Source organism: Salvelinus namaycush, chromosome 6, assembly GCF_016432855.1.
Source record: "Salvelinus namaycush isolate Seneca chromosome 6, SaNama_1.0, whole genome shotgun sequence".
Classification (NCBI taxonomy): domain Eukaryota; kingdom Metazoa; phylum Chordata; class Actinopteri; order Salmoniformes; family Salmonidae; genus Salvelinus; species Salvelinus namaycush.
In genome coordinates, this window is record NC_052312.1 from 6,677,793 (window position 1) to 6,748,441 (window position 70,649).

A 70,649-nucleotide genomic window follows, 5' to 3' on the forward strand; every position below is an offset into this window, starting at 1 on the left:
ATTTGGGGAGTCTTTTGAACAGAAATGCAATGGTTTATTGGGTCAGTCTAAAACTTTGCACATACACTGCTGCCATCTAGTAGCCAAAATCTAAATTGCGTCTGGGCTGGAATAATACATTATGGCCTTCTCTTCTCTCATACATTATGGCCTTTCTCTCAAAGTTGAAGGTACAAAAGAAATACAAAAAACACGTTTTCTTCTTTGTATTATCTTTTACCAGCTCTAATGTGTTAAATTCTCCAACATTCATTTCACATTTCCACAAACTTCAAAGTGTTTCCTTTCAAATGGTATAAAGAATATGCATATCCGTGCTTCAGGTCCTGAGAAACAGGCAGTTAGATTTGGGTATGTCATTTTAGGCGAAAATGGAAAAAAAGGGCAGATCCTCAGGTGTGGCTTGTTTGGGATAGGGGGCAGCATTTTCACTTTTGGATGAATAGCGTACCCAGAGTGAACTGCCTCCTACTCTGTCCCAGATGCTAATATATGCATATTATTATTATTATTGGATAGAAAACACTCTGGAGTTTCTAAAACTGTTTGAATGGTGTCTGTGAGTATAACAGAACTCATATGGCAGGCGAAAACCTGAGAAAAATCCAACCAGGAAGTGGGAAATCTGAGGTTTGTAGTTTTTCAAAGCTTGGCCTACCGAATACACAGTATCTATGGGGTCAAGTTGCACTTCCTAAGGCTTCCACTAGATGTCAACCGTCTTTAGAAACTTGTTTCAGGCTTCTGCTTTAAAGGAAGGGGGAATGGGAGCTGAATGAGTCATGGGTCTGGCAGAGTGTCTCAGGCTCGTGACGCGCGGTCCCGACAGAGTTAGCTCCAGTTACAGTGCTTTTCTACAGACAATGGAATTCTCCGGTTGGAACATTGTTGAAGTTTTATGTTAAAAACATCCTAAAGATTGATTCCATACATCGTTTGACATGTTTCTACAACCTGTAACGGAACTTTTAGAGTTTTTGTCTGGACGTAGTGCTCGCGCCTCATGAAGATAGATTACTGGGCGGAACACGCTAACAACAAGTGGCTATTTGGACATAAATGATGGACTTTATGGAACTTTATGGAACAAATCAGTCATTTATTGTCGAACTGGGATTCCTGGGAGTGCATTCTGATGAAGATCATCAAAGGTAAGTGAATATTTATAATGTTATTTCTAACTTCTGTTGACTCCAATATGGCGGATATTTCTTTGGCTGGATTGGGCTCTGAGCGCCGTACTCAGATTATGCTTTTTCCGTTAAGTATTTTTGAAATCTGACACAGCGGTTGCATTAAGGAGAAGTCTATCTTTAATTCTGTGAATAACACTTGTATCTTTTATCAATGTTTATTATGAGTATTTCTGTGAAATGATGTGGCTATCTGCAAAATCACCGGATGTTTTGGAATCAAAACATTACTGCACGTAACGCGCCAATGTAAACTGAGATTTTTGGATATAAATATGCACATTATCGAACAAAACATACATGTATTGTGTAACATGATGTCCTATGAGTGTCATCTGATGAAGATCATCAAAGGTTAGTGATTAATTGTATCTATATTTCTGCTTTTTGTGACTCCTATCTTTGGCTGGAAAAATGGCTGTGTGTTTTTGTGACTTGGCTCTGACCTAACATAATCATATGTTGTGCTTTCGCTGTAAAGCCTTTTTGAAATCGGACAAGATGGGTAGATTAACAAGATGTTTATCTTTCATTTGCTGTATTGGACTTGTTCATGTGTGAAAGTTACATATTTCAAATAAATATTTTTGAATTTCCCGCGCTGCCTTTTCAGCGGAATGTTGTCGAGGGGTTCCGCTAGCGGAACGTGTGTCCTAGAAAGGTTAAAAGTTAATTTATGGAATTTCTTTCCTTCTTAATACGTTTGGCCCAATCAGTTGTGTTGTGACAAGGTAGGGGAGGTATACAGCAAATAGCCATATTTGGTAAAAGTCAAAGTCCATATTATGGCAAGAACAGCTCAAATAAGCAAAGAGAAATGACAATCCATCATTAATTTAAGACATGAAGGTCAGTCAATCAGGAACATTTCAGGAACTTTGAAAGTTTCTTCAAGTGCAGTCGCAAAAAGCATCATGCGCTGTGATGAAACTGGCTCTCATGAGGACCGCCACAGGAAAGGAAGACCCAGTTACCTCTGCTGCAGAGGATAAGTTCATTAGAGTTTCCAGCCTCAGAAATTGCAGCCCAAATAAATGCTTCACAGAGTTCAAGTAACAGACACATCTCAACATCAACTGTTCAGAAGAGACTATGTGAATCAGGCCTTCATGGTCAAATTGCTACAAAGAAACCACTACCAAAGGACACCAATAAGAAGAAGAGACTTGCTTGGGCCAAGAAGCACGAGCAATGGACATTAGACTGGTGGAAATCTGTCCTTTGGTCTGATGAGTCCAAATTTGAGATTTTTGGTTCCAACCTCCGTGTCTTTGTGAGACGCAGAGTAAGATGATCTCTGCATGTGTGGCTGCCACCGTGAAGCATGGAGGAGGAGGTGTGATGGTGTGGGGGTGCTTTGCTGCTGACAATGTCAGTGATTTATTTAGAATTCAAGGGACACTTAACCAGCATGGCTACCACAGCATTCTGCAGTGATAAAGCATCCCATTTGGTTTGCTCTTAGTGGGACTATAATTTCTTTTTCAACAGGATAATGACCAAACACACATCCAGGCTGTGTAAGGGTTTTTGACCAAGAAGGAGAGTGATGGAGTGCTGCATCAGATGACCTGGCCTCCACAATCACCCGACCTCAACCCAATTGAGATAGTTTGAGATGATTTTGATTTGGACCGCAGAGTGAAGGTAGAGCAGCAAACAAGTGCTCAGCATATGTGGGAACTCCTTTAAGACTGTTGGAAAAGCATTCCAGGTGAAGCTGGTTGAGGGAATGCCAAGAGTGTGCAAAGCTGTCATCAAGCCAAAGGGTCGCTACTTTGAAGAATCTCAAATATACTTTGATTTGTTTACTAGATGATGCCATATGTGTTATTTCATAGTTTTGATGTCTTCACTATTATTCTACAATGTAGAAAGAAAAAAAAAGATTTTTATTTTTTTATATGTTTTAAGTGTGTCAACTTTTGACTGGTACTGTATATAATATCCATCATCTTGTATGCAAACTTGGAGTCACACGATGATATGGTGTTTTCTACTCCGCTAGCCAGCACCTCGCCTAAATAGGTGTGCGTTTCTTTTTCTTCTAGATGGTGTGTGGTCCTCCCACTACCACTCAGGAAACCATGCTGTTTATAAGGCTACAGTTAAAATAACAGGGTGGTGAAAGTTCATGGTGATCTTGATGCTCGTTTCCAATTCATATCTAGGGTCTTATTCTAGTGTTTGACAAATACAAATATTCTTGCTCTTATGCTATCCATCAGTGGAGGCTCCTGAGGGGAGGAGGGCTTATATACACTGAAGAAAAATGTCAAAGATTTTACTGAGTTACAGTTCATATACGGAAATCACTCAATTGAAATAAATTCATTGGGCCCTAATCTATGAATTTCATCTGACTGGGAATGCAGATATGCATCTGTTGGTCACAGATACCTTAAAAACAAAGGTAGGGGCGAGGCTCAGAAAACCAGTCAGTATCTGGTGTGACCACCATTTGCCTCAAGCAGCGTGACACATCTTCTTCGCATAGAGTTGATCAGGCTGTTGATTGTGGTCTGTAGAATGTTGTCTCACTCCTCTTCGATGGCTGTGATAGTTGCTGGATACTGGCGGGAACTGGAACATGCTGTCAAACATGTCGATTCAGAATATCCCAAACATGCTCAATCGGTGACATGTCTGGTGTGTATGCATGCCATGGAAGAACTGGGACATTTTCAGCTTCCAGGAATTGTGTACAGATCCTTGCAACATGGGGCCGTGCATTATAATGCTGGAACATGAGGTAATGGCGGCGGATGAATAGCAGGACAATGGGCCTCAGGATCTCGTCACGGTATCTCTGTGTGCTCAAATTGCCATCGATAAAATGCAATTGTGTTCGTTGTCCGTAGTTTATGCCTTCCCATACCATAACTCAACCGCCACCATGGAGCACTCGTTTCACAATGTTGACATCAGGAAACTGCTCGCCCACAGAATGCCATCTGCCCAGTACGGTTGAAACTGGGATTCATCCTTGAAGAGCACACTCGAAGGTGAGCATTTGCACACTGAAGTCGGTTACGAAGCCGACCTGCAGTCAGGTCAAGACCCTGGTGAGGACGATGAGCTTCCCTGAGACAGTTTCTGACCGTTTGTGCAGAAATTCTTTGGTTGAGCAAACCCACAGTTTCATCAGCTGTCCGGGGGACTGGTCTCAGATGATCCCGCAGGTCAAGAAACCGGATGTGGATGTCCTGGGCTGGCGTGGTTACATATGGTCTTGTAAGGCCGGTTAGACATACTGCCAAATTCTCTAAAACGACGTTGGGTGGACATTCCTGCAGTCAGTATGCCAAATGCATGCTCCCGCAAAACTTGAGACATCTATGGCATTGTGTTTTGAGACAAAACTGCACATTTTAGAGTGGCCTTTTATTGTCCCCAGCACAAGGGGCACCTATGTAATGATCGTGCTGTTGAATCAGCTTCTTAATATGCCACACCTTTCAGGTGGATGGATTATCTTGGCAAAGGAGAAATGCTCACTAACAGGGATGAAAAAAATGTGTGCACTACGTCATCACGCAGTGATTTTATCCACAACAAGTCCGTTTGGTTTGTATTGTAATTTGAACTGCTATATTAAAAATTAAATAATTCAAAAAATATATATATAAAAATTTTAATATCCGTTTGGTGGAAACACACCACTTGTGGGAAAATTCGCATATTTTCTTAATGCAGTTATTTTTACATTTGGATGAAAATTTGTTGACAGTTGGATGGAAAACTTGCGCATGTGATCAAAGGTCAGGAAATGGAAGTTTCGACTGCAGCCAAAGATTATAGATATACTGACAAGATACATGTCTCTCCACCCTAACAATGGGAGTCGTTGTCCACAAAGTGGCACGGTGTCTGTCTAGCTCCCGCCTATATTTTCTTTGGATTGGTGGATACATCTCTTTATTGTAATATTTTTAAATATTTGATGAGGTTTGTTGACGTCACCGCTTGTATTCAATGGAGAGAGACGCTATGCTACCCGCCTCATATCATGAATATGCATAGACATCTCAAGACTCCGATAAGTACATTTTTTAATTGCCGATGTCATGTGTCCGACGTATATCAGAACGCTTAAGCATTACGAAACATATATTAGATCAAATAAACCTCACTTAGAAAATAACCATACTTTTGTTTGTTGACCAAATTCGACACTTTCATTGATGTCCATACAAAAACACCTTGCTTTGTTGGCGAGGGAAAAAAGAAAAAAACGTCACCTGCTGGAGGGAGATAGAGTTTCCGCCGAGTTATACCACTCTCGTCCACTCCGCCTACTTCAATTTCCTGCAGCTGCTCTTCACCAGCTGCAACTTGCACCCATCGCCTGCATTGAGGGAGGCACTATTTGCCAACCAATCATTTGTGTTTTTGTTTGACCCACGCGAACTGGACTGAAGATGTGACTGAAACAGGAAGTAACTTTGCCGCGATTCATATAGTGGATATGTACAATTGAATGTGATATTTGAGGCTCCGTCCCCCAATTGACAGTACAGCATACACACATATAACTCGTTTATGGGTGTGCGATATGTGGGTTGGAGACATTACAAAGAATAACGTTTATAAACAATGGCAACACTACTATGTTGCACTGAGCCCTGCACTTAGAGAACCACATTAGTGTCCCACTTTCGGCTGTAGCAGATGTACGTACTCGACTTCACTCCTCGGCTTTCGTCTGCAGTCGGTTGCATCAGCCTCAAAGGCTCTGCGTGGTCAATCCTATATCTAAAGTGGCCATACAGCATTTATTGCGATATACGGCCTTTGCAGTTAGGGCATGTATACTTCCTGCGCTTCGCTGAGCAGAGATGTTGTGAAGGAAGTGAGTGTGATTATACTGTACCTCCCGCCCCCACCTACCATCAAAATTAAATAAAATGTTATTTGTCAAATGCGCCGAATACAACGGGTGTAGACGTTACCGTGAAATGCTTACTTACAAACCCTTAACCAACAATGCAGTTCAAGAAATAGAGTTAAGAAAATATTTTCTAAATAATCTAAAGTATAAAATAACAATGGGAGTATCGGTACTGAGTCAATGTGTGGAGGTACAGGTTAGTCGGGGTAATTTGTACATGTAGGTAGGGGTAAAGTGACTATGCATAGATAATAAACAGCGAGTAGCAGCAGTGTAAAAACAAGTGGCCATTTGATTAATTGTTCAGCAGTCTTATGGCTTGGTTGTATTTTGTATTTATTATGATCCCCATTAGCTGCTGGCAAAGCAGCAAAATTAAGGCAGTTTATACAATTTAAAAAATATTACAATACATTCACAGATTTCACAACACACTGTGTGCCCTCAGGCCCCTACTCCACCACTACCACATATCTACAGTACTAAATCCATGTGTATGTATAGTGCGTATGTTATCGTGTGTGTGTGTGTATGCACGTGTCTGTGCCAATGTTTGTGTTGCTTCACGCTGTTCCATAAGGTGTTTTTTTAATCTGTTTTTTAAATCTAAATGTACTGTTTGCGTCAGTTACTTGATGTGGAATAGAGTTCCATGTAGTCATGGCTCTATGTAGTACTGTGCCCCTCCCATAGTCTGTTCTGGACTTGGGGACTGTGAAGAGACCTCTTGTGTCATGTCTTGTGGGGTATGCATGGGTGTGTGAGCTGTGTGACAGTAGTTTAGACAGCTCGGTGCATTCAACATGTCAATACCTCTCAGAAATAAAAGTAGTGATGAAGTCAATCTCTCCTCCACTTTCAGCCAGGAGAGATTGACATGTGTAACAGTATAACTTTACGTCGTCCCCTCGCCCCGACCTCGGGCGCGAACCAGGGACCCTCTGCACACATCAACAACTGACACCCACGAAGCGTCTTTACCCATCGCTCCACAAAAGCCGCGGCCCTTGCAGAGCAAGGTGCAACACTACTTCTAGGTTTCAGAGCAAGTGATGTAACTGATTGAAACGCTAGTAGCGTGTACCCGCTAACTAGCTAGCCATTTCACATCCGTTACACATGCATATTATTAATATTAGCTCTCTGTGTACATCCAAGGGCCAGCCGTGCTGCCCTGTTCTGAGCCAATTGCAATTTTCCTAAGTCCTTTTTTGTGGCACCTGACCACACGACTGAACAGTAGTGCGACAAAACTAGGGCCTGTAGGACCTGCCTTGTTGATAGTGTTGTTAAGACAGAGCATCGCTTTATTAAACAAGTTATACAGCTGCATATTAATATCTGCTATCGCTTGTCGTGCGGTAGCAGAGAGAACAGTCTATGACTTGGATGGCTGGAGTCTTTGACAATTTTTTGGGCCTTCTTCTGACACGCCTAGTATATAGGTCCTGGATGACAGTAAGCTTGGCCCCAGTGATGTACTGGGCCGTACGCACTACCCTCTGTAGCACCTTACAGTCAGATGCCGAGCAGTTGCCATACCAGGCGGTGATGCAACCGGTCTGGATGCTCTAGATGGTGCAGCTGTAGAACTTTTTGAGGATCTGGGGACCCATATTTTCAGTCTCCTGAGGGGGAAAAAGTGTTGTCGTACCCTCTTCATGACTGTATTGGTGTGTTTGGACCATGATAGTTTGTTGGTTGGACAGAGATGGGTTTGGTGATGATTCAACACTGTTAAAAAGTTACAAAAGAGAGATAACCTTCCATTTACAAAAGGCACAAATTCTGTCCTTGGTCACGTGACCAGTTTTCGACCTTTATCATCACCTCAACCAAACTACAGAAAGACGTCATACTCTATAACATCATTGATTGGACGCGACTACTAGGTGGATCTCTTTCTGATTGGGGATTGGCTCAACCTCACCCTCCTGCCACTGGGGTACTCTGCTCCTTCAGCGTGTGTTATCAGTGAAAATGGCGAGCTGGTGTGTACGAGCTGTAAAACAGAGTTACTCTGTTGTAGCATCTCCTTCAATAATAAGGTAATACATTACGAGGGTACATGTTAATACGGTTATTCAGAGCATTGTCTGTAACGTTGTGCCATCACCCTTGGCCGGGTGCTAACGAATTGGGTAACGTTAACTTGTTATCTAACGACCTGTCATATAACCTTAGTTATTGTACTGCTTTCGTAATGAGAGTTCAATAGCACATTTCTGATAGCAGAATCCCATTTCATTCAATTCATATGCGCCTTGTTCAAAACTGTTAGCCTATCAACTAATCCAATGCTAACGTTAACTAGCTAGCTTACAGTACCGCAGGTTTTAATGTTATGCTATTTTGTGTGTAGTTTGGTGGCACACTATAACAAAGGCAGTTGGCTTCGCTACTAAAATGTCACAATGTAGTTTACCTGTATATTGGCCAAGGAGAGATTGCAGTCAGAGAGACTCGCCAAGTGGGAGATGACAACCGGAAAGATGCCAGGGGAGGAAACGTTTTAATGGCACGTGCCACCAATTATCGCCTTGCCTGATAACTTTTTGTAGTTAGAATGTATGTAACGTTACCGTACATAATTACCTAGCCTCTTCGCTCCGGGAGACCTGTACACATTGGCGTCACCGAAGGCAAATCCGAAAGGCTTTATCTGTCGGTACGGGCCAAATGTGTGAACTGTGGTAAAAAAATAAACGTTGAAATCCACATTTTTCCGACGCACACTCCCTAGTCAGCAATATTCTGTAGTTGCCGCAAGAGATTACCACGTGATCCCAGATGGCAGCGCTATTTTATGGAGATTAGGCTATATGGTGTGAATTCTGTCAACTCCGGGAAAGTTTAATGTCAACGTTTCTTTTCATACATTGTATGGCCCGCACCGAAAGGTAAACCATTCTTGATTACATATTTGCCTTAGATGACTTGGGATAAGTTGATCTGAAATAGGTAAACCCAGAGGGCTGGTAAATATGTTTTTTGGTTACGGGATGTAACGTTAGCCTTAAGCAACGGGATACCAGAGGCTAACCATTACCATGGTATTACCATGTTAATAAAAAAAACATGTACCATATACAAATGTAATTAATCATGTTTGGATACCAGTACAGTGCACTAAAGTGACCAATGCATTAACAGCTAAACACATGTTGTGTATCTAACCCATTTCTCTGTCTCCCTCTCTGCTCTGTTAGGGCATCCCCACGGCTCCTATGCACAGCAGCCCAGCAGAAAAGTGTCCAGGGGTCAGAGGAGGACCAGAATGCTGAGCAGAGCGCAGCAGAGAAGGTCCTTGCTGAGGAGAAGGGCCAGCTGGAGGAGCAGCTCAAAGAGGTCACGGTGAGTCTGGCTCCAGGGTGCAGTTTCCATATCAATCAATCAAATATATTTATATAGCCCTTTTTACATCAGATGATGTCACAAAGTGCTGTACAGAAACCCAGCCTAAACCCCCAAACAGCAAGCAAAATAGGTGTAGAAGCACTGTGGCTAGGAAAAACTCCCTAGAAAGGCCAGAACCTTGGAAGAAACCTAGAGAGGAACCAGGCTATGAGGGGTGGCCAGTCCTCTTCTGGCTGTGCCGGGTGGAGATTATAACAGAACATGGCCAAGATGTTCAAATGTCCATAGGTACAGATCTAGGATCACCCTCCCCTCCCCCAATCCTAACCTTAACCATTACTAGGGGGAAAGAACAAACTGACCCAAGATCAGCGTCTAGGGCAGGGGTGGGAAAACTTTTTGTCTCGAGGGCCACGTCGGGATTTTGCAATTCAACGGAGGGCCACATTTTTTGGGGGACCAATTGTTTGTTAAATTCAATTTTCGGGGGCTTCACAAGTGGTGCAGTGGTGTAAGGCACTGCATCACTACAGACCCGGGTTCAATCCCAGGCTGTGTCACAGCTGGCAGTGACTGGGAGACCCATGAGGCGGTGCAAAATTGGCCTAGCATTGTCCGGGTTAGGAGAGGGTTTGGCAGGCCGAGATTTCCTTGTCCCATCGTGCTCTAGCGACTCCTGTGGCGGGCCAAGCTAGAATATCCAAGCTAGAATACTACCTAGAATGAAACCAGTGTGTTAGGCATGGTTTCCTAGTGGTATACTAGTGTGGAATAGTATCCTGGTTCACCTCACCCTGTCTGAATCTCACTAGTCAGAAGAGCTTTGAGAACAGGATTGTCTCTTGGCCTCAGCTTTTCTGTCTGTGTCTACAGGACAAGTACAAGCGGGCCCTGGCAGACACGGAGAACCTGAGGACGAGGAGTCAAAAGATGGTGGAAGACTCAAAGTTGTATGGTAATCTAACATTTGCATATTTATTTGATTCTCACCAATGAGACAGACATACTTATAGGTGGTATTTAAAACCATCCTTTTGGTTCATTGATGTCAAGCAACATGCAATATAAAGTTAATCTCTAGGTACAGTGAGCTCCGAAAGTATTGGGACAGTGGCATTTATTGTTGCTTTGGCTCTGTACTCCAGCACTTTGAATTTGAAGTGATACAATGACAGATGTTAAAGTGCAGACTGTCAGCTTTAATTTGAGGGTATTTTTATCCATATCGGGGGAACCGTTTAGAAATGACAGCACTTGTACATAGTCCGACCATTTTAGGGGACAAATTTACTTGTGTATCAACGTAGTAGAAAATGTAGTATTTGATCCCATATTTCCAGCACACAATGATTACATCAAACGTGTGACTCTACAAACTTGTTGGATGCGTTTGCAGTTCGTTTTGGTTGTTTCAGATTATTTTGTGGCCAATAGAAATTAATGGTAAATAATGTATTGTGTGATTTTGGAGTCACTTTTATTGTAAATAAGAATAGAATATGTTTCTAAACACCTCTACATTAACGATGCTACCATGGTTATGGATAATCCTGAACTATGTACAAATATTGCTCTCATTTCTAAACGGTTTCTAAACGGTTCACTCAAATTGAAAGCTGGCAGTATGCGCTTTAACCTCAGTCATTGTGTAATTTCAAATCCAAAGTGCTGGAGGACAGAACCAAAACAACAACAAATTTGTCACCGTTCCAATACTTTTGGAACTGCATATTCGATGATGTTGTTCATTCTATGTTTTCTAACAGTATACTAACTAATCTCTCCTTTCTTTCCGCACATTTCAGGAATCCAAGGGTTCTGCAAAGACCTGCTGGAGGTGGCGGACATCTTGGAGAAGGCGACGGAAAGCGTGCCCAGTGAGGAGGTGTCCTCTCAGAAGAACCCCCACCTGAAGAACCTGTACGACGGCCTGGTGATGACAGATAAACAGATCCAGAAGGTATTCACCAAGCACGGCCTGGTCAAGCTCAACCCAGACGGAGGGCAGAAGTTCGACCCCTATGAGCACGAGGCTCTATTTCACGCCCCTGTGGAGGGTAAAGAGCCCGGCACGGTCGCCATAGTAACCAAGGTGGGCTACAAACTCCACGGGCGCACCCTCCGGCCGGCATTGGTGGGCGTGGCCAAAGCCCCTTGATTTAAAAAAGATTCAGTATGACCGTGATGTAATTGTTGTTGCCTGGGTGACAGATCACCTTGGCTACTGCAGGCTGGTCAAAGCGCCCCACCCAACTCCCCAACCACCTAACGTTGCCTCAGAGGCGGGAATCCAACTTGAACTAATATTATTACCATGGACTACATCACAGCCTATTTTGACTTTGCATACCGATTCTCCACCCTTTTTCTGAAGTGTGCACTTGCTCACTCTCTGTCATTGATTAAAAAGCATTGGATTGGCTGGAGGGAGTTTACTGCATTGTTAAATCCATGATAGGAAGTGTGCAAGTGCATACTTTGGGGGAAGGATGTAGAATTGGGACACAGCCCATGTATCTGCCAGGCGCAATTATGTTTTAGCAGAAGCAACACTTGTGATGGCACGTATAGCACAGAACCAGTTTGACAAGTCATTTCAGTCATCAGGATCAGATTCCAGTCCATTCTTTGTCCAGTCATTGTAATTGTTATGGATAGGAGAATGTAATGTACCTCATGATTTATATACCAAACTGCTGTCATTGTTTTCATTGGACAAACAGTACTTTCAATGAATTTAATTGGAATATATATATTTTCCCCTGTAAGTAATGCTGTCTTTGGCACAACTTAGCCCTGTATATTGCCGTGTTTGTATAGCTTCCAGTGACAGCTTAACATGTAGTCCAGGCCTCTCCAACCCTGTTCCTGGAGAGCTGCTGTCCTGTAGGTTTTTACTCCAACCTCAGTTGTAAGTAACCTGACTCACCTCACCAACCAGCTAATTGTTATAATCAGGTGCGCTAATTAGGGTTGGAGTGAAAACCTACAGGTCGGTAGCTCTCCAGGAATGTAGTCTATGCTTCATTTTCAGAAATAGTCTGGACAGTTTTAAGTGAATGGAGGTGAAATATGCAATATTACACAATACATTAATGCTGTATGTATGTAAAATACTTCAGAGGCAACCACAGACGTATTGTTCAGGTGCTGCACTACAGTAGGAGCCGGCTGGAGTATGGTTGTCAAAATGAAAATACGCTCAGGTGAAATCTACAGATTCACAGGAGATACGCAATCATGCTGTTGAGGCTCTAATGTAATCATTCCAGACTTCATGACAGCAGAACACTATCTCGCTGCTATGGCAGATGTCGCCCTAGTGGTTTGGGACATAGACAGTATAATGACATTAATTAGTCTTAACTACTTAGACTGGATAGTCTGTGTGCCTGTAGCAGCTTCCGAGTCCCAAACAAGCGGATGTTCTCGGTTTTCAGGGGAAGTGGAAAGCGAGCCTGTTACACGTTAACAGAGACGGTACAGTATGTTTAGAAAAACACTGTGTTAACCAGGAGACACTCTGTAACTCCTCCTCCACATTTACTGGATTGGTTGAACAGTGCAGAAGAGAACCGCCCAACAGTTTGTTTTTCTTCTCGTCTAGATCCTCTACATACGGGTCTTGTTTCATGTGTTTCTTTTACGACTGCTATGTTAGATTTAGTGTGCCTGTGGACAGTCGTCCTGTTCAGTGCCACAGCAGCGTCTAATAAACAGATTCACTTGGACTCGCATGTCCACTGATTGTATTGTTTTTAATTGGCCCATTTCCCTGTATGTAGGATCATGAAGTGTAGGACACTGTCGGCAAATATTACCACATACTGAACTCACCAAATGCTGTGAAAATAAACCAAGAAAGCCATACAGTATAAAGTATTTTCATTTTTAATACAGAACATACCCTTGAAGTTGTTTTCGCCTTAAACCAGATAAGGAGATATGTAGTATTTGATTGTAAACTATGCCAGTTGTTGGGACAAAAATAAAATCTTCAAGTAGATGATGGGAGAACCAAGGGGCCTTGTCAGTGTCCGGATACTCAGAGGCTTATGGGGAAGAAAAATATAGCATTTTTATTTCCTCTGGTATGGTAAATGTACTACGATATTAATCAAGGCCTATTCGAATGTAGTCACGACATTATTTCACAGTGTCTAATGTAAAACTGTTTCTATACAACCAACCCACATCTCTACTGAAGTTCACCTCTGTTTTAAACAGGCTAACTGGACATCAGAGGGAGAAGGTGCCAAGGGACATTTTAAAGCACCCGTGCTTAGAACAAACACATTTCACATAATGGAAAAACAATGTCTAATACCAACTGCGCTTTTCTGTGGCAGTCCTTTTCCTCTTCCACCAGAATATCTCTGCCCTTTGATAGTGTGCTTGCAAGGCCATATGTGAACACTAACCCAGTGGTTCTAAACATCAACAAAAGGTATTTTCCCCATTCAGTTTCACAACCCCCACTGAGGACCACTGCACTAGCCTTATTGAATGATGTGACTGTAAACAAACAATGACCCAGGAAGATAGATGGAGCAAATGTAGCAGGTATATCATTTCTTTTTTTGAAAACGATGACTTAACTCCCTTTGAATAGATGGAACACTAGCAAACAAAACAGCACGCAACGAGTCACAATACAATAATCATGCAGCACATTAAGAGGCTAAAACCAGTCTGGCAGGACGACACACAGTTAACGCCACAACCCCCCCCCAAACAAGGGGCAGGCAAACTTAACCGTTGGTGAAAAAAATAGATCTGCAACATTTTTGATTTGTGCTTTAGGATCGCATGTCATTGGTTAATGCCAATATTTAAAGCTTTTTATTTTCTTTAGAAGTCGAGTAGAGTGAATAGCCTACTAGAATCAGAAAACGTGCAACAGAATAGTATGGAGAAGTTAGGCTTATCTACTCCCCTCACAGTGCCACATTCTGAGCCTGACACACCACAAAGCTACAGCGTCATAATGGGGATTACCGCAGTGCTTTATGAAAGCGTTAGCTGCCAAATACTGACCCCTCTATGCTTAGCAGGCCATCTCTTCATGGTAAGAATGATGATGATAACCCCTGCTTTCCAACACAGTGCGACTGTATTGCTGTTTGAATAGGCACTAACCTGTGCTCTCCAAGACAACATCCTAACATAAAAGGAAGCTAGCCTGGTCCCAGATCTGTTTGTATCGTCTTGCCAATGACCATAGGAGTTAGCAAGATGGCACCAACTGTTCTGGGACCATACTTAAAGGAAGCTGGAGACAAACTACAAAACTATTTATAGTTTGAGAACAGCTTTGAAAAACAGTGTTGTCTGGTTTGCCCAGTAGTATTAGGTGATCCTTCACTGCAATAAAGAGAATGTATCATCTACCCATACATTATCATTCATATGGATTCAAATACAAAAATATATATTTGTTCCACGTTCTCCTGTAAATGGTATCCAAACTTTTTTTTAAGAAAGGGGAAATCTTTTGCAATGTACATATTCACAAACAGTCCGGTGGTCGACGACTTGGGTCAGAACTTGACAAAAGGTGGTAAAATTCAGCTTGGTCCAATCTGGAGTTTACGACACATCTCACATTGTTTATAACAAGACACAGAGACGCAACAATCCAACAGAGAACAAGAGTCATTGTCCCTCTACAATCCTTAGTCCCCACAAACTCCATACACATTGTTAGGACGTGTCCCAGTCCCTACAAACCCAATGGATTGTTAGGACGTGTCCCAGTCCCTACAAACCCAATGGATTGTTAGGACGCGTCCCAGTCTCTACAAACCCAATGGATTGTTAGGACGTGTCCCAGTCCCTACAAACCCAATGGATTGTTAGGACGCGTCCCAGTCTCTACAAACCCAATGGATTGTTAGGACGCGTCCCAGTCTCTACAAACCCAATGGATTGTTAGGACGTGTCCCAGTCCCTACAAACCCAATGGATTGTTAGGACGCGTCCCAGTCTCTACAAACCCAATGGATTGTTAGGACGCGTCCCAGTCCCTACAAACCCAATGGATTGTTAGGACGTGTCCCAGTCCCTACAAACCCAATGGATTGTTAGGACGTGTCCCAGTCCCTACAAACCCAATGGATTGTTAGGACGTGTCCCAGTCCCTACAAACCCAATGGATTGTTAGGACGTGTCCCAGTCCCTACAAACCCAATGGATTGTTAGGACGTGTCCCAGTCCCTACAAACCCAATGGATTGTTAGGACGTGTCCCAGTCCCTACAAACCCAATGGATTGTTAGGACGCGTCCCAGTCTCTACAAACCCAATGGATTGTTAGGACGCGTCCCGGGATATCCAGCCGCTCTCTGTGAGGAAGCTGAGGATGCGTTTCTTGAGCACCTTGTCCAGGTAGCTGGGCAGCCGGCTCTTGGAGGGAATGCCCTGGCTCTTCTGCAGATGGTCCTTGATGATGATTGTCTTGACAGTCAGGTAGCGCGTGGGGCTGAGGTTAAGTGAGTTGCACAGCACCTTCTCCCGGTCTGACAGCAGCTCGAAGCCCGCCAGGTTCTCTATGGCCGGGAACTCGCCATCCTTGCCCTCCTCTTTGATGACACCGCCGCCCACTCCGCCACCTCCTGTCCCTCCGCCAAGCCCTCCTCCTGTGCAGAGCCCTCCGCCCCGGCCCGTTTTCGAGGTAGCTACGCTCTTGTTCTCCTTGCGTTTCTCCCGTTTGTGCCGCGCCGCCTCGTACTCAGCCGACTCGTCCAGTCGCGCGATGCCGTTGCGGCGGTAGCGCTGCAGCTCCCGTACTTTGGCGCGCAGAACGCGCTCTTTGTGCATGTTGTGGAACAAGTCCTCAAACTCCCGCTGAGCCATGAACTGGCACATCCCCCGTAACTTGACCCGCTGCTCCTTCTCCTCCTTGGGGATCTTACGCTTCGGCACTGTCGGGACGGCTGGAGCTCCCGGTATCACCGCGGGAGTGGTTGGCGTCGGAAGGCTCCCCACCGCTCCGACGACGACACCACCACCTACAACTCCCAGCGTGCTTTGCTTCTCCTTCTTGTCGCGGCCTAGGAAGACGGGCACCAGGTTGTAGTCGCGGGCCACATTTTTGCGGCGCTGGCGCTCGCGGAGCTTGCGCACGTACATGTCCACATGCGCGCGCTTCATCTCGATCTCCACGTCTTCATCGTCGTAGTTGACCGACAGACCGCTGATGAGCTTCTCCGCCTCCTGGTCGTACTCCATTTCATAGTCGTCGCGGAGCGGCATGTAGCCCAGCTGTTGCTGTTCGCCCAGGGTCACGTCCAGGGGAGGCAGGGGGGTGGTGAGGCTGGGGGACAGGGGGCCGCCGCTGGGGCAGGTGTGATCCGTCACCCGGTTGGGGATGCTGTCGGGGACGCAGGCCTTTCCCAGGTTGCCATGGATGTACATGCCGACGTAGTGGTCCATGACATCCTGGGGGGTCCGAGATGCCCCTACATGAGTGGCCATGTCCTCCTGAAAGACCAGCACACACACGGACCAGTGTTACTGAGAGGGGTATACATGCCTGCAAGCATTTAGGCTACACAGACACACACATAATGCATGTATTGCTATACGTTCACTATTAGCATAGACGTGTGTTGAATTCCATTGATAGGAGATCTCAACAGATCCATTGAAACTGACTAGCCTACATTACACCAAACGTTTCCTGTATGTTCATAATGCATTGCACATTTGCAACATCGTCGATTGTAATGTGCGTTAGCATGGAAAAGTTGCATTCATCACAACTTAGCTAGCTAGCTGTATACAGGACTAAAGTACATTTCAAGTATTGCAGAGTTGATCGATATGGCCAACTCTCGACAGAACCTGGCTGTCAGTCTGAAGTTGTCAAATGTATACGGGTCTATATTGTGTTATTTTTCAAGAGAGCAACTTTACTCATTCACATTTAGTCTACATATTTTTATGCACGTGTTTGTATTATATAGCAATCTGAAAAGTAGCTAGGCTATAAAGTGTAATACCCAGTTTCCAAAGCCATATTGCTCGATCGCGTCGAGGAGCGACTGCTCTTCCCTGCTAGTCCATCCTCCCTCCGCTTCGGGACCCCAGAGGGTGAAGCGCCCGCCGTCGACTTGCTGATAACCGTGCCATCGCCGGTGATTACCGATTTCTGCACCCGCGGAGAAGCACTCCGGACAAAGTTCGATATCTGGGCAGTCAGTACAGCGAAGCCGCAGATTCGTAACGTCTGCAAGGCAGTTTACGCAGTACTTCTTTCCTAGGTCGGCCATGTTGCTGGCTTCTGCTTGTTGTTGGAAGCAGCAGTGCCGCGGAGGGAGGGCTTGCGTACAGGAGTGTCTCTGGTCAGACTACTGCGTCTCATTAATATTAACGAACTTGGCGCAAACGCCTGTGATTGGCTTACATTCCCAGTTTCCAGGACAACTCAAAACACAAATGGTTTCATTAACGAACAGTTGCTTATGTGTGAAGTTCTCGTTTAGGATTTCTTGACCTCGTTTTATCCTAGAAAACACATATCTGTCTTGATATATTTGAATGTTGCCTTACAACCGGAGACTTAATTGACACACGTGATTTTCTAGCTTGTTTTTAGCCAGAAATACTTAAACTAAATTCCCATTCTCATGGATGGGAATGCAGAGCAGAAAGAGAATGACCCTGGGTCCAATCCCAGCACTGAAAACACAGAGCTGAAGAACGATGAGCAACTCCAGCATACACCAGCTGAAGAGCCCTCAGAAGAGGGTAAATCCACTAATGCTGATTACAGTAAGAATAAAGCTGACACGGCTGCAGATGAGGCTGAGGAGGTGGTAGCAGTGGAGCAGAGTGGGCAAGAGTCTGAAAAAGCTTCACCAGATACTGCAGGGGAACAGGCAACAGAGGATATCTCAGCTGGGACAGAGGGAGGGAACCCAGCCGCTTCTGAACCAGTAGAGGGCGCTGGAGATGAGTCACCCACAGGAGCCAACCTACCAACAAGTGAGACATTCGAAGAGGGAGAGGGCCCGGAGATGAAGCCTCTAATAGGGGAGCCTCTCTCCCGCGAGGGGAGCCTCACACTCGAAGATGTCTACAACAACAACGATGATGAAGACGGACCGCCAAAACTAGACCCAGGGACTCCCGAAAGGGAGAGTTCCGTGCAGGTTGAGGAAAAGGGTCCCTCTCTAACCAAAGAGACGGGCCCCAGCATCGACTACAAAGAATACATGAACTTCCTTTATGAGTTGCAGGCGGAGAAGGACAAACTGAGCCAGGTCAATGGTCAGCTCCAGATCAAGCTGGTGGAGTACTTCCGCAAGAAGACAGGTGATGACGCACGTCCTGAGAAGGAGAAAGCCGTGTCGGACCAGGAGCAGCGCTACCAGAAGTACATGGCCATCATGGAGGACCTGAAGTGGCAGCACCGGCTGGACTCGGAGGCAGCCCAGCAGCAGGCAGAGGAGCTGAGGCAGCAGAGCCAGGAGAAGCTGGGCCTACTGGAGACCGAGTGGAGCGCTTTCATGGCACTGAAGCGCGACGTGGCCGTGACGGCCCTGAGCCGGCGCCTTGGGAAACAGGCGGCGGCGGTCGAGGTAGAGCAGATCCAGGCGGCCGAGCAGCGGCGCCAGAAAGAGCTGGTCACCGTGCGCCTGGAGAATATCAAGCTAAAGAACAAGACGCGCAGGTTTGAGGCCACACTGCGTGCCAAGGAGATGCTCGCTGAGGGCCTGCACCTCATCGACTTCGAGCAGCTGAAGATAGAGAACCAGACGTATAATGAGAAGATTGAGGAGCGCAACGAGGAGCTCCTTAAACTGCGCAAGAAGATCACCAGCACAGTCCAGGTACTAACCCATGTGAAGGAGAAGCTCCAGTTCGTGCAGATGGAGAACCAGGCCAAGCGGGCCCAGTTGGCTGAGGTGGAGGTGGTGGTGGCCAGGAAGAGGGATGTGCTGACCAGGACCAAGCAGGCCAGGGATGGCCTCCGCATGGACAACCTGAAGCTGCGCCAGCGCTGCGGCCTGCTGGGCAACGAGACCCTGCTGAGGGACTTTGAGGAGAAGGTGGACGCCTCAGACGACCTGGAGGAGAGGCTGGAGGGGCTGAAGAGGAGGCACGCAGAGCTCATACTGAAGTGTGCCGGGGTCAAGAAGAAACTGGAGCACACCAAACCCTAACCCAAACCTTAATCCTAACCCAAACCCTAATCCAAACCCTATCCCAAACCTTAATCCTAACCCAAACCCTAATCCTAACCCAAACCCTAAACGTAACTCAAACCCTAATCCTAACCCATACTGAAGTGTGGAAATCGAGGAGCGGAGGCGAGGAGAGGAAACGTGGAAACAATATGCTTGTAGGAAATGAGACTCCTTCTCCACTCACGCGTCATCAGGCAAATGACATTTACAGCGGTGGAATGACAAAATTAAACGTATAAAGTAATAACGCCAGTTGTGCAAGTAATGTTTAAAAAATAAGTAGCGTGTTGTTTTTAAATGTGTGCATGTAAAAAACAGCTGATTCAAAGGGGGAGTGGCAGATTTCAAAACTCTTCTGCAGAGCATACACAGAGGATGCATTTCAGTATCCTTCGCGAGAGGAGTTTAGAGGCAGGTAGGAGAGTCTGCGAAGTCTGGTGACGTGATAAGTGAGGGTAGTAACCAAGGGGACGGAACTCGGAGGCAGGGTTGGAGGCGGTGACTACTTGGGGCAACTTCACGTCTGATTGGCTGGGGGTTACTCCTCGGTTCACCTACTAACAAATTGACACTCTCCTCGACCACTCATTGGTTTCCGGGTCACGGAGGAAAGAAGGACTGAGGAGTCGAGGAGAGGACATACTTTTCCAATTGAGAATCTCCCAAGGTCTGTATGATCAGTCAGAAATCACCAACTGGTCATAGAAGGAAACCATATGTATTATAATCAGTAGTCTGTTACTTTAGTGGCTGACATGTTTTAGTTGTTTTGCATTTACAACACCTGATAATATAATAACAGTTGACACGAAGGAAATTGTCATACTCAAGGTTGGTGAGCGGTTTATTTGCAACGAGTTTAAGTTGTTGTTAAAATGTGAAATTCAAATTACATTAGCAAATTTCCCTTTTCTCTCAGTGGTTTAGCAGATAGCAGAAATCAGATGCCAAAAAAACATTTCCATTTCCTGTAAAATCAAGTACAGGCCAGGGTGGAAAGAATTAGTCACTTATCAAACATCTTTATCAAATAAGAAGTGTCAAACTGCTGACACATTTAGCTCTTTGATAATCAGCATCATCTACTTACTAACAACTGTTGGTTCAAAGCAATACTGTGCTGAGCACACATCTTTCTTGAAATATCACTTTATTTTCAGCCTAGCGTCATTCAGGAAGATGTGTTGAAATTAGGTGAACTCCTTCAAGGAGAGTCTGACTAAGTTGAATTTCTCCAGGACTCTGCGGACCCAGGGTGCAGTGACATCCAAGCAAATCTCTTGACCTGACGTCTTCAGAGTTGCACTGTGCATAGGACAACAGGGGAGAGTCATAAACAGCTATGTTACCTCAAACATTCACAACAGGAAGTCGATATTTTACCCTAAGAAGAACATGCACGTTTGGGCATAGATTAGGTTTAGGAACGAGGGTAGGGTTTGGGATAGTTTCAGATGTTAAAGGCAGGGAAAGGCATAAAAGTTAACATTGTTTAGCGTACATTTATACACTGCCTTCACAATAATGCTCTCTCTCTCTCTCTCTCTCTCTCTCTCTCTCTCTCTCTCTCTCTCTCTCTCTCTCTCTCTCTCTCTCTCTCTCTCGCTCTCTCTGTCTGTCTCTGTGGGTGTGGTTGTGAAGCAAAACTGTAAACAGTACTGTGTAACAAAGATTGTGGTGAGTAAATTATGTCCAATAATACAGTAATGTGATGTCCAATAATACAGTATAAAGTACAGCAGTGAAACTTACATAACCTCCAAATCGTTGCAGCGTGGAGAGGGTGGGTAATACTCTATTTTAGAGATGAGCCTTACTATCCTTCTGCCGTCCTTCTTGATGCACTTGCATCTCTGCAGACTAGGCCTGCATGAGACAGAAACAGAGAAATACACTTGATCAAAGTCACTACTGATATGCACTGAGTGGACAATACATTAAGAACACCTGCTCTTTCCATGACAGACTGACCAGGTGAATCCCTTGTTGATGTCACTTGTTAAATCCACTTCAATCAGTGTAGATGAAGGGGAGGAGACATGTTTAAAAAAATGTTTTGCCTTGAGACAACAGAGACATGGATTGTGTATGTGTGCCATTCAGCGGTTGAATGGGCAAGACAAAATATTCAAGTGCCTTTGAATGGGGTATGGTAGGAGGTGCCAATAACTGAAATGCTGCTGGATTTTTCACACTCAACAGTTTCTCATGTGTATCAAGAATGGTCCACCAATCAAAGTACTTCAGCCAACTTGAAGAAACTGTGGGAAGCACTGGAGTCAACATGGGCCAGCATCCCCATGGAACGCTTTCGACACCTTGTAGAATCCACGCCCCGACGAATTGAGACTGTTCTGAGGGCTAAAGGGGGGGTGACATTAAAGATATGTTTTTACAGTAAATGGCTGGAGGTAAAATAGCTATACTACTACCCACAACCCACCACAGTAAGACATAGAAACATAGTGATTGACCACAGTAAACTGAGAATAACAACTGTAGTTACCCCCGTTCTCCAATGCGTCTTGTGGACCCATTGGGTTCTGGTGAGCCTGGGGGTGGTGGGGGTCCTAGGGGTGCTGGAGATGCTGGGCGTGCTTGTCCCTGTTCACTAGTTACAGGGAAATCATCAAAAGATAATTTCATGCTTAATTCCCATGGTGGTGTCATGCTCATTTGTTCCTCTGTCTGTGTGGTTGGGGACGAGGATACTGCAGAGGTGTTTGGGCTGGGGGTTGTGGTCCCTTCCCAGTCTGGGTCAGTTGAAGGCCTGGGGAATGAGGAAAATATCAAAATATTACGGTTTGTTACATGCTCAGTTAAAATAACCACAAGGACACAGAGAAATAGGACGTCAGATCTTTACCACAATATGCAAGCGATGTAAAAAAAAAAAAAAATGCAAAAGGGTAAGAAAGAAAAGTCCCCACTGATATGAGTAAGGACGCACAGCTAAGTGATTTGATCAGATGAAGAAAACAATGCACAAACAAGTGTCAATGGAGAAACTAAAAATGTAACTAAGACCTCATATTGTATTATATCTTACCCACAAACTCACCCAAACAGTGGTGCAAGGTATCTTGTGAGAGAGGTATTCACACAAACCTTCCTACCATCTGCCAGTGTCTCACTAGGAGAGAATAGCAGCAATGGTTAATGGCTGATAGATACTGACCATTCAACTGGCCTTTGACCATTAACACATTGTCATAACCCGTTCACCCGCACAAACACACTCACGTACGGACACACACACACACGCACTCACACATACACACACACACACACACTCACATGATCTCTGTGGAGTTACACACGTCCGGTGCAGGGAACCTGAACTCTATGCTCATGACAAGAGACTGGTCAGTTGTGTGTTCCTGCCACGTCTTGCAGCGACATCCTTCCCTCTCTATCGGCCCCAGTTCCCCGCGGCCTGGTGGGATGTCTTAACAGTGACAAAGTAAATCGGTCATTGATAAACTGATTAACCGTTCTTTCTATTGCAACTACAGCATCACAACTACAGTCTTAAAAGGGAAAGTGTTATCTAGAATCTAAAAGGGTTCTTCGGCTGTGCCTATAGGAGAACCACTTTGAATATCCTTTTTTTGGTTTCAGGTAGAACCCTTTTGGGTTCTATATAGAACCCTTTCCACAGAGGGTTCTACATGGAACCCAAAAGGGTTCTCCTATGGGGCCAGCCGAAGAACCCTTTTGGATCCCTTCTTTCTAAGAGTGTACACATTCAGCTTGTTGAACTGACTAACATAGGCCTATAGACTGAAATATGTAGCTTACCCATGAAGTTCGCCACAAGTGATGAAGAATTGACAGCCGGTTGAAGAGTGGAGTTTATATCTGATAAAAGATATTAAAGCAGGATGTGATGGACTTCTCTAACCTGTATTCGCTTGTGATTTATGGATGAAGATGACTTGTGATGTCTTAAAGGTAGAGAGGGACCCTTGTCTTCCAGTGACATCCTTCCCTCTCTACCGGCCCCAGTTCACCACTGTCTGGTGGGAAGACTTGAATAAGTAAATCGGTTATTGATAAATCTCTATTTGTGATGCAACTTCATATGACGTGTAATTGTTGACTCACAACTGTATCACAATTCAGCATGTTGAACTGATTAACATCGGCCTATAGTCTAAAATAGCTTACCCAAATCAAATCAAAGTTTATTACCCATGACCTCAGCTGCAAGTGATGAGGAATTGACAGACGTTTCTGACTCTGAGGGAAGAGTTGAGTTTGCAAGATACATGACTCAAATCTGTTATTAAAGTAGGATGTGATGGATTGAATGAGTATAACCTCTAATCTATACTTTTGGTATGAGGTCTTGTGCTCTAAGGATGAAGATATCTTGTTATAAATTTCAAAGCTAGAGTGACCCACCTTCCTTGTCATCTGACGGTGAAAATATTGCCAGTTGTGTTCTCTCAGCTGCCTCCTTGTTGGTAACTGTTTGTCTGGGCTCTGGTTCAGCGCTTGTACAGTGCGAATCATCAGAGATTTTCAGACAAAACTCTTCTAACCTCACGGCTTCCACATCTGTATCTGGGCTCTCCACTGTGGTAATGACAGTATGACAGGAACATAATGTACCAACAACAGCAGATATACACAACATATTCATATGCTGATGATTGAGAGAATATATTTAAAGCATGTGACTTCAACAGTCAACAAATCTAATTGAAATCAACAAAGTCAGTACAACAGAAAATGTGAAGAATTATTGCAAAATTCAACAACACACTATAATATCATTTAACATCATTAGCAATGTAATGAATGAAGTTGGTATTAACAACACAATCAAAAAACAAAGCAGTATATCAACATTTTTATCCACTGAATTGTAACATTTACTCAGCTCCGAAACAGCTGACATATTTGTATAAACATAGATGGTAAACTTACTAAACATAGATGTTAAACTTACTAAACATAGATGGTAAAATTACTAAACATAGATGTTAACCTACTTAACATAGATGGTAACATACTAAACATAGATGTTAAACTTACTAAACATAGATGGTAAACTTACTAAACATAGATGTTAATCTTACTAAACATAGATGGTAACATACTAAACATAGAGGGTAAACCTACTAAACATAGATGGTAAACTTACTAAACATAGATGGTAAACTTACTAAACATAGATGGTAATCTTACTAAACATAGAGGGTAAACCTACTAAACATAGATGGTAATCTTACTAAACATAGAGGGTAAACCTACTAAACATAGATGGTAAACTTACTAAACATAGATGTTAAACTTACTAAACATAGAGGGTAAACCTACTTAACATAGATGGTAACACACTAAACATAGATGTTAAACTTACTAAACATATATGGTAATCTTACTAAACATAGATGGTAATCTTACTAAACATAGAGGGTAACATACTAAACATAGATGTTAAACTTACTCTGAGCTGCTGGAGGATGGAACAGTAGAATCACAAGGAGAACTCCAGTGACCACGAGACAACCCATCATCCACAGTCTCTCTGACTACACAGTCTCTCTGACTACACAGTCTCTCTGACTACACAGTCTCTCTGACTACACAGTCTCTCTGACTACACAGTCTCTCTGACTACACAGTCTCTCTGACTACACAGTCTCTCTGACTACACAGTCTCTCTGACTACAGCTTTATGGATAACTGTTGCTTGTCTGGATCCTTATAGTGAGTGATCTTCTCCTGAGAGACAGATGGTAAATAGTTGTGTCTGAAGATGTGTGTGGTGTTTAATGGGCGGATCAGCTCACACAACCACTAAAGTGAAGTGAGTCAGAGGTCTGTAGTAGTGTTCATCTAAACCTGCCACCCCCTAATGTTTCAATGATGATCCTACAACTATGTGTCGTACTAGGTACTTGTTCCAGCCCAGCATGAGTAGTGTGTATTAAACCTGTTGGACACACTGGGGCGCTCCAACACCGGGGTTGGCCACACTTGCACTACAGACATACTGTCTGAATGTCAGAGGAGAGAAGTATGGGTAATCAAACATCACAGAAGTATAAAATAAACAACATGTGTTCTCTTTTTCTAATGCAGATGACCCAAACAGATATAAAGATTCTCTGGGCTCCCGAGTGGTGCAGCGGTCTAAGCCACTGTATCTCAGTGCTAGAGGTGTCACTACAGACCCTGGTTTGATTCAAGGCTTTCTCATAACTGGTTGTGATTGGGAGTCCCATAGGGCAGTGCACAATTGGCCCAGTGTCGTCCGGGGTAGGCCGTCATTGTAAATAAGAATTTGTTCTTAACTGACTTGCCTTGTGAAATAAAGGGCTACTACAGAAATGTAGACTATAGACAACAGATGGTGCTATTTGAAAGATTTTGCTAAAAGTGCAACCTGTAGTTTCATTTCTGCTTTGAGTGTCTACGACTACGGAGGAGGTGGGGTCTTAACCAGGGTAAGACACTGCTTAGTTCATATGGAGCTTGGATCACTTTGATTGTTTGTGCACAAAGTTATGAGCACAAAGTTACACATTGCACCTTTAATAATGAACATTTACATACAGTCTATTTTAATTTTCTGTAATCTTTTAACCGATAAAACTTTGATGGCCCACAGGCTGCTGGAAGCAAATGTTAACTCTTTTGATGTTTACAATTCACCATTTGATGTCTAATATTATAGTGAACAAAAAATGAAAAAGCAACATGCAACAATTTTAAAGGTTTTGCTGAGTTGCAGTTCATATAAGGGCAGGGAGGCAGCCATGAGTGGGCCTGAGAGGGCATAGGCCAAGCCAATCTGAATTTTTTCCCCCACAAAAGGGTTTTATTACAGACAGAAATACTCCTCTGCACCCCCCCTCCCTTCAGATATCCCACCGGTTGAAAAAGCTGGATGTGGAGCTCCTGGGCTGGCGTGGTTACACGTTGTCTGCGGTTGTGAGGCCGGTTGGATGTACTGCCAAATTCTCTAAAACGACGTTGGCTTATGGTAGAGAAATGGACGTTGAATAATCTGGCAACAGCTCTGGTGGACATTACTGCAATCTTCATGACAATTGCACGCTCCCTCAGAACTTGAGACATCTGTGGCATTGTGTTGTGTGACAAAACTGCAAATTCTCGAGTGGCCTTTGGTTGTCCCCAGCACAAGGTGCACCTGTGTAATGATTATGCTGTTAAATCAGCTTCTTGATATGCCACACCTGTCAGGTGGATGGATTATCTTGACAAATGCTCACTAACAGGGATGTAAACATATTTTAATACAACATTTGAGAAAAATAAGCTTTTTGTGCATATGGAAATATTCAAGGATCTTTGATTTCAGCTCATGAAACATGGGACCAAGACATTACATGTTGTGTTTATAAACTCAGCAAAAAAAGAAACGTCCTCACTGTCAACTGCGTTGATTTTCAGCAAAAAAACATGTGTAAATATTTGTATGAACATAATAAGATTCAACAACTGAGACATAAACTGAACAAGTTCACAGACATGTGACTAACATAAATTGAATATTGTGTCCCTAAACAAAGGGGGGGGGGGTCAAAATCAAAAGTAACAGTCAGTATCTGGTGTGGCCACCAGCTGCATTAACTACTGCAGTGCATCTCTTCCTCATGGACTGCACCAGATTTGCCAGTTCCAGCTGTGAGATGTTACCCCACTCTTCCACCAAGGTACCTGCAAGTTCCTGGACATTTCTGTGGGGAATGGCCCTAACCCTCACCCACTGATCCAACAGGTCCCAGACGTGCTCAATGGGATTGAGATCCCGGCTCTTCGCTGGCCATGGCAGAACACTGACATTCTTGTCTTGCAGGAAATCACGCACAGAACGAGCAGTATGGCTGGTGGCATTGTCATGCTGGAGGGTCATGTCAGGATGAGCCTGCAGGAAGGGTACCACATGAGGGAGTAGGATGTCTTCCCTGTAACGCACAGTGTTGAGATTGCCTGCAATGACAACAAGCTCAGTCTGATGATGCTGTAACACACCGCCCCAGACCATGACGGACCCTCCACCTCCAAATTGATCCCGCTCCAGAGTACAGGCCTCGGTGTAACGCTCATTCCTTCGACGATAAACACGAATCCGACCATCACCCCTGGTGAGACAAAACTGCGACTCGTCAGTGAATAGCACTTTTTGCCAGTCCTGTCTGGTCCAACGACGGTGGATTTGTGCCCATAGGCGACGTTGTTGCCGGTGATGTCTGGTGAGGACCTGCCTTACAACAGGCCTACAAGCCCTCAGTCCAGCCTCTCTCAGCCTATTGAGGACAGTCTGAGCACTGATGGAGGGATTGTGCGTTTCTGGTGTAACTCAGGAAGTTGTTGTTGTCGTCCTGTACCTGTCCCGCAGGTGTGATGTTCGGATGTACCGATCCTGTGCAGGTGTTGTTACACGTGGTCTGCCACTGCGAGGGCGATCAGCTGTCCATCCTGTCTCCCTGTAGCACTGTCTTAGGTGTCTCACAGTACAGACATTGCAATTTATTGCCCTGGCCATATCTGCAGTCCTCATGCCTCCTTGCAGCATGCCTAAGACACGTTCACGCAGATGAGCAGGGACCCTGGGCATCTTTATTTTGGTGTTTTTCAGAGTCAGTACAAAGGCTTCTTTAGTGCTCTGAAGTTTTCATATCTGTGACCTTAATTGCCTACCGTCTGTAAGCTGTTAGTGTCTTAACAACCGTTCTACAGGTGCATGTTCATTAATTGTTTATGGTTCATTGCACAAGCATGGGAAACAGTGTTTTAACCCTTTACAATGAAGATCTGTGAAGTTATTTGGATTTTTACTTATTATCTTTGAAAAGACAGGGTCCTGAAAAAGGGAAGTTTATTTCTGTTTAGTACAAATCCATACCTCTGTTTTACTTGAGTATCACGTGGCTGTAATCAGCCTCTTCAAAATTCTCCTGATGCCCTTGCCTTTTCTATGACTTACACATGTTAGAATCAATGTCAAATGAGGCCACAACAAAAGTTGTATTCAACACCTATTCAACACCTACTAATTTAAGGGTTTTTCTTTATTTTTACTATTTTCTACATTGTAGAATAATAGTGAAGACATCAAAACTATGAAATAAATAAACATATGGCCCAATTTGTAAGTCGCTCTGGATAAGAGCGTCTGCTAAATGACTTAAATGTAAAATGTAATGTATCATGTAGTCACCAAAAAAGTGTGAAACAAATCAAAATATATTTTAGATTCTTCAAAGTGGCCACCCTTTGCCTTGATGACAGCTTTGCACACTCTTGGCATCTCTCTACCAGCTTCATGAGGAATGCTTGTCCAACAGTCTTAAAGGAGTTCTCACATATGCTGAGCACTTGTTGGCTGCTTTTCCTTCACTCTGCGGTCCAACTCATCCCACACCATCTCAATTGGGTTGAGGTCGGGTGATTGTGGAGGCCAGGTCATCTGATGCAGCACTCCATCACTCTCCTTGGCCAAATAGCCCTTACACAGCCTGGAGGTGTGTTTTGGGTCATTGTCCTATTGATAAACAAATGATAGTCCCGCTAAGCGCAAACCAGATGGGATGACTGCTGTATTGCTGCAGAATGCTGTGGTAGCCATGCTTAAATGGCCTTGAATTCAAAATAACTCACAGACAGTGTTACCAGCAAAGCAACCCCACACCATCACACCTCCTCACGGTGGGAACCACACATGCAGATATCATCCGTTCACCTACTCTGCGTCTCACAATGACACGGCGGTTGGAACCAAAAATCTAAAATTTTTACTCATATGACCAAAGGGCAGATTTCCACCAGTCTAATGTCCATTGCTCGTGTTTCTTGGCCCAAGCAAGTTTCCTCATCTTATTGATGTCCTTTAGTCGTGGTTTCTTTACAGCAATTCGACTGATTCACGCAGTCTCCTCTGAACAGTTGATGTTGAGATGTGTCTGTTACTTGAACTCTGTGAAGAATTTATTTGGTCTGCAGTTTCTGAGGCTGGTAACTCTAATAAACTTATCCTCTACAGCAGAGGTAACTCTGGGTCTTCCTTTCCTGTGGCGCTCCTCATGAGAGCCAGTTTCATCATAGTGCTTGATGGTTTTTTGAAGAAACTTTCAAAGTTGTGGAGATGTTACGGATTGACTGACCTTCATGTCTTAAAGTAATGATGTACTGTCATTTCTCTTTGCTTACTTGAGCTGTTATTGCCATAATATGGACTTGGTCTTTTACCAAATAGGGCTATCTGCTGTATACCCCCCTACCTTGTCACTACACAACTGATTGGCTCAAATGCATTAATAAGAAGGAAAGAAATTCCACAAATTTACTTTTAACAATGCACACCTGTTAATTTAAATGCATTCCAGGTGACTACCTCATTTTTTAAGACCTTTATTTAACTAGGCAAGTCAGGATTGGTCGGTCCCCTGCGGGACGGTTGAGCTAATGTAGGCTAATGTGATAAGCATTAGGTTGTAAGTAACAAGAACATTTCCCAGGACATTGACATATCTGATATTGGCAGAAAGCTTAACTTCTTGTTAATCTAACTGCACTGTCCAATTTACAGTAGCTATTACAGTGACATATCCCCATTCTATTGTTTGAGGAGGGTGCACAGTTTTGAACATAAAAAGTTATTAATTAGGCACATTTGTGCAGTCTTTTTATTTATTTATTTGACTAGGCAAGTCATTTAAGAACAAATTCTTAATTTCAATGACAGCCTAGGAACAGAGGGTTAACTGCCTTGTTCAGGGGCAGAACGACATATTTTTACCTTCTCAGCTGGGGGATTTGATCTTGCAACCGTTCAGTTACTAGTCCAACGCTATAACCACTAGGCTACCTGCCACCCCAAATGTTCTGAACAGAAATGCAATGTTTCATTGGATCAGTCTAAAACTTTGCACATACACTGCTGCCATGTAGTGGCCAAAATCTAAATGGCACCTGGGCTGGAATAATACAATATGGCCTTTCTCTTTCATTTCAAAGGTGATGGTATGAAAAAATACAAAGAAAACATTGTTTTTTTCTTTGTATTACCTTTTACCAGATTTAATGTGTTATATTCTCCTACATTCCTTTCACATTTCCACAAACTTCAAAATGTTTCCTTTCAAATGGTACCAAGAATATGCATTTCCTTGCTTCAGGGCCTGAGCTACAGGCAGTTAGATTTAAGTATGTGAAAAATGACGGCCTACCAAAAGGCAAAACGCCTCCTGCGTGGACCGGGGCCTAGGATATATTTTTTTAACATAAATACAATATAAATATAGGACAAAACACACAGCACAACAAGTGAGACAACACAACATGGCATAAAGAGAGACACAAGACAACAACATAGCATGGCAGCAACACATGACAACACAGCATGCTAGCAACACAACATAACAACAACATGGTAGCAACACAACATGGTAGCAGCACAGCACCTCTTTTTCCTGTAGTCCACAATCATCTCCTTTGTCTTGATCATGAAGCTGGTTGAGAGAATGCTAAGAGTGTGCAAAGCTGTCATCAATTCAAAGTGTGGCTACTTTGAGGAAACTCAAATATATATATTTTTTATTTGTTTAACACTGATTCCATATGTGTTATTTCATAGTTTTGATGTCTTTATTATTATTCTACAATGTAGAAAATACTACAAATATAGAAAAACCCTGGAATGAGTAGGTGTGTCCAAACTTTTGACTGGTACTGTATGTTGTGTGTATAGAAACACAATTGTGAACAATCTGATTGTAAAAACAAGTCATGACTGACTGAGAAAATAGTTCATAGCTGCCTTCTGGTGTTTATTAATCAGTCAGTTAGAAACCATCTTAGTGAGCCTTGTACTGTTCCTTATACGTTCATCATCATCATCAACATCATCACCATCATCATCATCAGCATCATCATCATCAACATCATCAACAATCGCGGAGAGACAGATTTTGGCACTCAAATAACGCAACTCAAACCCTATCAGTCTCCTGCAGTAAGGAAGAAGACACTCAATCATGAAACTCAAAACCTGTCAGCCGTATGCAATATTCAAGAGGACATTGTGACAGATTGTGCGATACAGTATACCAATATACTTCAGAATGATTTCATTACACAGCGCTGTAAACTCTATTATTCATAAATAATATATCTACTGATGTTTTCTCATGCAGGTAAAATATATTCCCAGTTATACTAGCGTTATACTATACGTTTTATCTGTATTGTGGAGGGTGCCAAACCGAAGCAGTAGATCTCCTTTCAAGAGTTTGAATTGTGTCCTGAATTGTGTCCTGAATTGTGTCCTGAATTGTGTCTTGAATTGTGTCTTGAATTGTGTCCTGCATTGTGTCCTGAATTGTGTCCTGAATTGTGTCCTGAATTGTGTCCTGCATTGTGTCCTGAATTGTGTCCTGAATTGTGTCTTGAATTGTGTCCTGAATTGTGTCCTGAATTGTGTCCTGAATTGTGTCCTGAATTGTGTCCTGAATTGTGTCCTGAATTGTGTCCTGAATTGTGTCTTGAATTGTGTCCTGAATTGTGTCCTGAATTGTGTCCTGAATTGTGTCCTGAATTGTGTCTTGAATTGTGTCCTGAATTGTGTCTTGAATTGTGTCTTGAATTGTGTCCTGAATTGTGTCCTGAATTGTGTCTTGAATTGTGTCCTGAATTGTGTCCTGAATTGTGTCTTGAATTGTGTCCTGAATTGTGTCTTGAATTGTGTCCTGAATTGTGTCCTGAATTGTGTCCTGAATTGTGTCTTGAATTGTGTCTTGAATTGTGTCCTGAATTGTGTCCTGAATTGTGTCTTGAATTGTGTCCTGAATTGTGTCCTGAATTGTGTCCTGAATTGTGTCTTGAATTGTGTCTTGAATTGTGTCCTGAATTGTGTCCTGAATTGTGTCCTGAATTGTGTCTTGAATTGTGTCCTGAATTGTGTCCTGAATTGTGTCCTGAATTGTGTCTTGAATTGTGTCCTGAATTGTGTCCTGAATTGTGTCCTGAATTGTGTCTTGAATTGTGTCCTGAATTGTGTCCTGAATTGTGTCCTGAATTGTGTCCTGAATTGTGTCCTGAATTGTGTCCTGCATTGTGTCCTGAATTGTGTCCTGAATTGTGTCCTGCATTGTGTCCTGAATTGTGTCCTGAATTGTGTCCTGAATTGTGTCCTGCATTGTGTCCTGAATTGTGTCCTGAATTGTGTCCTGCATTGTGTCCTGAATTGTGTCCTGAATTGTGTCCTGAATTGTGTCCTGAATTGTGTCCTGCAGGTCATCTTTATGTTAGAAAAAGAAGTGGTTAATAACTGGTTAAAAGACCTACACCTTCAGACATTCCGTTTAATGTACTGATAAACAGCGGCCGATTACAGACCATTTGTTCATTAATAATGTAGATAAACTTCTGTTGTATTTGGTAAGTCAATATTCTACGTATTGTATGGGACATTTAACCTTTTTCTCCATATATTGCTGTGTTGTTGATGACCGCTGATATCAAATAACTTTGGCAACGGCAAGCTACTCTACTTTCCAAGTGGAAACATGGGACATTTTGATAAGATTATGAAAAGGTACAGCACAGGATAATTCAATGCCATTCATTGAGTACTAGGGGAGAGTGGGGTATGTTGAGACATTTATTTACATTCAGCATTACTTAGTCCCAGATAGGTGCAGTGAAATATGTTGTTTTAGAGGGTCAGTCAGAGTAGTACGGTGCCCCTGCAGCAAATTAGGGTTAACAACAGATTTTTCTCCTTGTCGGCTTTCGGTTATTGGTCAATGCTCTAACCGTAAATTATTCTAACTAACAAAGATATCTACATATATTTCAGGATGTTGTGTATCCCTGGGAATTAACAGAATCCATGAAAACATACCTTTTTGAAAACATAGCTTGTCCAAAAAAAGTGGTCTCTTGGCACAACTTGGCCCAGGTATGAATAGAGTATGTGGACAGGCTGAACATAGGAATACATTTCTACCACTTCGTACTTTTAAAAAAACACACTTTTAATGTCAGGCCCTGGTGTAACCTCATATCCCAGCGATAATGCTTTGCATTACGCCTGGGAAGAAAACACTGGCCTAGAGGGGGATCGAACCCAACTGAGGAAGACATTTTTCATCATTTGAACTTGACTAAGCACACACGTGTTTATAAAGGGCCACATTTTTCCAGTGCAAAGAAAGGAGAAGAAACGTCTCTGATTATGCCTACTCTGTCAGTACGCGCTCAGACATGCTTTGTTTTCTCTAACAGTGATTGAGTTATATTACTAGCCTAAATTATGACTATGCAATCTACTTATCACATTAGGAGCGGTAGCCTATTTTAAATACGTCTGAAAATGCGATGATAAATGCATGTAATCCTTTAATATAAAGATGCAATTTTATGGTACAAAAATTGCCTTTACCAACTTTGAAACTCACACGCCGCCTATGGATGTCGACATTTGAAGTCGGCCATGTTGTGACTTGATAGCCTGTATTATGCATCTATTTCGCAACTCAATATTAGGTAGGTGTTCCTAATGTCTTGTATATGCCGTTCCACAGACCGTTAAACCTGATATTGCGGTGGTAATTAACGGCTGACATCTTTTTTGTTGTTGTTTTTTGCTGTTCTCCAAATAGCATTTTAGAGTTTTTAAATTGTGTAGAAATGCAGTACATGAGCTTCAACTTCCCAAAAATGTGTCCTTACCCCACTTTGCCATACCCTAGGTTTATCTGAACTAACGCCACCGTGGCACAGACTAGCATCCAGCTATATTTTGTTTCCAAAGATTAGATAATGACAGACTTAACACTGTTCCAAAGCATATCTACTTTTGCTTCATAGGCATTTTGTATTTCTGACCACATCGCACTTTTCTTATCTGAAGTTGTGTTATCATCTGTGTTTCAAATGGCACTTTATCCCCTATACAGTGCACTACTTTTGACCAGAGGCATATGGGCGTTATTCAAAAGTAGTGCACTATATTGGGGATAGCATGCCATTTTGGGACACACAGATTGCTTGACATTGTATGCTGAACGAGGGCATGACATGGTCGATTGGCTGTGGATTGGGTCCTGGTGTCCAGGATGACTGTATATAAGGCCTGGGTTTTCCTACTCTAACTTCACTCACTGTGTACAAGAAGAACCAGAAGCAACCATGATGAAGTGGGCTATCGTCCTGTGTGCCCTAGTGGCCCTCTCCGAGTGTAATACCAAGTCAGTCCTGTTCTTTTCTTCGTTTTTTGTATTTTTTTCCATATTCTGCTTATTGTTGTCAGCACCATTTCACCAGGTCAAAGTCCTGGTACATGTAATTGGCGAATAAAGGTGATTGCGATTGTGTGTTTTCAGGATCTCTCTGATCAAGGGGAAGACTGCCAGAGAGACCCTGATGGAGAAGGGTATATGGGAGGAGACCAGGCTGAAGTTCCCCTACAACCCTATGGCGAAGTTCTACCAGACTGGTGATGAGGTTATGACCAACGATGCTGATGTAAGGCACAGACAGAAGCAGTATGGTGATATACTGCATTATTCCTGGTGACTGGTCCCAGATCTGTTTTTTTCTATATTGCCAATGAACATGGGAGTTGTCTACAGTGCATTCGGAAAGTATTCAGACCCCTTGACTTTTTCTACATTTTGTGACGTTACAGCCTTATTCTTAAATGGATTATATATTTTTTTATCATTATGGGGTATTGTGTGTAGATTGATGAAGGAAAAAAACAATTTAATCCATTCTAGAATAAGGCTGTAACGTAACAAAATGTGGAAAAAGTCAAGGGGTCTGAATACTTTCCTAATGCACTGTAGACAACGCAAACAGACCGACCTGGGACCAGGCTAGTCTATTGGCTATATGATTATTGTTTCAAAAAATGTCATTAGATGTTGGATATTGTGACTGCATAGTTTGAACCCATTGGCTCTACTGTTTGTGTTCAGGTCTTGCTTAAATTAAATGTACACTGGCATGATCAAATGAATTATGAGCTTAGAGTTGAGCATATAGCCATGCTTCTTGACACGTAACTAGCTACGTAGTTAGACAAATTCCTGTTTCTTCATAGTACTCTGAAATGTTCACTTGTGTGACCCTGACTTCCAGTACATCTCTGTTTTACCGTCTCCCTGCAGTTGTCCTACTACGGAGTAATAACCATTGGAACCCCTCCCCAGTCCTTCAACGTCATCTTTGACACTGGCTCCTCCAACCTGTGGGTTCCCTCTGTCGACTGCTCCAGCCAGGCCTGCCGTGAGTATAATGTAGGGGTATGAAGAATACTGGTGGAATTGGAGAATAGCTATATTTCCAATTGTTTCTGAGTAGTCTCTTGTGACAGAGTTGCAAAAAAACTGTTTCATATTGAGTACCTAGCCAGAGAATGAGAGTCTTTGTTGTGGGTTGAGGTTAGGGGCTGAGGTGAGCACCTTAAGGTTTACAGCATAACGGGATTCGCTCAACACAATAAAACCATAGAATAGGATGAATGCATTTTGATATTGTGCCATTTAGAGCGTGGGTTGTAGAGAGTAGCTCAATACCAATGAATACATTAATGTTACATTTTGCAATGACATGGTATGTACTTAATGAACACTTTCATGTTTTGAATAGAGAACCATAACGAGTTCAACCCCTCTCAGTCCAGCACCTTCTCGTGGGCCAACCAGCCTGTTTCTATTCAGTACGGAACTGGCAGCATGACTGGACAGCTGGCATACGACACTGTTTCGGTATGTAAATGTAGCTAGCTACACATTATTATAATACATACAATTACATACTGTACATTACATACAATACAACCCCCAAATAATCTTCCACTCAGCACCCGCCATCCCCTAGCAGTCCCATTTTATAACATCACAGGCTAAAAAAATACACAAGCATATTCGTAACTGACTCCATTAGAGTCAGCAAAGATTTATAAATACTATTTTAGGTACACTCAATATGGTCGCCGGTCCACACATCACCAATCAATTGAATGGGAAAACCTGTTCAAGTAATTCTATTTCTATGGTGCCCAGTGACTGATGCCTGCTGTTGTGTGTTTCCAGGTGGGAGGTATCACTGTGACTCAGCAGATCTATGGTGCCCAGTGACTGATGCCTGCTGTTGTGTGTTTCCAGGTGGGAGGTATCACTGTGACTCAGCAGATCTTTGGTGCCAGTCAGACCGAGGCTCCCTTCATGGCCAACATGGTTGCCGACGGTATCCTGGGCCTGGCTTTCCCCAACCTGGCGGCCTCTGGGGCCACACCCGTCTTTGACAACATGATGACCCAGGGCCTCGTTTCCCAGAACCTCTTCTCTGTCTACCTGAGCGGGTAACATAGTAACTGTACAAATATACCTGGATGGGAGGTGGCCTTTTCTCTTAGTTGTGATATTAATAAATAAGAATGTAAGAACAACCTTGTTGACCTTTCTCCTCCTCCAATAGAAACTCAGCAGAGGGTAGCGTGGTGTCTTTCGGAGACATCGAGTCTAACTACTACACCGGACAGATCACCTGGATCCCCCTGTCCTCCGAGACCTACTGGCAGATCAACATGGACAGGTAGGTACACTAGTCCACACAGAGCCTATATCCTGGTCCATATCCATACCAATATTCATGTATCATCCTTTCATGCAATCACCCACAATTCATTGGAGCAGTACATCAAATGAACATACCTACTTCAAGTCTGGAGCCTATGACTAAATCTTGCTGTGCACTTAGCAAGTTGAAGTTTATTTGCTAACAACAAAAACCCAACAGCAATAAATATGCATACAAACAAAGAGAGTAAGAACAGTTAAACTCAACTAGTATTTGTCCTTCCAGCGTTACCATCAACGGTAACGTAGTAGCTTGCAATGGTGGGTGTCAGGCTATCATAGATACCGGCACCTCCCTGATCGCTGGGCCAACCACTGACATCAGCAACATGAACAGCTGGGTCGGAGCCACCACTGACCAGTATGGAGACGTGAGTCGCACACACACACACACACACACACACACACACACACACACACACACACACACACACACACACACACACACACACACACACACACACACACACACACACACACACACACACACACACACACACACTGACTGGTACAGAGATGTCCAACTATAAGGCTTTTCACACTACTGAGCAGAACCAAGCTGAGCCAAACCAAGCTGCACTAAGCTGCCCGGCCGTGTTAGTTGTTGGAACGACCGTGTTGTTGAAACGACCGTGTTGTTGAAACGACCGTGTTGTTGGAACGACCGTGTTGTTGAAACGACCGTGTTGTTGAAACGACCGTGTTGTTGGAACGACCGTGTTGTTGGAACGACCGTGTTGTTGGAACCACCGTGTTGTTGGAACCACCGTGTTGTTGGAACGACCGTGTTGTTGGAACGACCGTGTTGTTGGAACGACCGTGTTGTTGGAACGACCGTGTTGTTGGAACCACCGTGTTGTTGGAACGACCGTGTTGTTGGAACCACCGTGTTGTTGGAACCACCGTGTTGTTGGAACCACCGTGTTGTTGGAACCACCGTGTTGTTGGAACGACCGTGTTGTTGGAACGACCGTGTTGTTGGAACCACCGTGTTGTTGGAACCACCGTGTTGTTGGAACGACCGTGTTGTTGGAACCACCGTGTTGTTGGAACGACCGTGTTGTTGGAACCACCGTGTTGTTGGAACCACCGTGTTGTTGGAACGACCGTGTTGTTGGAACCACCGTGTTGTTGGAACCACCGTGTTGTTGGAACGACCGTGTTGTTGGAACCACCGTGTTGTTGGAACGACCGTGTTGTTGGAACGACCGTGTTGTTGGAACGACCGTGTTGTTGGAACCACCGTGTTGTTGGAACGACCGTGTTGTTGTTGGAACCACCGTGTTGTTGGAACGACCGTGTTGTTGGAACCACCGTGTTGTTGGAACGACCGTGTTGTTGGAACGACCGTGTTGTTGGAACGACCGTGTTGTTGGAACCACCGTGTTGTTGGAACGACCGTGTTGTTGTTGGAACCACCGTGTTGTTGGAACGACCGTGTTGTTGGAACCACCGTGTTGTTGGAACGACCGTGTTGTTGGAACCACCGTGTTGTTGGAACCACCGTGTTGTTGGAACGACCGTGTTGTTGGAACGACCGTGTTGTTGGAACCACCGTGTTGTTGGAACCACCGTGTTGTTGGAACGACCGTGTTGTTGGAACGACCGTGTTGTTGGAACGACCGTGTTGTTGGAACCACCGTGTTGTTGGAACGACCGTGTTGTTGGAACGACCGTGTTGTTGGAACCACCGTGTTGTTGGAACCACCGTGTTGTTGGAACCACCGTGTTGTTGAAACGACCGTGTTGTTGGAACGACCGTGTTGTTGGAACGACCGTGTTGTTGGAACGACCGTGTTGTTGGAACGACCGTGCTAAAAAGAACAAGTGGGAAGAGCAAATGTCTGAAACAGCATATTGTGGTTGGGACGGCATTGTAGTGTGAAAAGGGTATAAACCTTTTCTCTTGATATTGTTTTTTCCCCTCTGATTCAGAATAATCTATAACATGATGTTATTGTTCCTCTCCTAGGCCTCAGTGAACTGCAACAACATCCCCAACATGCCCGATGTGACCTTCAACCTCAACGGAAACGCCTTCACCATCTCTGCCTCCGCCTACACCTCCCAGGTAGTCTACTGAAACACATGTTGTTACATACAACTTATCTGACCTATCTGATCTTTAATGCTGATGTGTTTCGGAGCAAGCTCCTTCATCAGAGCACCTGTACATCTGAGACTTGACCTTTCTTTTAGATCCTAGGAGCAAAGGGCCACATATGACTGATTGTCCTCCTCTCTCTCTCTATCTCTGTCTTTCTCTCTCTCTATCTCTGTCTTTCTCTCTCTCTATCTCTGTCTTTCTCTCTCTCTATCTCTGTCTTTCTCTCTCTCTATCTCTGTCTTTCTCTCTCTCTATCTCTGTCTTTCTCTCTCTCTCTATCTCTGTCTTTCTCTCTCTCTATCTCTGTATTTCTCTCTCTCTATCTCTGTCCTCCTCTCTCTATCTCTGTATTTCTCTCTCTCTATCTCTGTCTTTCTCTCTCTCTATCTCTGTATTTCTCTCTCTCTATCTCTGTCTTTCTCTCTCTCTATCTCTGTATTTCTCTATCTCTATCTCTGTCCTCCTCTCTCTCTATCTCTGTATTTCTCTCTCTCTATCTCTGTCCTCCTCTCTCTATCTCTGTATTTCTCTCTCTCTATCTCTGTCTTTCTCTCTCTCTATCTCTGTATTTCTCTCTCTCTATCTCTGTCTTTCTCTCTCTCTATCTCTGTATTTCTCTCTCTCTATCTCTGTATTTCTCTCTCTCTCTATCTCTGTATTTCTCTCTATCTCTGTATTTCTCTCTCTCTATCTCTGTCCTCCTCTCTATCTCTGTATTTCTCTCTCTCTTATCTCTGTATTTCTCTCTCTCTCTATCTCTGTATTTCTCTCTCTCTATCTCTGTCTTTCTCTCTCTCTATCTCTGTATTTCTCTCTCTCTATCTCTGTATTTCTCTCTCTCTATCTCTGTCTTTCTCTCTCTCTATCTCTGTCTTTCTCTCTCTCTCTATCTCTGTCTTTCTCTCTCTCTATCTCTGTATTTCTCTCTCTCTCTGTAGAACTCCAATGGCTGCATGACTGGTTTTGGTAACGGTGGAACTCAGCAGCTCTGGATCCTTGGAGATGTCTTCATCAGGCAGTACTATGCCATCTTTGACAGGCAGAACAACAATGTCGGTCTGGCCCAGATCGCATAAGATATCCACTGAGAGATCCACTAGATCTACAGAGATCCCAAAATATTCTTATTGGCTAGATTTCAACTGCATCGTGAAAGTACCGCGTTACAGTGGGATTGAAATGTTAAAGTAATTTCTGATTGAGCCGACAGATGCAGCATTTACCTTGATTGCAGTCTCTGCAAACAGCGGGAACCTTGCCTTTAAATGTAAATTGTGCTATAGCACAGATCTTCCAAAGTCTGGATTGAATCTAGGTCTAAATCTTCCAGTTATGTTATATAGGTGATTCTATCACTAAAACTGACTTGGTTGGGGAAATTTTGTCAACGTACACAGCTATCAATGAATAAAATACAATTTTAGCCCTGCAAATAAACTGTGTTTGGTTGTCAATAGCTCTTTCTCCCTGAAGTGAAACTATCCTCTTATGGAACCTCTTAATGTAAGAAAAAGGATAGGAACAGAATAGAATACTATAGAATATTGACCTGAACATGGTGGAGGCAGGTAGGCCCAGAGTCATACACCTGAACATGGTGGAGGCAGGTAGGCCCAGAGTCATAGACCTGAACATGGTGGAGGCAGGAAGGCCCAGAGTCATAGACCTGAACATGGTGGAGGCAGGTAGGCCCAGTCATAGATCTGAACATGGTGGAGGCAGGTAGGCCCAGAGTCATAGACCTGAACATGCTGGAGGCAGGTAGGCCCAGAGTCATAGACCTGAAGATGGTGGAGGCAGGTAGGCCCAGAGTCATAGACCTGAACATGGTGGAGGCAGGTAGGCCCAGAGGCATAGACCTAAACATGGTGCAGGCAGGTAGGCTCAGAGTCATACACCTGAACATGGTGGAGGCAGGTAGGCCCAGAGTCATAGACCTGAACATGGTGGAGGCAGGTAGGCCCAGAGTCATAGACCTGAACATGGTGGAGGCAGGTAGGCCCAGAGTCATAGACCTGAACATGGTGGAGGCAGGAAGGCCCAGAGTCATAGACCTGAACATGGTGGAGGCAGGTAGGCCCAGAGTCATAGACCTGAACATGGTGGAGGCAGGTAGGCCCAGAGTCATAGACCTGAACATGCTGGAGGCAGGTAGGCCCAGAGTCATAGACCTGAACATGCTGGAGGCAGGTAGGCCCAGAGTCATAGACCTGAACATGGTGGAGGCAGGTAGGCCCAGAGTCATAGACCTGAACATGGTGGAGGCAGGTAGGCCCAGAGTCATAGACCTGAACATGGTGGAGGCAGGTAGGCCCAGAGGCATAGACCTAAACATGGTGCAGGCAGGTAGGCTCAGAGTCATAGACCTGAACATGGTGGAGGCAGGAAGGCCCAGAGTCATAGACCTGAACATGGTGGAGGCAGGTAGGCCCAGAGTCATAGACCTGAACATGGTGGAGGCAGGTAGGCCCAGAGTCATAGACATGAACATGGTGGAGGCAGGTAGGCCCAGAGTCATGGACCTGAACATGGTGGATGCAGGTAGGCCCAGAGTCATAGACCTGAACATCCTGGAGGCAGGTAGGCCCAGAGTCATGGACCTGAACATGGTGGAGGCAGGTAGGCCCAGAATCATAGACCTGAACATGGTGGAGGCAGGTAGGCCCAGAGTCATAGACCTGAACATGGTGGAGGCAGGTAGGCCCAGAGGCATAGACCTAAACATGGTGCAGGCAGGTAGGCTCAGAGTCATACACCTGAACATGGTGGAGGCAGGTAGGCCCAGAGTCATAGACCTGAACATGGTGGAGGCAGGTAGGCCCAGAGTCATAGACCTGAACATGGTGGAGGCAGGTAGGCCCAGAGTCATAGACCTGAACATGGTGGAGGCAGGAAGGCCCAGAGTCATAGACCTGAACATGGTGGAGGCAGGTAGGCCCAGAGTCATAGACCTGAACATGGTGGAGGCAGGTAAGCCCAGAGTCATAGACCTGAACATGCTGGAGGCAGGTAGGCCCAGAGTCATAGACCTGAACATGCTGGAGGCAGGTAGGCCCAGAGTCATAGACCTGAACATGGTGGAGGCAGGTAGGCCCAGAGTCATAGACCTGAACATGGTGGAGGCAGGTAGGCCCAGAGTCATAGACCTGAACATGGTGGAGGCAGGTAGGCCCAGAGCATAGACCTAACATGGTGCAGGCAGTAGGCTCAGAGTCATAGACCTGAACATGGTGGAGGCAGGAAGGCCCAGAGTCATAGACCTGAACATGGTGGAGGCAGGTAGGCCCAGAGTCATAGACCTGAACATGGTGGAGGCAGGTAGGCCCAGAGTCATAGACATGAACATGGTGGAGGCAGGTAGGCCCAGAGTCATGGACCTGAACATGGTGGATGCAGGTAGGCCCAGAGTCATAGACCTGAACATCCTGGAGGCAGGTAGGCCCAGAGTCATGGACCTGAACATGGTGGAGGCAGGTAGGCCCAGAGTCATAGACCTGAACATGGTGGAGGCAGGTAGGCCCAGAGTCATAGACCTGAACATGGTGGAGGCAGGTAGGCCCAGAGGCATAGACCTGAACATGGTGGAGGCAGGTTGGCCCAGAGTCATAGACCTGAACATGGTGGAGGCAGGTAGGCCCAGAGTCATAGACCTGAACATGGTGGAGGCAGGTAGGCCCAGAGGCATAGACCTAAACATGGTGCAGGCAGGTAGGCTCAGAGTCATAGACCTGAACATGGTGGAGGCAGGAAGGCCCAGAGTCATAGACCTGAACATGGTGGAGGCAGGTAGGCCCAGAGTCATAGACCTGAACATGGTGGAGGCAGGTAGGCCCAGAGTCATAGACATGAACATGGTGGAGGCAGGTAGGCCCAGAGTCATGGACCTGAACATGGTGGATGCAGGTAGGCCCAGAGTCATAGACCTGAACATCCTGGAGGCAGGTAGGCCCAGAGTCATGGACCTGAACATGGTGGAGGCAGGTAGGCCCAGAGTCATAGACCTGAACATGGTGGAGGCAGGTAGGCCCAGAGTCATAGACCTGAACATGGTGGAGGCAGGTAGGCCCAGAGGCATAGACCTAAACATGGTGCAGGCAGGTAGGCTCAGAGTCATACACCTGAACATGGTGGAGGCAGGTAGGCCCAGAGTCATAGACCTGCACATGGTGGAGGCAGGTAGGCCCAGAGTCATAGACCGAACTGAACATGGTGGAGGCAGGAAGGCCCAGAGTCATAGACCTGAACATGGTGGAGGCAGGTAGGCCCAGAGTCATAGACCTGAACAGGGTGGAGGCAGGTAGGCCCAGAGTCATAGACCTGAACATGCTGAGGGCAGGTAGGCCCAGAGTCATAGACCTGAACATGGCTGGAGGCAGGTAGGCCCAGAGTCCATAGACCTGAACAATGGTGGAGGCAGGTAGGACCAGAGTCATAGACCTGAACATGGTGGAGGCAGGTAGGCCCAGAGTTCATAGACCTGAAACATGGTGGCAGCAGGTAGAGCTCAGAGTCATAGACCTGAACTGGTGGAGCAGGAAGGCCCAGAGTCATAGACCTGACACATGGTGGAGGCAAGGTAGGCCAGAGTCATAGACCTGCATGGTGGCGCAGGTAGGCCCAGATTCCATATACATGAACATGTGGAGGCAGGTAGGCCAGAGTCCCATGGACCTGAACATGGTGGATGCAGGTAGGCCCAGAGTCATAGACACGGAACATCCTGGAAGGCAGGTAGGGCCAGAGTCATGGACCCTGAAACATGGTGAGGCAGGGTAGGCCCAGAGTCATAGACCTGAACATGGTGGAGGCGGGTAGGCCCAGAGTCATAGACCTGAACAGGGTGTAAGGCAGGTAGTGCCCCAGAGGCATAGACCCTAAACTTGGTGCAGTCAGGTATGCTTCAGAGTCATACACCTGAACATGGTTGGAGGCAGTAGGCCCAGAGTCATAGACCTGCACATGGTGGAGGCAGGTCAGGCCCAGATCATAGACCTGAACATGGTGGAAGGCAGGTGGCTCAGAGTCATAGACCTGAACATGGTGGATGAAGGAAGGCCAGATCATAGACCTGAACATGGTGGAGCAGGTAGGCCCAAGTCATAGACCGGAACTGGTGGAGGCAGGTAGCCCAGAGTCATAGACACTGACATGCTTGGAGCAGTAGGCCCCAGGTCATAGACCTGAACATGGTGAGGCCAGTAGGCCCAGAGTTCATAGACCTGAACATGCTGGAGGCAGGTAGGCCCAGAGTCATAGACCTTAACATGGTGGAGGAGGTAGCGCCCAGGTCATAGACATGAGCAACATGGTGGGAGGCAGTAGGCCCAGAGTTCATGGACTGAACATGTGGAGGCAGGAAAGCCAGAGTCATAGACATGGACCTGGTGAGGGCAGGTAGCCCGATATGTTCTAGACCCTGAACATGGTGTAGGCATGTTGTCCCAGCGTCAAGCCTGAACGGTGGGGCAGGTAGGCCCAAGATCATAGACCTAACATGGTGGAGGCGGTAGGCCCAGAGTCGTTACCTGAACATGGTGGAGGCAGGTAGGGGGCCCAAGTCATAGACCTGACATGTGTGGAGTGCAGGTAGCCCAGAGTCATAGACCTGGAACATGGTGGTGGCAGGTAGGCTTAAGTCATAGACCTGAACATGGTGGAGGCAGGTAGGCCCAGAGTCATAGACCTGAACATGGTGGAGGCAGGTTAGCCCAGAGTCATGGAACCTGAACATGGTGGATGCAGTATGGCCCAGATCATAGACCTGAACATGGTGGAGGCAGGTAAGCCAGAGTCATAGACCTGAACATGCTGGAGGCAGGTAGCCCAGAGTGCCATGACCTGAACATGCTGGAGGCAGGTAGGCCAGAGTCATAGACCATGAAGTGCATGGTGGAGGCAGGTAGGCCCGAGTCATAGACCTGAACATGGTGGAGGCAGGTAGGGCCCAGGTCAAGACCTAACATGGTGGAGGCAGGTAGGCCCAAGAGCATAGCCTAAACATGGTGCGCATTAGGCTCAGAGTCTAGACCTGACATGGTGGAGGCAGGAAGGCCCAGAGTCATAGACCCTGAACATGGTGGAGGCAGGTAGGCCCCAGAGGTCATGACCTTAACATGGTGGAGGCAGGTAGGCCCAGAGTCATAGACATGAACATGGTGGAGGCATGTATCCAGAGTCATGGACCTGACAATGTTGGATGTCAGGTAAAGGCCCAGAGTCATAGACCTGACATCTGGAGGCAGGTAGGCCGCAGAGTCATGGACCTAACATGGTGGAGGCGGTATTCCCATAGTCATATACCTGAACATGGTGGAGGCAGGTAGAGGCCCGAGTCATAGACTTAACATGGTGGAGGCAGGTAGGCCCAGAGGCATAGACCGAACATGGTGGAGGCCGTTGCCCAGAGTCATAACCTGAACGTGGTGGTCAGGTAGCCCAGAAGTCCCCATAGACCTGAACATGGTGGGGGCAGGTAGGCCAGATCATAGACCAAACATGGTGCCGGCAGGTAGGCTCAGAGTCATAGACCTGACATGGTGGGAGGGCAAGGAAGGCCCCAGAGTCATAGACTTAACATGGTGGAGGCAGGTAGGGGCCCCAAGTCATAGACCTGAACATGGTGGAGGCAGGTAGGCCCATAGTCATGTACCTGGACTGGTGGAGGCTAGGTAGGCCCAGAGTCATAACCGTGAAACATGGTGGAGGCAGTTAGGCCCAGAGTCATAGACCTGAACATCTGGAGGCATGTAGGCCCAGTAAGTCTGACCTGAACATGCTGGACGGCAGGTAGGCCCATAGTCAGAGACCTGAACAATGTTGGAAGGCAGGTAGGCCCAGAGTCATGAGACCTGACATGGTGGAGGCAGGTATGGCCCCAGAGTCATAGACCCTTGAACATGGTGGAGGCGGTAGGGCTTCCAAGGCATAGAACTTTAAAAAAAAACTGGTGCAGGCAGGTAGGCTCAAGAGGTCATAGACCTGAAACAGGTTGGAGCAGGGAAGGCCCAGAGTCATAGACCTAACATGGTGGAGGCAGGTATGCCCAGAGTCATAGACCTTAACATGGTGGAGGCAGGTATGGCCCAGAGTCATAACCATGAACATGGTGGAGGCAGGTAGGCCCAGAGTCTGGACCTGACATGGTGGATTGCAGTAGGCCCAGATTCATAGACCTGAACTCCTGGAGCAGTAGGCCCAGAGTCATGGACCCTGACATGGTGGAGGCAGGTAGGCCCCGAATCATAGACCTTAACATGGTGGAGGCAGGTAGCCCGAGTCATAGACCTGAACATGGTGGAGGCAGGTAGGCCAAGGTAATAAGACCTAAACATGGTGCAGGCAGGTAGCTCAGAGTCATACACTCTAACTGGTGGAGGCAGGTAGGCCCAGGTCATAGACCTGACATGGTGGATGCAGGAGGGCCCAGAGTCATAGACCTGAACATGGTGGAGGCAGGTATTCCAGAGTCTAGACCTGAACAATGGTGGAGGCAAGGAAGGCACGATCATATGACCTGACATGGTGGAAGGCAAGGTAGGCCCAGGTCATAAGACCTGAACATGTGGAGTGCAAGGTAAGCCCAGAGCATAGACATGAACATGCTGGAGGCATTGTAGGCCCCAGAGTCATAGACCTGAACATGCTGGAGGCAGGTAGGCCCAGAGTCATAGACCTGAACATGGTGGAGGCAGGTAGCCCAGAGTCATAGACCTGAACTGGTGGGAGGCAGGTAGGCCCAGAGTCATAGACCTGAACATGGTGGAGGCAGGTGGCCCAGAGGCTAGACCTAAACTGTGCAGGCAGGTAGGCTCATAGTCATAGACCTGAACATGGTGGGAGGGCAGGAAGGCCAGAGTTTATAATACCTGAAACATGGTGGAGGCGGTAGGCCCAGAGTCTAGACTGAACATGGTGGAGGCATGTAGGCCCAGAGTCCCCTGAGACATTGAACATGGTGGAGGCAGGTAGGCCCATAGTCATGACCTGAACATGGTGATCAGGTAGGCCCAGAGTCATAAGACTGAACATCCTGGAGGCAGGTAGCCCGAGTCATGGACCTGAACATGGTGGAGGCAGGTAGCCCAGAGTCATAGAACTGAACATGGTGGAGGCAGGTAGGCCCAGAGTCTAGACCTGAAACTGGTGGAGGCAGGTAAGGCCCAGAGGCATAGACCTGAACGTGGTGGAGGCAGGTTGGCCGCATAGTCATAGACCTGAACATGTGTGGAGGCAGGTATGCCCAGAGTCATAGACCTGAACAATGTTGGAGGCGGTAGGCCCAAGGCAGAGACCTAAACATGGTGCGGGCAGGTATGCTCAGAGTCCCATAGACCTGAACTGTTGTGAGGCAGGAATGCCCAGAAGTCATAGACCTGAACATGGTGGAGGCAGGTATGCCTAGAGTCATAGACCTGAACATGGTGGAGGCAGGTAGCCATAGTCATAGACTTAAACATGGTGGAGGCGGTAGGCCCAGAGTCATGGACCGGAACATGGTGGATCAGGTTAGGCCCAGAGTCATAGACCTGAACATCCTGGAGGCAGTACCCCAGAGTCATGGACCTGAACTGGTGAGGCAGGTAGGCCCAGAGTCAGTAGACTGAACATGGTGGAGGCAGGTAGGCCAGGAGTCTAGACCTGAACATGGTGGGAGGCAGGTAGGCCCAGATGCATAGACCTAAACATGGTGCAGGGCAGGTAGGCTCAGAGTCATACACCTGAACATGGTGTGAAGCCATACAGGTAGGCCCAGAGTCATAGACCTGAACATGGTGGAGGCAGGTAGGCCAGAGTCATAGACCTGAACATGGTGGAGGCAGGAAAGGCCCAGGTCATAGTACCTGAACATGGTGGAGGCAGGTAGGCCCCCGAGGTCCATAGGACCTGAACCTGGTGGGGCAGGTAAGCCAGGTCATAGACCTGAACATGCTGGAGGCAGGTAGGCCCAGAGTCATAGACCTGAACATGCTGGAGGCATGTAGGGCCCAGCAGTCTAGACCTGAACATGGTGGATGCAGGTAGGCCCCAGAGTCATAGGACCTGAACGTGGTGGAGCAGGTATGACCCAGAGTCCCCATAGACCTAAACATGTGCAGGCAGGTAGGCTCAGAGTCCAATAGACCTGACATGGTGGGGCATGAGGCCCAGAGGTCAGAGACCTGACATGTGGAGGCAGGTAGGCCGCAGAGTCATAGACCTGAACATGGTGGATGCAGGTAGGCCACCAGATCATATGACTGAACTGGTGTAGCAGGTAGGTCCCAGAGTCATGGACCTGAACATGGTTGGATGCAGGTAGGCCCAGAGTCCATAGACCTTGAACATCCTGGAGGCAGGTAGGCCCAGAGTCATGGACCTGAACATGGTGTAGGCAGTAGGCCCAGAGTCTAGACCCTGAAAACATGGTGGAGCAGTAGGTCCCAGAGTCATAACCTGAACATGTGGAGGCAGGTAGCACGGCCCAGAGCTATAGACCTGAACTAGGTGGAGGCGCGGGAGGCTTCCAGAGTCATACGACCTGAACATGTGAGGCAGGTAGCCCCAGGTCATAAAGAGCTGCAACATGGTGGAGCAGGTAGGCCCCAGAGTCATAGACCTAAAATTGTGGAAGGCCAGGTAGGCCTCAGAAGTCATAGACCTGAACTGTGGAGGAAAGGAGAGTCCCAGAGTTCCTAGACCTGAACATGGTGGAGCAGGTAGGCCCAGAGTCCATAGACCTGAACATGTGGAGGCAGGTAGGCCCAGAGGTCATAGCCTGAACATGGTGGAGGCAGGTAGCCCAGAGTCATAGACCTGAACATGGTGGAGGCAGGTAGGCCCAGAGTCTAGACCCTGAACATGGTGAGGCAGGTAGGCCCAGAGTCATAGACCTGAACATGGTGGAGGCAGGTAGGCCCAGAGTCATAGACTGAACATGGTGGAGGCAGGTAGGCCCAGAGTCATGACCTGAACATGGTGGAGCAGGTAGGCCAGAGTCCATAGACCTGGACCGTGGCTGGAGGCAGGTAGCCAGAGTCTAGACCTAACATGGTGGGCAGTGGCCCCAGAGTCAAGCCTGAACAGTTGAGGCAGGTAGCCCAAGTCATAGACCTGAACATGCTGGAGGCAGGTAGGCCCCAGAGTCCATAGACCTGACATGGTGGAGGCAGGTAGGCCCAGAGTCATAGACCTAACATGGTGAGCAGGTTAGGCCCAGAGTCATAGACCTGAACATGGTGGAGGCAGGTAGGCCCAGAGTCCATAGACCTACATGGTGGAGGCAGGTAGCCCGAGTCATAGACCTGAAACATGGTGGAGGCAGTAGGCTCAGAGTCATAGACCTGAACATGGTGGAGCAGGAGGCCCAGAGTCATAGACCTGAACATGGTGGAGGCAGGTTACGCACATAGTCCATAGACGTGAACATGGTGAGGCATGTAGGCCCAGAGTCATAGACCTGAACATGTGGAGGCAGGTATGCCCAGAGTCATAGACCTGAACATGGTGGGAGGCAGGTGGCCCATAGTCATAGGACCTGAACATGGTGGAGGCAGGTAGGCCCAGAGTCATAGGACCTGAACATGGTGGAGGCTTTAGGCCCAGAGCATAGACCTGAACATGGTGGAGGCAGGTAGGCCCAGAGTCATAGACCGAACATGGTGGAGGCAGGATAGGCCCAGAGTCATAGACCTGAACATGATTGGAGGCAGGTAGGCCCAGAGTCATAGACCTGAACATGGTGGAGGCAGGTAGGCCCAGAGTCATAGACAGAACATGGGCTGGAGGCAGGTAGGCCAGAGTCTGGACCTGAACTGGTGGAGCGGTAGGCCCAGATCATAGACCTGAACATTGGAGGCGGTAAGGCCCAGAGTCATGACCTGAACATGGTGGAGGCAGGTAGGCCCAGACTTCATAGACCTGAACATGGCTGAGGGCAGGTAGGCCCAGAGTCATAGACCTGAACAGTGGAGGCAGGTAGGCCCAGAGTCATAGACCTGCATGGTGGAGCAGGTTGGCCCAGTCATGACCTGAACATGGTGGAGGCAGGTGGCCCAGAGTCATAGACCTGAACATGGTGGAGGCAGGTAGGCCCAAGGCAAGACCTAAACATGGTGCAGGCAGGTAGGCTCAGAGTCATAGACCTGAACATGGTGAGGGCAGGAAGGCCCAGAGTCATAGACCTGAACATGGTGGAGGCAGGTAGCCCAGAGTCATAGACCTTGAACATGGTGGAGGCAGGTAGGCCCAGAGTCATAGACATGACATGGTGGAGGCAGGTAGGCCCAAGTCCATGGACCTTAACATGGTGGATTCAGGTAGGCCCAGAGTCATAGACCTGAACATCCTGGAGGCAGGTATGCCGAGTCATGACCTGAACATGGTGGAGGCAGGTAGGCCCAGAGTCATAGACCTAACATGGTGGAGGCAGGTAGGCCCAGAGTCATAGACCTGAAACATGGTGGAGGCATGTAGGCCCCAGAGGCATAGACCTGAACATGGTGGAGGCAGGTTGGCCCCGAGCCATAGACCTGAACATGGTGGAGGCAGGTAGGCCCAGAGTCATAGACCTGAACATGGTGGAGGCAGGTAGGCCCAGAGGCATAGACCTAAACATGGTGGCAGCGGCTAGGCTCAGAGTCATAGACCTGAACATGGTGGAGGCAGGAAGGCCCAAGTCATAGACCTGAACATGGTGGAGGCAGTAGGCCCCAGAGTCATAGACCTGAACATGGTGGAGGCAGGTAGGCCCAGAGTCATAGACATGAACATGGTGGAGGCAGGTAGGCCCAAGTCATGGACCTGAACATGGTGGATGCAGGTAGGCCCAAGTCATAGACCTGAACATCCTGGGGCAGGTAGGCCCAGAGTCATGGACCTGAACATGGTGGAGGCAGGTAGGCCCAGAGTCATAGACCTGAAACTGGTGGAGGCAGGTAGGCCCAGATCATAGACCTGAACATGGTGGAGCAGGGTAGCCCAGAGGCATAGACCTAAACATGGTTGCAGGCAGGTAGGCTCAGAGTCATACACCTGAACATGGTGGAGGCAGTAGGCCCAGAGTCTAGACCTAACATGGTGGAGGCAGGTAGGCCCAGAGTCATAGACCTGAACATGGTGGAGGCAGGAAGGCCCAGATCATAGACCTGAACATGGTGGAGGCAGGTAGGCCCAGAGTCATAGACCTGAACATGGTGGAGGCAGGTAGCCCAGAGTCATAGACCTGAACATGCTGGAGGCAGTAGGCCCAGAGTCATAGACCTGAACATGCTGGAGGCAGGTAGGACCCAGAGTCATGACCTGAACATGGTGGAGGCAGGTAGGCCCAGAGTCATAGACCTGAACATGGTGGAGTCAGGTAGGCCCGAGTCATAGACCTAAACATGGTGCAGGCAGGTAGGCTCAAGAGTCATAGACCTGAACATGGTGGAGGCAGGAAGGCCCAGAGTCCATAGACCTGAACATGGTGGAGGCAGGTAGCCCCAGAGTCATAGACCTGAACATGGTGGAGGCAGGTAGCCCAGAGTCATAGACATGAACATGGTGGAGGCAGGTAGGCCCAGAGTCATGGACCTGAACATGGTGGATGCAGGTAGGCCCAGAGTCATGACCTGAACATCCTGGAGGCAGGTAGGCCCAGAGGTCATGGACCTGAACATGGTGGAGGCAGGTAGGCCCAGAGTCATAGACCTGAACATGGTGGAGCAGTTCCCAGAGTCATAGACTGAACATGGTGGAGGCAGGTAGCCCAGAGGCATAGACCTAAACTTGGTGCAGGCAGGTAGGCTCAGAGTCATACACCTGAACATGGTGGAGGCAGGTAGGCCCAGAGTCATAACCTCACATGGTGGAGGCAGGTAGGCCCAGAGTCATAGACCTGAACATGGTGGAGGCAGGTAGGGCTCAGAGTCATAGACCTGAACATGGTGGAGGAAGGAAGGCCCAGAGTCATAGACCTGAACATGGTGGAGGCAGGTAGGCCCAGAGTCATAGACCTGAACATGGTGGAGGCAGGTAGGCCCAGAGTCATAGACCTGAACATGCTGGAGGCAGTAGGCCCAGAGTCATAGACCTGACATGGGTGGAGGCAGGTAGGCCCAGAGTCATAGACCTGAACATGCTGGAGGCAGGTAGGCCCAGAGTCATAGACCTGGAACATGGTGGAGCAGGTAGGCCCAGAGTCATAGACATGAACATGGTGGAGCAGGGTAGGCCCAGAGTCATGGACCTGAACATGGTGGAGGCAGAAGCCCAGAGTCATAGACATGACCTGGTGGGAGGCAGGTAGGCCCAGAGTCATAGACCTGACATGTGGAGGCAGGTTGTGCCCAGAGTCAAAAGCCTGAACATGGTGGAGGCAGGTAGGCCCAGAGTCATAGACCTGAACATGGTGGAGGCAGGTAGGGCCCAGAGTCATAGACCTGAACATGGTGGAGGCAGGTAGGCCCAGAGTCATAGACCTGAACATGGTGGAGGCAGGTAGGCCCAGAGTCATAGACCTGAACATGGTGGTGGCAGGTAGGCTTAGAGTCATAGACCTGAACATGGTGGAGGCAGGTAGGCCCAGAGTCATAGACCTGAACATGGTGGAGGCAGGTAGGCCCAGAGTCATGGACCTGAACATGGTGGAGGCAGGTAGGCCCAGAGTCATAGACCTGAACATGGTGGAGGCAGGTAAGCCCAGAGTCATAGACCTGAACATGCTGGAGGCAGGTAGGCCCAGAGTCATAGACCTGAAATGCTGGAGGCAGGTAGTCCCAGAGTCATAGACCTGAACATGGTGGAGGCAGGTAGGCCCAGAGTTCATAGACCTGAACATGTGGAGGCAGGTAGGCCCAGAGTCATAGACCTGAACATGGTGGAGGCAGGTAGGCCCAGAGGCATAGACCTAAACATGGTGCAGGCAGGTAGCTCCTAGAGTCATAGACCGGAACTGGTGGAGGCAGGAAGGCCCAGAGTCATAGACCTGAACATGTTGAGGCAGGTAGGCCCAGAGTCATAGACCTGAACATGGTGGAGGCAGTAGGCCCCAGAGTCATAGACATGAACATGGTGGAGGCAGGTAGGCCCAGAGTCATGGACCTGAACATGGTGGATGCAGGTAGTCCCAGAGTCTAGACCTGAACATCCTGGAGGCAGGTAGGCCCAGAGTCTGGACCTGAACATGTGGAGGCAGGTAGGCCCTAGAGTCATAGACCTGAACATTGGTGGAGGCCAGGTAGGCCCAGAGTCATAGACCTGAACATGGTGGAGGCAGGTAGGCCCAGAGGCATAGACCTGAACATGGTGGAGGCAGGTTTGGCCCAGAGTCATAGACCTGACATGGTGGAGGCAGGTAGGCCCAGAGTCATAGACCTGAACATGTTGGAGGCAGGTAGGCCCAGAGGCATAGACCTAAACATGGTGCAGGCGGTAGGCTCAGAGTCATAGACCTGAACATGGTGGAGGCAGGAAAGCCCAGAGTCATAGACCTGACATGGTTGGAGGCAGGTAGGCCCAGAGTCATAGACCTGAACATGGTGGAGGCAGGTAGGCCCAGAGTCATAGACCTGACATGGGGAGGCAGGTAGGCCCAGAGTCATAGACCTGAACATGTGTGGAATGCAGGTAGGCCCCAGAGTCATAGACCTGAACATGCTGGAGGCAGGTAGGCCCAGAGTCATAGACCTGAACTGGTGGAGGCAGGTAGGTCCCAGAGTCATAGACCTGAACATGGTGATGGCAGGTAGGGCCCGAGTCATAGACCTTAACATGGTGGAGGCAGGTAGGCCCAGAGGACATAGACCTAAACATGGTGGCAGGCAGGTAGGCTCAGAGGCATAGACCTGAACATGGTGGAGGCTAGGAGGCCAGAGTCATAGACCTGTACATGTGGAGGCAGGTATGGCCCAGAGTCATAGACCTGAACATGGTGGCAGGTAGGACCCAGAGTCTAGACCTGAACATGGTGGAGGCAGGAAGGCCCAGAGTCATAGACCTGAACATGGTGGAGGCAGGTAGCCCAGAGTCATAGACCTGAACTTTGGAGCAAGGTAGGCCCAAGTCTAGACCTGAACATGGCTGGAGGCATGGTAGGCCCAGAGTCATAGACCTGAACATGTGGATGACAGTAGGCCCCAGGTCAGAGACCTGAACATGGTGGAGCAGGTAGGCCAGAGTCATAGACCTGAAACATGGTGGAGGCACGTAGGCCCCAGAGTCATAGACCTGAACATGTGTCGGAGGCAGGTAGGCTCAGAGTCCTAGACCTGAACATGGTGGAGGCAGGTAGGCCCAGAGTCATAGACCTGAACATGGTGGAGGCAGGTAGTGCCCAGAGTCATAGACCTGAACATGGTGAGGCAGGTAGGGGCCCAGAGTCATAGACCGAACATGGTGAGAGGCCAGGTAAGGCCCAGAGTCATGGATACCTGAACATGTGGAGCAGGTAGGCCCTGAGTCCTAGACCCTAACATGCTGGAGGCAGGTAAGCCCAGTAGTCAATGAGAACCTACCATGGTGGAGGCATGTAGGCCCAGAGTCATAGACCTGAACATGGTGGAGGCAGAGTAGGGCCCAGAGTCATAGACGCTGACATGGTGGAGGCAGGAGCCCAGAGGCATAGGACCCTAAACATGGTGTCAGGCAGGTAGCTCAGATTCATAACTGAACATGGTTGGAGGCAGGAAGGCCCAGAGTCATAGACCTGCACATTGGTGAGCAGGTGCCGAGTCATAGCCTGAACTGGTGGGGCAGGTAGGCCCAGAGTCATAGACCTGACATGGTGAGGAGGAGGCCCAGAGTCATAGACCTGCCATGGTGGAGGCAGGTAGGCCCAGAGTCATAGACCTGAACATGGTGTAGGCAGGTATGCCCAGAGTCATAGACCTGAACAGCTGGAGGCAGGTAGGCCCAGATCATATACCTTGAACATGGTGAGGCAGTAGGCCCAGAGTCATTAGACCTGAACATGCTGAGGCAGGTAGGCCCAGAGTCATAGACCTGAACATGGTGGAGGCAGGTAGGCCCCGAGTCATAGACATTAACATGGTGGAGGCAGGTAGCCAAGAGTCATGGACCTGAACATGGTGGATGCAGGAAAGTCCCAAGTCATAGACATGACCTGGTGAGGCAGGTAGGCCCAGAGTCATAGACCTGAACATGGTGGAGGCGGTTGGCCCAGAGTCCAAAAGCCTGAACTGTGGAGCAGTAGGCCCAGATCATGACCTGAACATGGTGGAGCAGGTAGGCCCAGAGTCATAGACCTGAACATGGTGGAGGCAGGTAGGGCCCAGAGTCAAGACCGGAACATGGTGGGAGGCAGGTAGGCCCGCAGAGAGTCAGACCTGAACATGGTGGTGGCAGTAGGCTTAGAGTCATAGACCTAACATGTGGAGGCAGGTGGCCCAGAGTCCATAAGACCTGAACCTGGTGGATGCAGGTAGGCCAGAAGTCATGGACCTGAACATGGTGGAGGAAGGTATGCCCAAGTCATCGACCAGAACATGGTGGAGCATGATAGGCCCATAGTCATAGACCTGAACAGGTGGAGGCAGGTAGGCCCAGAGTCATCGACCTGAACATGGTGGTGGCGGTAGGCGTAGAGTCATAACCTTAACATGCTGGAGGCAGGTATGCTCAGAGTCATAGACCTGAAACATGTGGAGGGCGGTAGAAACCAAATCATAGACCTGAACATGGTGATGTCAGGTAGGCCCAGAGTCATAGAAATGAACATGGTGGAGGCAGTAGGCCCCAGAGTCATAGACCCCTTAACAATGGTGGCGGCAGGAAGCCCAGAGTCATAGACCTTGACATGGTGGAGGCAGGTAGGCCCCAGAGTCATGACCCTGAACATGGTGTAGGCGTAGGCCCAGTCATAGATCTGAACATGGTGGAGGCAGGTAGGCCCCGAGTCCATAGACCTGAACATGCTGGAGGCGGTAGGCCCAGAGTCATAGACCTGAAGATGGGTGGGAGGCGGTAGGCCCCAGAGTCATAGCCTGAAGCATGCTGGAGGCAGGATAGGCCCAGAGTCATAGACCTGAAGATGGTGAGGCAGGTAGGCCCAGAGTCATAGACCTGAACTGTGGAGGCAGGTAGGCCAGAGTCATAGACCTTGAACATGGTGGAGGCAGGTAGGCCCAGAGTCATAGACCTGAACATGTGTAGGCGGTAGGCCCAGAGTCATAGACCTGACCATGGTGGAGGCAGGTAGGCCCAGAGTCATAGACCTAACATGGTGTTGGCAGGTAGGCTTAGAGTATAGACCCTGGAACATGGTGGAGGTCAGGTAGGCCAGAGTCAATAGACCTGAACATGTGGAGGCAGGTAGGGCCCAGAGTCATGGACCTGAACATGGTGGAGGCAGGTAGGCCTTAGTAATAGACCTGACATGGTGGAGGGCGGTAGCCAGAGTCATAGACCTGAACATGCTGTAGGCAGGTATGCCCAGAGTCATAGACCTGAACATGCTTGAGGCAGGTAAGGCCCAGAGTCATAGACCTGAACATGGGTGGAGGCAGGTAGGCCCAGAGTCCATAGACCTGAACATGGTGGAGCAGGTAGGCCCAGAGTTCATAGACCTGAACATGGTGGAGGCAGGTAGGCCCAGAGGCATAGACCTAAACATGGTGGCAGGCAGGTGGCTCAGAGTCATAAGACCTGACATGGTGGAGGCAGGAAGCCCAGAGTCATAGACCTGAACATCGGTGGAGTGGCAGGTAGGCTCCAGGTCATAAGACCTGAACATGGTGGAGGCAGGTATGCCAGAGTCATAGACATGAACATGGGTGGAGGCAGGTAGGCCCAGAGTCCATGGACCTGAACATGGTGGGATGCAGGTAGGCCCAAGTCATAACCTGAAATCCTGGAGGCAGGTAGGCCCAGAGTCATGGACCTGACATGGTGGAGGCAGGTAGGCGAGTCATAGACCTGAACATGGTGGAGGCGGTAGGCCCAGAGTCCATAGACCTTAACATGTGGAGGCATGTAGGCCCAGATGCCATAGACCTGAACATGGTGGAGGCAGGTTGGCCCAGAGTCATAGACCTGAACATGGTGGAGGCAGGTAGGCCCAGAGGCTAGACCTGAACATGGTGGAGGCAGGTATGTCCATATGCATAGACCTAAACATGTGCAGGCAGTAGGCTCAGAGTCATAGACCTGAAACATGGTGGAGGCAGGAAGGCCAGAGTCATAGACCCTGAACATGTGGAGGCAGGTAGGCCCAGAGTCATAGACCTGAACATGGTGGCGCAGGTAGGCCAGAGATCATAGACATGAACATGGTGGAGGCAGGGTAGCCAAGTCATGGACCTGAACATGGTGGATTCAGGTAGGCCAGAGTATAGACTGAAACATCCTGGAGGCAGGTAGCCCAGAGTCATGGACCTGAACATGGTGGAGGCAGGTAGGCCCAGAGTCCTAGACCTGAACTGGTGGAGGCAGGTCGGCCCAGAAGTCATAGACCGAACATGGTGGAGGCAGGTAGCCCAGAGGCATTGACCTAACAATGGGCAGGCAGGTAGGCTCAGAGTCATACACCTGAACATGGTGGGAGGCAGGTAGGCCCAGAGTCATAGACCTGTACATGGTGGAGGCAGGTAGGCCCAAGTCATAGACCTGAACATGGTGGAGAGGTAGGCCCGGGAGTCATAGACCTGAAACATGGTGGAGGCAGGAAGGCCCAGCGTCATAGACCGAATATGGTGAGTCAGGTAGGCCCAGAGTCATAGAACTGAACAGGGTGGAGGCAGGTAACCCCATAGTCATAAGACCTGAACATGCTGGAGTCATGTAGGCCAGAGCATAGACCTGAACATGCTGGAGGCAGTAGCCCAGAGTCTAGACCTGAACATGGTGTAGGCAGGTAGGCCCAGAGTCTAGACCTGAACATGGTTGGGAGGCAGTGGCCCAGAGTCCATGACCTAAACATGGTGCAGGCAGGTAGGCTCAGAGTCCATAGACCTGAACATGGTGGAGGCCAGGAAGGCCTCCCAGAGTCATAGACCTGAACAATGTGGAGGCAGGTAGGCCCAGAGTCTAGACCTGAACATGTGGAGGCAGGTATGCCCAGAGGTCATAGACATGAACATGGTTGAAGGCAGGTAGCCCAGATCATGGACCTGAACATGGGTTGGATGCAGTAGGGCCCCAGAAGTCATAGACCTGACATCCTGGAGGCAGTAGGCCCAGAGTCAGGACCTGAACATGGTGGAGCCGTAGCCCAGAGTCATAGACCTGAACATGGTGGAGGCGGTAGCCAGAGTCATAGACCCTGACTGTGGGAGGCAGGCAGGCCCAGATGCATAGACCTAAACTTGGTGCAGGGAGGTAGGCCTCAGTATACACCTGAAATGTGGAGTACATGTGTCCCATAGTCATAGACCTGCCATGGTGGATGGCAGGTAGCCTCAGAGTCATAGACCTGAACATGGTGGAGGCAGGTAAGGCCCAGAGTCATAGACCTGAACATGTGTAGGAAGGAAGGCCCAGAGTCATAGACCTGAACATGGGGGAGGCAGGTAGGCCAGAGTCATAGACCTGAATCAGGGTGGAGGCAGGTAGGCCGCCAGAGTCATAGACCTGAACATGCTGGAGGCAGTAGGCCCAGAGTCATAGACCTGAACATGGTGGAGGCAGGTAGGCCCAGAGTCAATAGACCTGACATGCTGGAAGCAGGTAGGACCCAGATTCATAGACCTGAACTGGGGACGGCAGGTAGCCCAGAGTCAAGACATGAACATGGTGGAGGCAGGGTTGGCCCAGGAGTCATGGACTTGACATGTGGAGGCAGGAACCCAGAGTCATAGACATGGACCTGGTGTGTAGCAGGTAGTCCCATAGTCATAGACCTGACATGGTGGAGGGCAGGTTTGGCCCAGAGTCAAAAGGGGGCCTGAACATGGTGGAAGGCGGTATGCCCAGAGTCATAAGACCTGAACAGGGTGGAGCAGGTAGGCCCAGAGTCATCGACCTGAACATGGTGGGCAGGTAGGCCCCGAGTCTAGACCTGAACATGGTGGAGGCAGGTAGGCCCGGAGTCATCGACCTGAACATGGTGGTGGCAGGTAGGCTTAGAGTCATAGACCTGAACATGGTGGAGGCAGGTAGCCCAGAGTCGTAGACCTGAACATGGTGGAGGCAGGTAGGCCCAGAGTCATGGAGCCTGAACATGGTGGAGGCAGTAGGCCCCAAGTCCATAGACCAGAACATGGTGAGGCAGTAGGCCCAAGAGTCACTAGACCTGAACATGGTGGGAGGCAGGTAGGCCCAGAGTCAATAGACCTGAACATGGTGGGTGGCAGGTCGGCGTAGAGTCATAGACCTGAACATGCTGGAGGCAGGTAGGCTCAGAGTCATAGACCCTGAACATGGTGGAGGCAGGTAGAACCAGAATCATCGACCTGAACATGGGGATGCAGGTAGGCCCAGAGTCTAGACCTGAACTGGTGGAGGCAGGTAGCCCAGAGTCAAACCTGAACATGGTGGAGGCAGGAAGGCCCAGAGTCATAGACCTGAACATGGTGAGGCAGGTAGGCCCAAGTCATAGACCTGAACATGGGTGGAGGCAGGTAGGCCCAGTCCTAGATAGAATCATGGTGGAGGCCGGTAGGCCCCAGAGTCATAGACCTGAACATGCGGAGGCAGGTAGGCCCAGAGTCATAGACCTGAAGATGGTGGGAGGCAGGTAGGCCCAGAGTCATAGAACTGAACTGCTGGAGGCAGGTATGACCCAGAGTCATAGACTGAAGATGGTGGAGGCAGTAGGCCCAGAGGTCATAGACCTGAACATGTGGAGGCAGGTAGGCCCAGAGGCATAGACCTAACATGGTGCAGGCAGGTGGCTCAGAGTCATACACCTGAACATGGTGGGAGGCAGTAAGGCCCAGAGTCATAGACTGACATGGTGGAATGCAGGTAAGGCCCAGAGTCATAGACCTGTACATGGTGGAGGCAAGTAGCCCATAGTCCATAGACCTGAACATGGATGGAGGCAGGTAGGCCCAGAGTCTAAGACCGGAACATGGTGGAGGCAGAAGGCCCAGAGTCCATAGACCTGAACATGGGTGGATGCAGGTAGGCCCAGAGTCATAATAGACCTAACATGGTGGAGGCAGGTAAGCGCCAGAGTCATAGACTGAACATGCTGGAAGGAATGAGGCCCAGAGTCGATAGATACCTGAACATGCCTGGAGGCAGGTAGGCCGCATAGTCCTATACCTGAACATGGTGGAGGGCAGGTAGGCCCAGAGTCATAGACCTGAACATGGGTTGAGGCCAGGTAGGCCCAGAGTCGATGACCCTAAACATGGTGCAGGCAGGTAGGCTCAGAAGTCATAGACCTTAACATGGTGGGGCAGGAAGGCCCAGAGTCATAGACCTGAACATGGTGGAGGCAGGTAGGCCCCAGAGTCCATAGACCTAACATGTGGAGGCAGTAGGCCCAGAGCATAGACATGAATAACATGGTGAGGCAGGTAGGCCCAGAGTCTGACCTGAACATGGTGTATGCATGTAGGCCCAGAGTCTAGACCTGAACATCCTGGAGGCAGGTAGGCCCAGAGTCATGACCTGAAACATGGTGGAGGCAGGTAGGCCCAGAAGCTCATAGACCTGAACATGGTGGGAGGCAGGTAGGCCCAGAGTCATAGACCTGAACATGGTGGAGGCAGGTAGGCCCAGAGGCATGACCTAAATTGGTGCAGGCAGGTAGGCTCAGAGTCATACACCTGAAACATGGTGGAGGCAGGTGGGCACAGAGTCATAGAACCTGCAAATGGTGGACGGAGGTTATGCCCAGACATAGACCTGAACATGGTGGGGGAGGCAGGTAGTGCCCAGAGTCAATAGAACCTGAACATGTGTAGGAAGGAAGGCCCAGAGTCATAGACCCTGAACATGGTGAGGCAGGTAGGCCCAGATCATAGACCTGACATGGTGGAGGCGAGGTAGGCCCAAGTCATCGACCTGAACAGCTGAGGGCAGGTAGGCCCATAGTCATAGACCTGAACAGGGTGGGAGGGCAGGTGGCCCAGAGTCATAGCCTGAGCCATAGCTGGAGGCAGGTAGCCCGAGTCAAGAACCTGAACATGGTGGATGCAGGTAGGCCCGAGAGTCATAGACATGACAATGGTGGAGCGCAGGTAGGCCCAGAGTCATGGACCTGAACATTGGTGGAGGCAGGAAGCCCAGAGTCATAGAACATGGACCTGGTGGAGGCAGGTAGGCCCAGAGTCATAGACCTGAACATGGTGGAGGCAGGTTGGCCCAAGTCAAAAGCCTGAACATGGTGGAGGCGTAGGCCCAGATCATCGACCTGAACATGGTGGAGGCAGGTAGGCCCAGAGTCATAGACCTGAAGCATGGTGGAGGCAGGTAAGGCCTCCGAGTCATAGACCTGAACATGGTGGAGCAGGTAGCCCATAGTCATATGACCTGAACATGGTGGTGGCAGGTAGGCTTAAGTCCTAGACCTGAACTGGTGGAGGCCAGGTAGGCCCAGGTCATAGAACCTGAACATGGTGGAGGCAGGTGGGCCCAGAGTCATGGATCCTACATGGTGGAGGCAGGTAGGCCCAGAGTCATAGACCAGAACATGGTGGATGGCAGGTAGGCCCAGAGTCAATAGACCTGAACATGGTGGAGGCAGGAAGGGGCCCAGAGTCATAGAACCTGAACATGGTGGAGGCAGTAGGCCCAAGTCATAGACCTGAACATGTGGAGGCAGGTAAGCCCAGAGTCATAGACCTGAACATGCTGGAGGCAGGAGGCCCAGAGTCATAGACCTTAACATGCTTGGAGGCAGGTAGGCCCAGAGTCAGAGACCTGAACATGGTGTAGGCAGGTAGGCCCAGAGTCATAGACCTGAACATGGGGAGTCAGGTAGGCCCAGAGTCATAGACCTAAACATGGTGCCGGCAGGTAGGCTAGAGTCATAGACCTGAACACTAGGTGGAGGCAGGAAGGCCCAGAGTCAATAGACCTGAACATGGTGGAGGCAGGTAGGCCCAGTGAGTCATAGACCTAGAACATGGTGGAGGCAGGTAGGCCCAGAGTCATAGACATGAACATGGTGGAGGCAGGTAGGCCCAGAGTCATTGGACCTGAACATGGTGATGCAGTAGGCCCAGAGAGTCATAGACCTGCACATCTGGGGAGGCAGGTAGGCCCAGAGTCATGCCTGAACTGGTGGAGGCAGGTAGGCCCAGAGTCATAGACCTGAACATGGTGGAGGCAGGTAGGCCCGAGAGTCATAGGACCTGAACATGGTGGGAGGCAGGGAAGGCCCAGCAGGCATAGACCTAACTTGGTGCAGGCAGGTAGGCTCAGAGTCATAACACCTTAACAGATGGTGGAGGCAGGTAGGCCCCAGAGTCAAGAAAACCTGCACATGGTGGAGGCAGGTAGGCCGCAGAGTCTAGACCTGAACATGGTGGGGCAGGTCGCCCAGGAGTCATAGACCTGAACATGGTGGAGGAAGGAAGGCCCCAGAGGTCATAGACCTGACCATGGTGGAGGCAGGTAGCCCAGAGTCATAGACCTGAACATGGTGAGGCAGGTAGGCCCAGATCATAGACCTGAACATGCTTGGAGGCAGGTTAGGCCCAGAGTCATAGACCTGAACATGGTGGAGTCAGGTAGGCCCCAGAGTCATAGACTGAACATGCTGGAGGCCGGTAGGCCCAGAGTCATAGACCTGAACATGGTGGAGGCAAGGTGGCCCAGAGTCCATAGACATGAACATGGTGGAGGCAGGTAGTCCCAGAGTCATTGGTGACCTGAACATGGTGAGGCAGGACAGCCCAGAGTCATAGACATGGACCTGGTGTGTGCAGGTAGGCCCAGAGTCTAGACCGACACATGGTGGAGGCAGGTTGGCCCAGAAGTCAAAGCCTGACATGGTGGAGGCAGGTAGGCCCAGAGTCATAAGACTTAACATGGTGAGCAGTGTAAGCCCAGAGTCTAGACCTGAACATGGCTGGAGGAGGTAGCCCAGAGTCTAGACCTGAACATGCTGTGAGGCAGGTAGGCCCAGAGTCAATAGAGACCTGAAGATGGTGGAGGCCAGGTAGGCCCAGAGTCATAGACCTGAAACATGGCTGGAGGCAGGTAGGCCCAGAGTCATAGACCTGAAGATGTTGGAGGCAGGGTAAGGCCCAAGTCATAGACCTGAACATGGTGGAGGCAGGTAAGGGCCCAGAGGCATAGACCTAAACAATGGTGCAGGCAGGTAGGCTCAGAGTCAGACACCTGACATGGTGGAGGCAGGTAGGGCCCAGATCAGGACCTGAACATGGTGGAGCATGTAGGCCCAGAGTCATAGACCTGTAACAAATGGTGGAGGCAGGTAGGCCCAAAGTCATATGACTGAACATGGTGGAGGCAGGTAAGGCCCAGAGTCATATACCCTGAACATTGTGGAGGCAGGAAGGCCCAGAGTCCATAGACCTGAACATGGTGGAGGCAGGTAGGCCCAGAGTCATAGACCTTAACATGTGGAGGCAGGTAAGCCAGAGTCATAGACCTGAACATGCTGGAGGCAGGTAGGCCATAGTCAAGACCTGAAGCATGCTGGAGGCAGTAGGCCCAGAGTCATAGACCTGAACATGGTGAGGCAGGTAGGCCCGAGTCTAGACCTGAACATGGTTGAGGCAGGTAGGCCCAGAGTTCATAGACCTAAACATGGTGCAGGCAGGTAGGCTCAAGTCATTAGACCCTGAACATGGTGGGCAGAAGGCCCAGAGTCATAGGACCCTGAAACATGGTGTAAGGCAGGTAGCCAGAGTGCAAAGACCTTAACATGGTGAGGCAGTAGGCCATAGTCATGAACATGAACATGTGTGGAGGCAGGTAGGCCCAGAGTCATGGACCTGAACATGGTGATGCGGTAGGCCCCGAGTCCATAGACTGAACATCTGGAGGCAGGTAGGCCCCGGTCTGGACCTGAACATGGTGGAGGCCGTAGGCCCAGAGTCATAGACCTGAACATGGTGGAGGCAGGTAGGCCCCAGAGTCATAGGACCTGACATGGTGGAGGCCAGGTAGGCCCGAGGCATAGACCTAACTTGGTGCAGGCAGGTAGGCTCAGAGTCATACCCTGAACTGGTGGAGGCAGGTAGGCCCAGAGTCATAGACCTCCACATGGTGGAGGCCGTAGGCCCAGAGTCAAGACCTGGACATTGGTGGAGGCAGGTAGGCCCCAGAGTCAATAGACCTGAAACTGGTGGAGGAAGAAGGCCCAGATCATAGACCTGAACATGGTGGAGGCAGGTGGCCAGAGTCATAGACCTGAACATGGTGGAGGCAGTCAGGCCAGAGTCATAGACCCTGAAACATGCTGGAGGGCCAGGTAGTCCCAGAGTCATAGACCTGAACATGGGTGGAGGCAGGTAGTCCCAGAGTTCATAGACCTGAACATGGCTGGAGGCAGGTAGGCCCAGAGTCATTAGACCTGAACAGGTTGAGGCAAGGTAGGCCCAGTAGTCATAGACAGATGAACATGGTGGAGGCAGGTAGCCAGAGTCATGGACCTGAACATTGTGGTAGGCAGGAAAGCCCAGAGTCATAGACATGGACTGGTGGAGGCAGGTAGGCCCCTAGTCCATAACCTGAACATGGTGGGATCAGGTTGGCGCCATGAGTACAAATCCTAACATGGTGTAGGCAGGTAGGCCACAGAGTATAGACCTGGAACATGGTGAGGCAGGTAGGCCCAGAGTCATAGACCTGAACATTGTGGAGGCAGGTAGGCCCGAGTCATAGACCTGAACATGGGTGGAGGCAGGGGAGGCCCAGAGTCCATAGACCTGAACATGGTGGTGCAGGTAGCTTAGATAGTCCATAGACCTGAACATGGTGAGGCAGGTAGGCCGAGAGTCATAGACCTGAACATGGTGAGGCAGGTAGGCCCCAGAGTCATGGCCTGAAATGGTATTGAGGCAGGTAGGCCCAGAGTCATAGACCAGAACATGGTGGAGGCGGTAGGCCCAGAGTCATAGACTAACATGGTGGAGGCATTAGGCCAGAGTCATAGACTGAACATGGTGGTGGCAGGTAGGCGTAGAGTCATAGACCTGAACAATGCTGGAGGCAGGTAGGCTCAGAGTCATAGACCTGAACCATGGTGAGGCAGTTAGAACCAGAATCATAGACCGGAACATGGTGGATGCAGGTAGGCCCAGATCTAGACCCTGAACATGGTGGAGGCAGGTAGGCCCTCCATAGATCTGACATGGTGGAGGCAGGTAGGCCCAGAGTCATAGACCTGAAACATGCTGGAGGCAGGTAGGCCCAGATCATAGACCTGAATAAGGTGGAGGCAGGTAGGCCCCCAGAGTCATAGACCTGAACATGGTGAGGCAGGTAAGGCCCAGAGGCATAGACCCTAAACAAGGGTGCAGGCAGGTAGGCTCAGAGTCCATACACCTGAACAGGGTGGAGGCAGTTAGGCCCAGATCATAGACCTGAACAGTAGGTGGAGGCAGTAGGCCCAGAGTCATAGACCTGAACATGGTGGAGGCAGGTTGCCCAGAGTCATAGACCTGATACAATGGTGGAGGCAGGTAGGCCCAGAGTCATAGACCTGAACATGGTGAGGCAGGAGGCCCAAGTCATAGACCATGAACATGGTGTGGGCAGGTAGGCCCAGAGTCATGACCTGAACATGGTGGAGGCAGGTAGGCCCAGAGTCAAGACCTGAACATGGTGGAGGCAGGTAGGCCCAGAGTCATAGACCTGAACATTGGTGGAGCGGTGGCCAGAGTCAAAAGCCTAACATGGTGAGCAGGTAGGCCCAGAGTCATAGACCTGAACATGTGGAGCAGGTAGGGCCCAGAGTCATGGACCTGAACATGGTTTAGGCAGGTTAGGCCCCGAGTCATAGACATGGGACATGGGTGGAGATAGGTAGGCCCATGAGTCATAGACCTGAACATGTGGAGGCAGGTAGGCCCGAGTCATAGACCTGAACATCCTGGAGGCAGGTAGACCAGAGTCCAAGAATAGACCTGAACAGGGTGGAGCAGGTAGGCCCAGAGTCTAGACCTGAACATGGTGGAGCAGGTAGGCCCATATGTCAATAGACCTGAAACATGGTGGAGGCAGGTAGGCCCATAGGCTAGCCTGAACATGGTGGAGGCGGTTAGCCCACCGAAGGCATAGACTAAACATGGTGAGGCAGGTAGTCTCAGAGTCATACACCTAACATGGTGGAGGCAGGTAGGCCCAGAGTCAATAGACCTGAACATGGGTGCAGGCAGGTGAGGCCCAGAGTCATAGACTGAACATGGTGGAGGCAGGTAGGCCCAGAGTCTAGACCTGAACATGGTGGGGCAGGTAGGCCCCGAGGCATAGACCTAAACATGGTTGCAGGCAGGTAGGCTCAGAGTCCATACCCTGACATGGTGGAGGCAGGTAGGCCCAGAGTCATAGACCTGCACATGGTGGAGGCAGGTAGGCCCAGAGTCATAGACCTGAACATGTGGAGCGGTAGGCCCAGATCATAGACCTGAACATGGGTGGAGGAAGGAAGGCCAGAGTCATAGACCTGAACATGGTGGAGGCAGGTAGGCCCAGAGTCATAGACCTGAACATGGTGGATGCAGGAGGCCAAGAGTCATAGACCTTGAACATGCTGGGGCAGGTAGGCCCAGAGTCCATAGACCTGAACATGGGGAGGCAGGTAGGCCCGAGTCATTAGACCTGAACATGCTGGAGGCAGGTAGGCCCCAGAGTCATAGACCTGAACATGGTGGAGGCAGGTAGGCCCAGATCATAGACATGACTGGTGGGCAGTAGGCCCGAGTCATGACCTGAAACATGGTGGAAAAAAAAGGGGCAGGAAGCCCAGAGTCATAGACATGGACCTGGTGGAGGCGGTAAGGCCCAGAGTCATAGACCTGAACATGGGGAGGCAGTTGGCCACGAGGTCAAAAGCCTGAACATGGTGGAGCAGGTAGCCCAGAAGTCCATAGACCTGAACATGGTGAGGCAGTAGGCCCAGAGTCATAGACCTGAACATGGTGAGGCAGGTAGGCCCAGAGTCATAGACCTGAACATTGGTGGAGGAGGTAGGCCCAGAGTCATAGACCTGAACTGGTGGTGGCAGGTAGGCTTAGAGTCATAGACCTGAAACAGGTGGAGGCAGTAAGGCCCAGAGTCTAGAACCTGAACATGGTGGAGGCAGGTAGGCTCCATGAGTCATAGACCTGAACATGGTGGGAGCAGCTAGGCCCAGAGTCGAGACTCTGAACTGGGTGAGGCAGGTAGGCCATAGTCATAGACCTGAACATGGTGTGAGCAGGTAGCCCAGCGCATAGACCTGAAACATGGTGGATGCAGGTAGCTTAGAGTCATAGACCTGAAACATGCTTGTGATGGCAGGTAGGCTCAGAGTCATAGACCTGACATGGTGGGAGGAGGTATAACCAGAGTCTAGACCTGAACATGGTGGATGCAGTGTAGGCCGAGAGTCATAGACCTGAACATGGTGGAGGCAGTTAGGCCAGAGTCATAGACCTGAACATGGTGGAGGCAGGAAGGCCCAGAGTCGATGACCTGCACATGGTGGAGGCAGGTAGGCCCAGAGTCTAGACCTGAACATGGTGGAGGCATGTTAAGGCCCAGTCATAGATCTGAACATGGTGGATGCAGTGGTATGCCCAGAGTCATAGACCTGAACATGCTGGCGGCAGTAGTGCCCGCGTCATAGACCTGAGATGGTGGGGCGGTAGGCCCCAGAGTCATAGACCTGAACATGGTGGAGGCAGTAGGCCCAGAGGCCATAGACCTAACATGGTGGCAGGCAGGTAGGCTGCATAGTCATACACCTGAACATGGGGTGGAGGCAGGTAGGCCCAGTGAGTCTAGACCTGAACATGGTGGAGGCAGGTTATGCCCAGAGGTCAAGACCTGAACATGGTGGAGGCAGTAGGGCCCAGAGTCATAGACCTGAACATGGGTGAGGCAGGAATGCCCAGAGTCATAGACCTGAAAACATGGTGGAGGCAGGTAGGCCCAGAGTCATAGACCTGAACATGGTGGAGGCAGGTAGGCCCAGAGTCCATAGACCTGAACATGGTTGAGGAGGTAGGCCAGAGTCATAGACCTGAAACATGGGTGGAAGGCAGGTAGGCCGCAGAGTCAAAAAGCCTGAACATGGTGGAGGCATGTAGGCCCAGAGTCATAGACCTGACATGGTGAGGCAGGTAGGCCCAGAGTCATGGACCTGAACATGGTGTAGGCAGGTAGGCCCAGAGTCATAGACAATGGACATGGTGAGGCAGGTAGCCCAGAGTCATAGACCGAACATGGTGGAGGTCAGGTAGGCCAAGTCATAGACCTGAACATGGTGGAGGTAGGTAAGGCCCAGAGTCATAGACTGAACATGGTGGGAGGCAGGTAGGCCAGAAGTCTAGACCTGAACACATGGTGGTGGCAGTAGCTCAGAGTCATAGCCTGAACATGCAGTGATGCAGGTAGGCTCAGAGTCATAGACTGACCATTGTGAGCAGGTAGACAACCAGAGTCCATAGACCTGAACATGTGGATGCAGGTAGGCCCCAGAGTCATAACCTGAACATGGTGGAGGCAGGTGGCCAGAGTCATAACCTGAACATGGTGGAGGCAGGAAGGCCCTAGAGTCATAGACCTGAACATGGTGGAGGCAGGTAGGGCCCCAGAGTCATTAGACCTGAACATGGGTGGAGGCAGGTAGGCCCCAGAGTCATAGACCTGAACATGGTGAGGGCAGGTAGGCCCATAGTTCCTAGACCTGAAAATTGGTGAGGCAGGTATGCTAGAGTCATAGACCTGACATCCTGGAGAAAGGTAGGCCCAGAGTCTGGACCTGAACTGGTGGATTCAAGGTAGAGACCCCCGGTCATAGACCTGAACATCCTGGAGGCAGTAGCCCAGAATTCATGGACCTGAACATGGTGGAGGCGGTAGGCCCAGAGTCATAGACCTGAACATCCTGGAAGCAGGTAGTCCCAGATCCATGGACCTGAACAGGTGAGGCAGTAGGCCAGAGTCATGACCTGAAACATGCTGGAGGCCAGGTAGGCCCAGAGTCATAGACCTTAACATGGTTGGAGGCAGGTAGGCCCGAGTCATAGACAATTGACATGGTGAGGCAGGTAGGCCCAGAGTCCATGGACCTGAACATGGTGGAGGCATGAAAGCCCAGAGTCATAGACTGGACCTGGTTGGAGGCAGGTATGCCAGAGTCATAGACCTGAAAATGGTGGTGCAGGTTGGCCAGAGTCAAAAGCACTGAACATGGTGGGAGGCAGGTAGGCCCAGATTCATAGACCGAACATGTGGAGGGCAGGTAGGCCCATAGTCATAGACCTGAACAGGGTGTAGGCAGGTAGGCCCAGAGGCATGACCTTAACATGGTGGAAGCCAGGTTAGGCCCAGAGTCATAGACCTGAACCTGGTTGGTGGCAGGTAGGCTTAGGTCTAGACCTAACATGGTGGAGGCAGTAGGGCCCAAGTCATAGACCTAACATGGTGGAAGGCAGTAGGTCCCCAGAGTCATAGACCCTGAACATGGGGGGAGGCAGGTAGGCCCAGAGTCAATAGACCTGAACATGGTGGAGGGCAGGTAGCCCAGAGTCATAGACCTGAACATGGTGAGGCAGTAGGCCCGCGTCATAACCTGCACATGCTGGAGCAGGTAGTGCTTAGAGTCATAGACCTGAACTGCTGGAGGCAGGTAGGCTCAGAGTCATAGACCTGAACATGGTGAGCAGGTAGAACCAGAGTCATAGACCTGAACATGGTGGATCAGGTAGGCCCAGAGTCATAGACCTGAACATGGTGGAGGCAGGTAGGCCCAGGGTCATAGACTGAACATGGTGGCGGCAGGAAGGCCCCAGAGTCATAGACCTGAACATGGTGGAGGCAGGTAAGGACCCAGGTCATAGACCTGAACATGGTGGAGGCAGGTAGCCAGTCAAGATTGACATGGTGGAGGCAGGTAGCCCAGAGTCATAGACTGAACATGCTGGAGGCAGGTAGGCCCAGAGTCATAGACCTGAAGATGTGGAGGCAGGTAGGGCCCAGAGTCATAGACCTGAACATGGTGGAGGCAGGTAGGCCCAGAGGCATAGACCTAAACATGGTGCAGGCGTAGGCTCATGAGTCATACACCTGAACATGGGTGGAGGCAGGTAGGCCCAGAGTCATAACTGACATGGTTGGAGGCCAGGTAGGCCCAGAGTTCATAGACCTGAACATGGTGGATTGCAGTAGGCCCAGAGTCATGACCTGAACATGGTGGAGGCAGGAAGGCCCCAGAGTCAAGACCTGAACATGG

General features: G+C 48.5%; 5 protein-coding genes across 5 annotated transcripts; 3 read left to right on the top strand and 2 right to left on the bottom strand.

Moving 5' to 3' along the window:
- Nucleotides 1–8,005: 8,005 nt before the first annotated feature.
- grpel1 (GrpE-like 1, mitochondrial) lies at nt 8,006–13,313 on the top strand. Its single transcript, XM_038995855.1, has 4 exons — nt 8,006–8,132; nt 9,294–9,438; nt 10,315–10,396; nt 11,247–13,313. The coding sequence occupies exons 1-4, from the start codon at nt 8,065–8,067 to the stop codon at nt 11,597–11,599; spliced, it is 648 nt and encodes a 215-aa protein (XP_038851783.1). The 5' UTR covers nt 8,006–8,064; the 3' UTR covers nt 11,600–13,313.
- Nucleotide 13,314: 1 nt separating this feature from the next.
- On the bottom strand, nt 13,315–17,749 carry LOC120049573 (transcriptional adapter 2-beta-like). Its single transcript, XM_038995854.1, has 2 exons — nt 17,444–17,749; nt 13,315–16,922 (listed from the first exon to the last, which is right to left on the bottom strand). The coding sequence occupies exons 1-2, from the start codon at nt 17,711–17,713 to the stop codon at nt 15,753–15,755; spliced, it is 1,440 nt and encodes a 479-aa protein (XP_038851782.1). The 5' UTR covers nt 17,714–17,749; the 3' UTR covers nt 13,315–15,752.
- A 321-nt stretch (nt 17,750–18,070) lies between these two features.
- On the top strand, nt 18,071–19,609 carry ccdc96 (coiled-coil domain containing 96). Its single transcript, XM_038995733.1, has one exon. The coding sequence runs from the start codon at nt 18,071–18,073 to the stop codon at nt 19,607–19,609; it is 1,539 nt and encodes a 512-aa protein (XP_038851661.1).
- A 947-nt stretch (nt 19,610–20,556) lies between these two features.
- Nucleotides 20,557–25,206, bottom strand: LOC120049469. The gene is made up of 8 exons (XM_038995734.1): nt 25,092–25,206; nt 24,041–24,214; nt 23,435–23,494; nt 22,931–23,081; nt 22,695–22,766; nt 22,140–22,403; nt 21,386–21,499; nt 20,557–20,938 (listed from the first exon to the last, which is right to left on the bottom strand). Exons 1-8 carry the CDS (start codon nt 25,159–25,161, stop codon nt 20,824–20,826), a joined length of 1,020 nt encoding a protein of 339 aa, XP_038851662.1. The 5' UTR covers nt 25,162–25,206; the 3' UTR covers nt 20,557–20,823.
- Nucleotides 25,207–34,807: 9,601 nt separating this feature from the next.
- On the top strand, nt 34,808–40,446 carry LOC120049201 (pepsin A-like). Its single transcript, XM_038995435.1, has 9 exons — nt 34,808–34,866; nt 35,002–35,143; nt 35,791–35,908; nt 36,272–36,390; nt 36,790–36,986; nt 37,103–37,219; nt 37,490–37,634; nt 39,236–39,334; nt 40,309–40,446. The coding sequence occupies exons 1-9, from the start codon at nt 34,808–34,810 to the stop codon at nt 40,444–40,446; spliced, it is 1,134 nt and encodes a 377-aa protein (XP_038851363.1).
- Nucleotides 40,447–70,649: the final 30,203 nt, after the last annotated feature.

Excerpts from the sequence above, each read along its gene's own strand:
- ccdc96 (XM_038995733.1), top strand. The coding sequence starts at position 18,071 with ATGGATGGGAATGCAGAGCAGAAAGAGAATGACCCTGGGTCCAATCCC.
- LOC120049469 (XM_038995734.1), bottom strand. The coding sequence starts at position 25,161 with ATGATGGGTTGTCTCGTGGTCACTGGAGTTCTCCTTGTGATTCTACTG. Across the intron at positions 24,215-25,091 it reads CCATCCTCCAGCAGCTCAGA|TGGAGAGCCCAGATACAGAT; the intron begins GTAAGTTTAACA and ends TCATTACCACAG. Across the intron at positions 22,767-22,930 it reads TGTAACTCCACAGAGATCAT|TGAGACACTGGCAGATGGTA; the intron begins GTGAGTGTGTGT and ends ATTCTCTCCTAG.
- LOC120049573 (XM_038995854.1), bottom strand. The coding sequence starts at position 17,713 with ATGGCCGACCTAGGAAAGAAGTACTGCGTAAACTGCCTTGCAGACGTT. Across the intron at positions 16,923-17,443 it reads AATATGGCTTTGGAAACTGG|GAGGACATGGCCACTCATGT; the intron begins GTATTACACTTT and ends CTGGTCTTTCAG.
- grpel1 (XM_038995855.1), top strand. The coding sequence starts at position 8,065 with ATGGCGAGCTGGTGTGTACGAGCTGTAAAACAGAGTTACTCTGTTGTA. Across the intron at positions 9,439-10,314 it reads AGCAGCTCAAAGAGGTCACG|GACAAGTACAAGCGGGCCCT; the intron begins GTGAGTCTGGCT and ends CTGTGTCTACAG. Across the intron at positions 10,397-11,246 it reads GGAAGACTCAAAGTTGTATG|GAATCCAAGGGTTCTGCAAA; the intron begins GTAATCTAACAT and ends CGCACATTTCAG.
- LOC120049201 (XM_038995435.1), top strand. The coding sequence starts at position 34,808 with ATGATGAAGTGGGCTATCGTCCTGTGTGCCCTAGTGGCCCTCTCCGAG. Across the intron at positions 35,144-35,790 it reads TTATGACCAACGATGCTGAT|TTGTCCTACTACGGAGTAAT; the intron begins GTAAGGCACAGA and ends GTCTCCCTGCAG. Across the intron at positions 37,220-37,489 it reads TGGCAGATCAACATGGACAG|CGTTACCATCAACGGTAACG; the intron begins GTAGGTACACTA and ends TTGTCCTTCCAG.